The following is a 72,089-nucleotide window of genomic DNA, read 5'->3' on the forward strand; positions in this document are numbered from 1 at the left end:
AGTGGCTCCCACATCCCATGAATAAATAAAAAAAATCCTTTACAGCTGGACAAATCCACTGGCACGCATTGGGACTGTTTCCAATGAAGGAATTAATGTCAGGAAGAGAGGAAGATACAAAGGGAGAAAAGTATAGCAACCTTCAAAACAAATCTTGGAGGAGAAGAACTTATATGATTGTAGGTTTACTCATTTCCAACACAATGTTCTGGCTGTATAATTTTATATTGAAAACATTTGTCACTTCAATGCTCTTTGTACATATTTTCTCATGTGTCCAATCTGCTTTAAGGCAAACAATGAGTTGGCAAAGTCAATTACTTCCACAACAGGCCTACAGATAGATCAATTGTACCAGTTTATGCAGGGGACTAGGTTCTGATTTAATGACTGATTCTCCTCACAATCAAAACATTGGTTTAAATGAACTGATAACCATAATCCCTGATCTTTATTTTCATATTTAAGGGCATTCTGTAAAAGGGAAGAGGGCCAGACAAAGTGCTGTACAAATGCTGTCCAGGAGTGCACCAAGTATAAAAAGCAGGGTGCCAAGGTAAACTAGTTAAGGCATCAAATGAGTTTAGCACTGTTAATCAATTTTTATACTCGTACTTGTTCAATTTGTTTTCTTGAAGGCAGACACGATGAGTCAAGTACCCAAGTTTGCATTATTAAATCTAGCTGTCATATGCCAGCAGCAGAATTGTTGACTCACTTTTAATGATAGATAATCCAAAAGACAAAATTTTATACATTGCCAAAATCATTAAAGTTCAATAAGGATCAGCTGCCTTCATGCGATCAATCTCACTCACATCTCAAATGTTACACGTTTAGTATAGGGCTGGTGTACTTTGCTTTGTGCACATGTTTTATATATACTATCAGACATTTCATGCACAGCAAACAGTAGCTGAGGAGCATTATACAATCCACAATGTACTTCATCCAAAATTCTGCCACCTTAATCCTAACTCACACCAAGTCCCGTTTCCCCATTGCCACTGTGCTCACTGACCTATACTGGCTCCCTGTCTGGCAAGGCCACTAATTTAAACTTCTCATCCTTGTGTTCAAATCACTCCAGGGCTAGCCCCTTCCTCTCTCCAATCTCCAGCCCTGCAACTCTTCCAAAATCTGTGTTCCTCCAATCCTGGCCTCTTGTGCATCACCAATTTTTATCACTATCACTGGTTGTTGTGCCTTCAGCTGCCTGGGCCCTAAACTCTGCAATTCCCTCCCTGAACCGCTCCAACTTGTTATCTCTCTCTTCCTTGATGACGTGTCTTAAAAATTACTTCTTTGACTGAGGTTTTGGCCACCTGTCCTAATACCTCATGTGGCTTGTGGTCAAATTTTGTTTGATAATGCCCCTGTTAAGTGCCATGGGACATTTTACCACACTAATGGCACTATATAAAGGCAAGATGTTGTTGCCAGTGGGCTTATCTTTTCCCCTTAATTGTAATGAAAGTTTAGTGAAAAAAATGTTTTTACTTTAATAGAGGGGAAAATATTCTCCATTCAACACATAAGAATATAAACAAAACACAATGTAATTTGCTGTCCTAGAACTATGAAAACTCAGCATCAAATTTTGCTTGATAATTGTTCCTGTGAAGCCCTTCAGGTGTTTTATTAAGTTAATAACGCTATTGTTATAGTGTTCTGCTGTTAAAAATGCAGCTGTGCTAACTTAGTCTATCATATCAAGGCCATGAGGTGCAGCTGCTGTGCCTTACTGGATCAATTGCTCTCAAACAGGATTGCAAGTCAGTTAATCATTAGACAAGTATATAATATTTTTAAGTGATTCCTGAAACGAATTAGAAGATATTTTCCATTGGCAAAAAAAGTTTCTCTCTCTTCCGCCCAACTCACCTTCCCCCCTCCTTTTTCCCTCTCCCCTCTTTCCCTCTCTCCTGTGCCCTAGCCTCATCCCTCTCTCCTGAGCCCGAGCCTCTTCCCTCTTCTGTCTCCGCTCAACACAATGTCCCCCCCTCGCCCATTATCCTCCAGCCCTTCCCAGGATCCCCCTCCCAATACCCAGGGCTGAATTTTCAATGGCCTGTGGCTGTGGGACTGGAGGTGAGACCACCGCCGAAAATGAAAGACAGAAATCCCGTTGGGCGTGGCTCTGCGCTCTGATCCCGCCTCCACCACAGTATGAGTCAAACTTACAGCAGGAACGGTCGCCTGCTCGGCCTTACGGGCTTCATCCCAGGTAGCCTCCCGAGGCCCAAACGATTCTCAAACCGGCGCATGGGATGCCCATCATGTCAGGAGGTCGTCCATGAAACTGTGACGGCCTCCCAATGCCAGGGCAGGCAGACATCAGAGTCACAGAGCCTCCACTACGAAAATCGGCTGCAAATGTGACAGTGCCTGTTAGTGGGGCGGGGGGCCTTTCCTTCTGATCTCTGAAGGTCCTCACCCATCTGCCCTCTTATTTACTCGAATAATGACTAGTGACATGGATGGAGGTGCTCTTGCCCCTCCATACATATTTCAGCAACTTCCACCTCTGACAGCGGAACGACCAATTTGTCAGCGCCAGAGAATATCCCATTGGCCCTCTAGACTCAGGAGGCTTTCCACCATCCTTAACTGGATGGGGTCCCGCAGGCAGCCGTTCACTTGATCGCTTCTTTCAAAATCACCCTCTGGGTCCCTCTGCTGGCATTTGTCGGCCCATTTCATCCCGATGGCGTGATTGGGACCCCAGAATGAAAATGCAGCTCTCAGTCTCCCCCATTCCCCCCTCCTCCTTGCTCACTTCCACCCCACTTTGCTCTGTCCTCGCCCCCAAGCCCCTCCCAAGACACTGCCCACTCTTTGCCCATTTACCTTCTGCCTCCCCACCACCCCTTCCCCGCTCCCTCTCCACCTCCTTCCTCACTCATCCTTTCCCCCCTCTCTAACTCACCGTTCGCCTTTATTCCCCTCCCTCCCACTTTCTCTTCCTCCACCTCTTTCTCCCTCTCTCCCCTCACATCTCTCTCCCTTTATCACTCTCCCCGTCTCTAACCTAACTCTCCCTCCTCTTTGTATCCTCTTCTCTCACACTCACCCTTTCCCCTCTCTCTATTTCCTCTCACACTCATGTATTTCCTCTCACACTCATGCATCCCCCCCTCTCTCTCTTTTTCTCTCTCACACTCACCCTTTCCCCTCTATCTCTCTTTCACACTCACCCTTTCCCCCCTCAATCTTTCTCTCTCTCTCTCTCACCCTTTCCCTTCTATATTTCTCTCTCCCACACTCACCCTTTCTCTTCTCCATTTCTCTCTCTCACACTCACCGTCTCCCCTTCTCTCTATTTCTCTCTCCCACTCACCCTTTCCCTTCTTTCTGTCACACTCACTCTTTCCCCTCTCTCTCACACTCACCCTTTCCCCTCTCTCTTGCACTCACCCTTTCCCCCCTCTCTCGCACTCACCCTTTTCCCCCCTCTCTCGCACTCACCCTTTCCCCCCTCTCTCGCACTCACCCTTTCCCCCCTCTCTATTTCTCTCTCACACTCACCCTTTCTCCTTTTTCTCTATTTCTCTCTCACCCTTTCCCCTCTCTCTATTCCTCTCACACTCACCCTTTCCCCTCTCTTCCTCTCTCTCACACACATTCACCCTTTCCCCTCTCTCTATTCCTCTCTCACACACACTCATCCTTTCCCCTCTATCTCTTTTTCTTTCTCACACTCATGCTTTCCCCTCGCTATCTATTTCTCGCTCACATTCACCTTTTCCCCCCTCTATTTCTCTCACATACTCATCCTTGTCCCTATCTATTTCTCTCTCACACACCTTTCCCCCCTCAATCTTTCTCTCTCACACTCACCCTTTTCCCTCTCACACACTCATGCTTTCCCCTCTACCTATTTCTCTCTTTCACACTCACCCTTTCCTCTCTTTCACACTCACCCTTTCCCCTCTTTCACACTCACCCTTTCCCCTCTTTCACACTCACCCTTTCCCCTCTTTCACACTCATGCTTTCCCCTCTTTCACACTCATGCTTTCCCCTCTTTCACACTCATGCTTTCCCCTCTTTCACACTCATGCTTTCCCCTCTATTTATTTCTCTCTATCACTTATCCCCTTCCCTCCTCTCTCTATTTCTATTTCTTACTCACCCTTTCTCCTCTCTATTTCTCTCCCTCACACTCACCCTTTCCCCTCTCTCTATTCCGCTCTCTCCCTCTCACTCACCCTTTCCCCTCTCTATTCCTTTCTCTCTCACATACGCTCACCCTTTCCCCTCTATCTCTTTATTTCTTTCTCACACTCATGCTTTCCCCTCTCTATTTCTCCCTCTCACACTCATCCATTCCTCTCTCACCCTTTCTCCTCTCTATTCCTCTCTCACCCTTTCTCCTCTCTATTCCTCGCCCTCTCACTCACCCTTTCCCCTCTCTCTATTTCTCCGTCTCTCTCACACTCACCCTTTCTCCTCTCTATTTCTCTCTCTCACACACCCTTTCCCCTATTTCTCTCTCTCACACTCACCCTTTCCCCTCTCTCTATTCTTCTCTCACACTCACCCTTTCCCCTCTATCTATTCCTCTCTCTCTCACACTCACCCTTTCCCCTCTATCTATTCCTCTCTCTCTCTGACTCACCCTTTCCCCTCTCTCTATTTCTCTCTCTCACGCTCACCCTTTCCCCTCTCTCTAATCCTCTCTCACACTCACCCTTTCCCCTCTCTCTATTCCTCTCTCTCACACTCAACCTTTCCCCTCTCTATTCCTCTCTCTCTCACACTCACCCTTTCCCCTCTCACACTCACCCTTTCCCCTCTCTCTACTTCTCTCTCTCACACACCCTCTACCTCTATTCCTCTCTCTCACACTCACCCTTTCCCCTCTCTATTTCTCCCACACTCACCCTTTCCACACTCTCTATTCCTCTCTCTCACTCACCTTTTCCCCTCTCTCTATTCCTCTCTCTCTCTCTCACACTCACCCTTTCCCCTCTCTCTATTCCTCCCTCACACTCACCCTTTCCCCTCTCTCTATGCCTCTCTGACACTCACGCTTTCCCCTCTCTATTCCTCTCTCTCTCTCACTCACCCTTTCCCCTCTCTCTATCCTTCTCCCTCTCACTCACCCTTTCCACTCTCTCTATTCCTCTCTCTCTCCCACCCTTTCCCCTCTCTCTATGCCTCTCTCTCTCTCACCCTTTCCCCTCTCTCTATTTCTCTCTCTCACACTCACCCTTTCCCCTCGCTCTATTCCTCTCTCTCTCACACTCACCCTTTCCCCTCTCTCTATTCCTCTCTCTCTCACCCTTTCTCCTCTCTCTATTTCTCTCTCTCACTCACCCTTTCCCCTCCCTCTATTCCTCTCTCTCTCACACTCACCCTTTCCCCTCTCTCTCACACTCACCCTTTCCCCTCTCTCTATTCCTCTCTCTCTCACTCACCCTTTCCCCTCTCTCTAATCCTTTCTCTCTCACACTCACCCTTTCCCCTCTCTCTAATCCTTTCTCTCTCACACTCACCCTTTCCCCTCTCTCTAATCCTTTCTCTCTCACACTCACCCTTTCCCCTCTCTCTATTCCTCTCTCTCTATTCCTCTCTCTATTCCTCTCTCTCTCTCACCCTTTCCCCTCTCTCTACTTCTCTCTCTCACACTCACCCTTTCCCCTCTCTCTATTCCTCTCTCTCACACTCACCCTTTCCCCTCTCTCTATTGCTCTCTCTCACACTCACCCTTTCCCCTCTCTCTTTTCCGCTCTCTCACACTCACCCTTTCCCCTCTCTCTATTCCTCTCTCTCTCACACTCACCCTTTCCCCTCTCTCTATTCCTCTCTCTCTCACACTCACCCTTTCCCCTCTCTCTATTCCTCTCTCTCACCCTTTCCTCTTTCTCTATTTCTCTCACACTCACCCTTTCCCCTCCCTCTATTCCTCTCTCTCACACTCTCCCTTTCCACTCTCTCTATTCCTCTCTCTCTCTCTCCCACCCTTTCCCCTCTCTCTATTCCTCTCTCACACTCACCCTTTCCCCTCTCTCTATTCCTCTCTCTCTCACACTCACCCTTTCCCCTCTCTCTATTCCTCTCTCTCTCTCACCCTTTCCCCTTTCTCTATTTCTCTCACACTCACCCTTTCCCCTCCCTCTATTCCTCTCTCTCACACTCACCCTTTCCACTCTCTCTATTGCTCTCTCTCTCTCCCACCCTTTCCCCTCTCTCTATTCCTCTCTCTCTCTCACCCTTTCCCCTCTCTCTATTCCTCTCTCTCTCTCACCCTTTCCCCTCTCTCTATTCCTCTCTCTCTCACACTCACCCTTTCCACTCTCTCTATTCCTCTCTCTCTCACACTCACCCTTTCCCCTCCCTCTATTCCTCTCTCTCTCTCTCACCCTTTCCCCTCCCTCTATTCCTCTCTCTCTCTCACCCTTTCCCCTCTCTCTATTCCTCTCTCTCTCTCACCCTTTCCCCTTTCTCTATTTCTCTCACACTCACCCTTTCCCCTCCCTCTATTCCTCTCTCTCACACTCACCCTTTCCACTCTCTCTATTGCTCTCTCTCTCTCCCACCCTTTCCCCTCTCTCTATTCCTCTCTCTCTCTCACCCTTTCCCCTCTCTCTATTCCTCTCTCTCTCTCACCCTTTCCCCTCTCTCTCACACTCACCCTTTCCACTCTCTCTATTCCTCTCTCTCTCACACTCACCCTTTCCCCTCCCTCTATTCCTCTCTCTCTCTCACCCTTTCCCCTCCCTCTATTCCTCTCTCTCTCTCACCCTTTCCCCTCTCTCTATTCCTCTCTCTCTCACACTCACCCTTTCCCCTCCCTCTATTCCTCTCTCTCTCTCACCCTTTCCCCTCTCTCTATTCCTCTCTCTCTCTCACCCTTTCCCCTCTCTCTAATCCTCTCTCACACTCACCCTTTCCCCTCTCTCTAATCCTCTCTCTCTCACTCACCCTTTCCCCTCTCTCTATTCCTCTCTCTCTCTCACCCTTTCCCCTCTCTCTATTCCTCTCTCTCTCTCACCCTTTCCCCTCTCTCTATTCCTCTCTCTCTCTCACCCTTTCCCCTCTCTCTAATCCTCTCTCACACTCACCCTTTCCCCTCTCTCTAATCCTCTCTCACACTCACCCTTTCCCCTCTCTCTATTCCTCTCTCTCACACTCACCCTTTCCCCTTTCTCTGCCTATTTCTTTCACACGCTCACCCTTTCCCCTCTCTCCAATTCTCTCACACTCATCCGTTCCTCTCTCTCTATTTCTCTCTTTCACACTCACCCTTTCCCATTTCCGTTCCTTCAACCGACGCCAGGCCGGCCCTCCTACTGCGCATGCGCCCTCTGATCCTGCACAGATGCCGCTGGGTCTTAGCGCCCTCAGGAGCATTTATTGTGACTGTGGACTGAGAGAGAGAGGGTGGCCGGACCTGCATATGAGCTCTGCATGTATCTCTGTGATGATTGCGCCTATATGGAGATAAAATTAGTCTAAAACAAACGAAAACATTTTATTAAAGACTTTTCTCCTTTCAGTCAATTAACTTAGGTGGATTTAATTCTTCTACAAAACTTTTAGCAATCAGTTCAGAAACTAGAGAATAGCAGATCCTTATTGTAAACTGCAGTAGCTTACAACCATCAATGGTGAAACAGGAACGCTCACTGCTGCTCACTTTGTTGAGAGCTGTCCAAAACAAATTCTGGAAATTTTGAACAAAAACTTGTTCTAATCTGGTATTTGGTCCTGTGTATGTGATGCACTTCACAGAGTATTAGCGAGATCTATGAGCAGGGTAAGAAACGGCAAAGCTCCTCAAGCAATCAGACCGGGAATCGGCACTGAGACATGGAAAGTCTAAAGGAGGAAGTGTGGATTAGATTTAAATCAAGTACAGGAAGTGAAATAAAGACTGAGAAAGACAGATAGGATAAAGACATACAAATAAAAGAAACAGACAGAATAAAGTAAAAATTAAATACTTTTTAAAGTTTTCAACGCTAATTAACCTTTGAAGGAATGAGACTCCACATTTGCTAAATTAAATTAGCGGGCCAGAGTGGTTGTTTGGCAGCAATTATCACTTACCACACCTTCAAAAAAACAATCACTTTTCCCTGAATGTGCTGGCCCCTTTCCTTGTATCTTCAGTGGGGAATAAGTGGGCAGGTACTAAAGTAATTTCAGTGCCAAGTCTGAATCATGTTACAGGGCACACTGTGGCAGAGCAGGGGTATCCCTGATAACTTTCAGATTGTCTCATTTTGCTGCATATGTGCGGATGCCAGAAGTTGCTGTCAGAATTTTCTCTGTTATAATGGTGAGTGTTGTTATCCTCATTGTTATTATCTATGTAAAATCCAAACCATTTTATTCCAGCAAAACAATATAGTCACCTATTGTTCTTGTTAAAAGCAAAAGTTAGGAATTCTTCATTTTTTCCCCCTGGAAATAGTAGGGGCTAGATTTTCCACTGTGCTAGCAAGACCATCAGATCTACACATTTGTCCCTAGTCATGTACTAAGATAGTCAACCCTCCAAGACTGTCCTGTAGTCTTTTGGAATTAAAGAACCTTCTCTAAGACACTGCTACAAACAACTGAGTTGAAAATCATAGGAACCATTCAAAAGAAATTGAGTGAGGTTATTTTCAGTTTCTTTGGGGACTTTCACTTATGATTTATAAAAATACAGGAAACAGAAAAGAAAGACTTGCATTTATATAGCACTTTTCATTACCAGATGTCTCAAAGTGCTTTGCAACTCATGTAATACATTTTGAAGTGTAATGTCAGAAACACAACAGTCAATTTGCACACAGCAAACTCCCATAGTCAGCCATTTGATAATGACCAGATAATCTGGGTTTGTGATGTTGATTGAAGGGTAAGATAAATATTGGCCAGGACATCAGAGATAAAACCCCCACTCTTCTTTGAAATAGTGCCAGGGGGTCTTTTTATTCCACCTGAATAGGCATATGGAGCCTCAGTTTAACATCTCATCTGAAAGACAGCACCTCCAAAAGTACAGCAATCCCTCAACATTGCACTAGAATGTCAGTCTTGATTTTGTGCTCAAGCCCTGGTGTGGAACTTGAACTTAAAACTTTGTGATTTATAGAGGCAAGAGTGCTACCAACTCAGGCACAGATGACAGTCAGGATAAAAAATTCTGTTTGACTGACAACCAAGAATCATCCAATTGGGAAACAAGAGTCTGATAACTTTCTAATTGGCCATGGATTGTGATGCATCACAAGGATGGAAATGTCTGGATGTCAGTGGTCTCCTATGTTCCTGGACAGTCACTGCCCCCATGTTATCTCTTCTGGTTCCCATAAGTTTATAGTCACACTTTAAGACTCACAATGTTGGAGCTTCACCGATGTATTTCTTTCAAGTTTCCATGTGGCTGCTGGACTGACACATTGGTGCTTGACACCTGACTGCAGTTCAGCTGTAAAATGTGCCACCTTGGATGTACATCCACATAACAATTAGTTCCTAGCTTTTGACAAATAATACAATAACAACAAGCTTCAGAACAGCTCTTCCACAGACCAAACAAGCATCCACAGGCCATTGTTCCTAGCTGAGGTTATCTGCAAAATAAGATCATTTTTCTGTGCTCCACTTGTGTTAACTATAGTGAGTTTAGTGTATAAACAGAACGTTGACTAAAGTACAATAATAGTTGCTTCTAATAAGGTATTGGCTTTGGCAAGTGTGCCTGGTTCTTCAAATCAAATTAGGTTTATCTACTGGCATGACTTCCCCTCTGGCAGGGAGCTCCCTGACTTGGGATGGTCAAAGATCACCCCTTCCACTTGCCCCCAGCAGAGGCAATAATGGTTGTGGGATGGGAGTGGCTGGTTTGGGGTGTGGGTCGCAGGCGAAGGGGGGAGGGGGGTTGGGGGTGTCAAAGTGGGTTAATTTTAGGGAGTGCCTTAAACAGAGGGAGAGGTTGAGGGAGGAAATTCCAGAGCTTAGCACCCAAAAACTGGTGCGGACATGATGGGCTGAATGGCCTCTTCCTGTGCTGTAAGCATCTTTGAGTCTATGAAGCTTTAGTTGGGGTGCTCATCACAGGACTCCCCACTCACCCCTGTTATTTCCCTGTCTTGAGTTGCCAAATCCTGTGCCACAGTTTTACAATTTTGAGTGTATGGTTACATTCAAAACGCTTGCCATTTATTCCTCTAAACAATTTAGATCCATTTCCCACAAATCAATTACTAAGTTTAGAGCAAAATGAACAGTGAGCAAATATCTCTACACAACGCACATTAATGTAAAAAGAATATACCCAGACACTTCACAGTGCCATATCAGGATTCGTTTTGCACAGAAAATGGGTTTCAGTGCAACACTTCCACTCAAGAGTTGAAATTTAAATCGGAACAATTAAGATTCAAAACGATGGGATCGAGGTTTTCCCTTCTGCCCCTTCCCCCCACCCCACTCTAAAGCGTTTGTACTAGATGTATCAACGCTTATACCTTAAATGTTACGATGTCCGGTTGACCAACCCTCAAAATTCAGTCTCCAATTGCTTGTCTTCAACAAACATGAATCTTCTGTTTTATGGAACAAGGTTTTAACCATTTCAACAGAAATTTGTTCTTCGAGATTAACAGGTAAAAGCTTCACCCGGAAGGGAATTAATTCAAACAAAACTTCAGAGTCTCTTTAAAGCATTTTCTGTGTCCTCCCCTGGAACGTTGTCCATCTGAGAGTTGGGAAAACAGGAGCTGGTGGGGGAGCCGGATTTTGACCATCCAGACACAGTGTCCAACCCCGAAAATCTGCAGTGAGCGGCCCTGCAGTAAAATCACAGCGGCATTAAAAAGAACCATTTCCTTTGAACATTTTTGTTTACTAGAAAATTAGTAAATTGTATTAATTAGTAAATTACAACAATCTTGCAGATTGACAAATCTAAGATAAACAGCTTTAAATGACTGAAAGCAAAATCGATAGAGTGTTCCTTCTTTAATTGACTTAGATTGCCCAAGTCCCTGATCTCCCAGTCTCTTCCCCACTGACTAAAGTTATTCTGGTTCAGGCGTTAATTTTGTAAAGGCATTAGCACAGAAAAGGGTGTTTTTGTTAGGGACTAAACCAGTTTACAACGTATGTGTTCAGGTCCTTACCCTTCCCTGAAAGCTCAAAGCACGGTTATGCTGCATATAGGACAGAAAGTGTTAAATAAAAACCAGTAACAATGGTACAGGTCAAACAGTGGAACAACATTTGACAGGGAGCCTTCTGTCTGTGTCTCTCCGTAAACACTTCTGGAATTTGCCTTAAAACCCCAACAATCCTGATTGTGCTAAGAATTACACTGAAAACCAATTTAAGATCGTCAGTCGGGATCGCAGTGTGGCTCACTTACACACACTAGAAGCCACATATATTCACACACACAGCCCTGTCCTTTGCAAACAGAAGGAAGACATCCACACTTTGCACCATTTTCAATGCAACAAAAGCTTAGGAAAGTCAACCCCTGGTCCATTCCCCTTGACCAATGCCTTGACCAATCACACTTTCTGTGTGCAAGGCAAAAATATAGGAGTTTGATGATCTGGGTAATCTCTATTGATAGTAGATACAGGTAGGATTAAAAAAAGACACAAGAAGCATACAAGAGATTTTATTTTATTTTTAAAAAATTGGCCCATAACCATTTGTTTCAATTAGCCTGCTCTGTTGAGGCGTCCTCTCTCTCCCATACCTGCATTAGCAGGTACTTGCAAACCCAGTAAAGTCCAGCAGTTTGTTCAATCCTTGTCCTGTGAAAATTAAAATCTACATTTACAATCTGATCCCTTCCCAGTCCCAGATTACCAAGGTCAATTGTAGCACCCCCAACTACTACCTGGTAGATGTCAAACCCAGCGTGGACTAAGAAGTGTTCCTTGCATCTTCTGGTCTGTACGGTTTACTATTATATGAAGCAATGTACTTGTCCACCACTTCAACAAGGAATCTTTGCAAAATTCAATTTTAAAAATTGGGATTACAGAAATCAAAACGTGCTTTTTGAACTTCAGTATGGATTGACTTGAAGCCTAAAGAAAATGGAAATTCTGTAAAATTAGTTTCTAAAATGCAATTATATCATTTAAAAATTAAACTCTCGTCTGTCATTTTAAGAATTGTCAGTTTTGCCGCACAGAATCAATTTCATGGAATATACATTCTTAAATGTTCAACTAGATTACATTCAACTGTCTGCTCCTTTTAAAGCATTTAAGACCATAAGACGTAGGAGCAGAAGTAGGCCATTCGGCCCATCGAGTCTGCTCCGCCATTCAATGAGATCATGGCTGATCTGATAATCCTCAACTCCACTTCCCTGCCTTTTCCCCAAAATCCCTTGATTCCCTTCCTGATTAATGTCTATCTTCGCCTTGAATATACTTAATGACCCAGCGTCTGCAGCAAAGAATTCCACAGATTCACTACCCTCAGAGAAGCAATTCCTCCTCATTTCCATCTTAAATGGGTGACCTCTTGCTTTTAGATTATGCCCTCTGGTTGGAGAACGTAAGGAGATCATCACGAACACATGAAACATTTATTTTGGGCAGGGGAAAGGAAGAAAAGATGTCAGACTATGGGAATTATCTAATTTACAGTGTGAGACATAATTAGCCAATTTGTCACAAAGGGCTTAATATCAAGCTTAGGCACATCATTCGAGGAAGCGTACAAGTTTTACATCACCAAATTAATAAATTGACATCTTTTTCTGATTGAATCCACATTTCAAACTGGATTATTTTTTTTTAGTGCTGCTATACAATGCCTAGATAGGTAATAGGAGGCAATGTCTGAACCCGGAGATTAGATTAGGAAATGTAATAGGGAGGTACTGACTCATTATTTCACCTCCAGCTGTTTCCATCTTTAAACTCTTTCCCCAGACATGCTCCTGTGGAGGTGCTATGAAAATACAAGTTGTTCTTCTATACTATGTTAACTTTCATGTCTTTGGGGGGTCTGGTGAATTATTACACCTGCTGATCTAACTAATTTGCAGACTTCAGTTACACTGAACTTGTTCTGTACACAACTAGTGACACTCAGACAGCAGCTAAACTGAGAACTATTACCTAAGTTACAAGACACCATCGTAGATCAGAACTATTAGGCAATAGGATAGATAATTGTAATGGACACTCCTTGAGATGTGCAGTGCATTTTTAAATAAAGGTATAAATTAATAGTCTCACATTTGACTGCTAAATTATATTTAGGTTCCAATAGTCTTGAGTGTTATTGCTATTGCTTTCATTTTCTATGAAGAAACTAAAGAAGTTTTTGTCTAAATAGACATGGAATTATCTATTAATACTTAATGTGATTAGCACAAAAAGTTCACCCACTTAACGTCAGAGGAAAATTCAGTGCTATTCGTTTCTAAGTGGTGACCATGAAGTTAAGCAAGCTTGCTTCTCGGTGATATATACATAATACATCAATAAGTAAGTGACATGAGATGGCATTACTTTTATACCAAGACACTTTTATAGCTTTGGCCTTTGAAAAGGCATTATGGCATCAAAAAAAATTGTAAACAGGATTTGAGGCTCATAGATGCAAGAATCAATTCACTTAATCAAGAAATTGTACCCGTGTTTACATTTCAAAGACAATAATCGCTTTGATCAAATCTAAGCAACTGTTTGCTAAGTTAACTGGTAAGCAAGTAGCTTATAGGGTGCTCAGGTCATACGAGAATAAATGTGAACTGTTCTCATGTCATCCTTTTTTTTATAAAAAGACAATACACATTAATGTTATTAAATGCATAGTAACAAACCAACTATAAGAGTTTGAAGACTGTGGAGCCTGAGCCCAAATCCACAATATAGACAAACAGGCACATAATTGTGTGTGTTTGGGGGCAGGGGAGGAAGCAACAATAAATATTATGTAAAAGTTAGATGTGCGGCCAAGAATAAATGCAGTAAACATTGATGCCTGTCAACATTTAAAATAATTACATCTTATATTTTCTTCCCAATGCTGGCTGAAAATTTAGCCCAGTACATAGTTGGTTAAAAAAAATACAGTACATAACCACTGCTAAAAAGAAAACAGTGGCTTACATCTTTCCAATCAAAATGCCGACAAAAACTATTTTAAATGGATTTCCATCAGCATCACGATCAGAGAACCCAAATCCAATGATGTGTTATTCTTCAGTTTTTATTTGGATGTCAACAAAGCATGAACTAAAGTGATTCAAATATTCAAAGTATTTTATCAAAAATGACCAGATTCAGGGCAGTTACAAAAGAGTCCTTTTTACAAAAAGAATGATTGGTAAAAAAAAAAACAATTTCTATTTAGCTCAACAGAAAATATGGATTTAAGAAAAAAACAAGACTTTCCAATCATGTATAGTTTATAAATCGTGTGGTAGATAAAATGAGGACATCCGATGCAAACATAGAAACACAGATGCGATCTGAAGGTTGGTGGTTTATCTACACTGGTGATAGCTTTCAAGATGGAGCATATAGAAAACTGTTCAGCTGATCATACACGACACCTCAATATCTATATTTAGTGGAGTAGTCCTTTGGAGATACTACAAGACCCCTTCCCTTGCGGGCTCCTCTGTAAACTGTCTCAACAATGTCAATCATCTCCTGTTTGTCTTCCATAGGCCAATTAATTTTATTGTTGTTGCCGGTGCCCAAATCAATCATGATGTGCTTATTTCTGGAAAGAAAAAAGAAACATTATGCAAGGAAACATTAAAGCACATGAAAACTTTCTGCTGTTCACCGTTTTTGACTGAAAAACAAATGCTTGATAATGTAATTTCTTCGAATTCTCCAATAATTAAAACTTCATAGATGAGTGCTGACAACCCTTTGCAGTCGCTGGGTCAAGATCCTGGAACTCCCTCCCTAATAGCACTGTGGGTGTACCTACATCATACAGGACTGCAGGGATTCAAGGAAGTGGCTCACCGTCACCTTAACGGCAATTAGGGATGGGCAATACATGCATAAACAAATTTTTAAAAGTGCAAAATTCTTGGGGAGGTGGAGTAAAAGAGTCAGCAAGCGAAACAAAATTACAAAAAAACTTATATTAATACCCTTTCCCAATAATTAGTCTGTTCAAAATTGGTAAAGAGGGGTCAATTTATTTTAATTTGTTCAACAAGTCAGTACATATGTTTTAAAATTCAATCTATTGATCATTAATAGAACTATAGTAATGTATAGGGAAGAGTGAAAGACCACTTTAGCTAACAATGCAGTAATGCTATTTAGCTCTAAATATAAATAACTAACTTGGAACAGGAAGAAATGAATGGAGAAATAAATCCATACTAGTTCACAGAATGTCTCTGAAGCGAATATGGCACTGTGTCAAAAAGATTCAGACACGATATCCCTTCATACCGAATATTGATCAGCTCAAAGCATTTAACCAATGCTACGTGCTTCTTTCGTAGAGAATGGAAAGCAAAATCAGAGGTCCAGCCACTCCACCCTACAAGCAGCATTAGCAGAAGCCAGGGAGCTAGTTTCATGCCTGCCCTCGACTGGCTTTGTTTTCAAAGTCCGAAGTAAAGGCACAAAATAATCAAAAATATATATTTGGTTTAGAATCAGTATATACTGTGCATTCACCATACACATTATATACTAATGGATTTGGTGGAGAGGCTTTACATCATGTGAGGTAAAACTGGAGTTACATTACAATTTTTAAAGATTGCTGCTGACCTATAATATTTTCTTTCACAACAAACTGAAGTGCCCTTAAGGGTCACAATGGCTGATTTAGTAGAAATTCCCCAATGTATTTTGGTGCTGAAGAGCCCATTTGTAACTTTTGAGTGGTGTGTCCAGAATTCGAGGTCTGTAACAGATTAAACATGCTGCAATATGGCTTTAGTACAACACCACTCAGTAGCTACACTACAGTGTACAATTTCAATCTTATTACAGTCAAAAGTAACTGGCAAGGAAATAATTTTATTAATCATAAAATTAGATGACAAGAGGCCTTTCACCCCATCGTGCCCGTGCTGGATCTCTGCAAGAGTAACTCAGCTAGTCCCAGTTCCATGGCCCTGCAATATTTTTATCTTCTGATAATTATCAAATTTTCTTTTCATAGCCATGACTGAATCTGCCTTCAACACACACACACAGGCACAGTTCCAGATCCTAACCACTCGCTGTGTGAAAAGGATTTTCCTCGTATTGCAGTTGGTTCTCTCACCAATTAAATTAACTCAGTGTCTTCTGGTTCTCGACTCCTCCACTAAAGGGAAGAGTTTCTCGCTATCCACTTTGTCCAGGCCCCTCATGATTTTGACTACCTCTTCTCTCAACCTTCTCTTCCTTACAGAGAATAGCCCCAGCTTCTCTAATCTAATCCACATAACTGAAGTCCCTCATCCTTGAATCGTATAACAAAGAGTGAAAACAAAAACCTCAACATAGGTGATTAAAAAAACATTGTAGTTTAGACTGTCAGATGAATCTATACAAACCAGGCAGTTTGTTAATGAAGACGCTGAGAATTCTTCTTCAGTTAACACCATCCAGTATTGGATAATTATCTATAGTCCCACATTCTTTGCCAAAGGACAAGATGACCTGCTCGCAGCCAACGTCCTTCAGTATTCGAACCAGGTTGAAGTGGAGCAAGCAATTTAGTATGGTACAACATCCTGTGATAGATCACAGCATGTTCACCTTAGACTGCAGTTTCCCTGTCAGTTTCTTTCCTAATCTTTAATCTTAGACCAGTGTGCTCTAAAGTACTGGCATTCTGTTAAGGCAAAGGACACTTACACCTTTTGCAACAACTGGCCTTAGTGAACACCTGAATTGTTTACAATTAATCTGAATGAAGCACTAACCTGAGCATGCTGACTGTAAGTGATGGTCTGGTCTTACAGCATTAACATGCTCTCTTTCCCTGGGATAATCCCCTAAACGGCAAGAAACTTTTCAAAGCTGCCATGAGGTTCCTTTTAGGATTCAGCTGGCAAACCGGTGAAAATAGTGATCAAGATATCCCTGAAGTTATCTTGCATCTAAACTGGCACAGACCGACAGGAATTAGCAATGCAGCGGCACAAATTGATTTACTGGAGAAATCACTCCCAACCAAGGTGAAATATCACAAATGTTTAACTGGTCACATGTCTGAAATCTATCAACCAGCAAGTAGCCGGATCTGGAGAAAGTATGTGCATAGAGTGTTAGGTCAGCTAATAGCTACCAAGCACTCACTCATGTACCTCGTGCGTTACTCAGATTAAGTACAAACAATGTAGGCGGCCACTGTAAGACTGATTGTTGCAAAATGGGAGGAACCTTCAGATCCTGCAGAAGTAGCAAAGGAAATGGAAATCCTATACTGAGGTGGCAGGGGGTACACATTAGCCAGGGCATAGAACAGATCTTCAATGCTAAGGACAGCAAAAGTATCCAGTGCATCCAAAACTGTATCCATACCGTAATAACCAATCTCAGATTGGTTCCTTCAATACTGATTTGCAGTTGGCTGCAAGTTATTCATGATGTTCAACAACAAAGTAAGCTTGTCAAACTGTTAATGAGTACGCCGAGAAACATCCACACACTCAGAACAGTTAAGTAACCTTCGTGTAAGTTTAGTGTCCAGGGGCGGCAAAGTGCCTCAAGGGCACCTTTTAAACTCAGCTTGACGCTACACTGGAGTTACATCATGTACAGTGTCAAACTAAGGTGGTAGGAAACTGCTTTCGCTGGGAGTATTCATTTAGGAAGTGCATTACCCTGCTATACACCAAAGACTATTGAGGAGTTAAACAATGATAATATAGTATTATAGTGACATGGCAACTTATGACGAATGAAGCAGGTAACACTGCCTCCTATGCATTTTGCAGAACTTAGATCTTATCCATTCAATTACTAAAAATACAAAATCGTAACAAAATTTTATAAGGGTTGTTATTTCTTCCTGTTACAATAATTGCCGAAGAACTGTGATTACACATACCTGAAGAAAAACATAACTGTGCACGGATCGTACAACTCGTACATCTTGTTGAAGTCCGGTACCTCTGTGATATCCACAAGATAAATAACAGCAAAGTTTTTCACCTTATAAAAAAAAGGTTTGATTATTATAGGAATAAAGTTATAGGAATAAACTGTAGCCAAGAACTAAAAACTGGGCTCCTTAAAAGGTCATAAAATTAAGAATTAAGAATTTCATACATCTATGGAGTTTATAAAGGAGCCATAAACAACACGCATATTGGGAATCATGGTATAATAGCACTTTTTAAAAAAAAGAGACCTATGTATTTATTCACAAAATATTTTATTTTACATTCTCTAATATTTAAATTTTACATATCTTTGAATGTTGCAATATGGGAGGTGGGGATGGTGGCATAGCAGTAATGTCACTGGATTAATAATCCAGAGGTCTAGACTAACAGTGGGGACATGGGTTCAAATGGCAGCTGGTGGGATTGAAATTCAATTAATAAATATGGAATTGAAAGCTCGTCTCAGTAATGGTGACCATGAAACTATCATCCACTATCGCAAAAACCCATCTGGTTCACTGATGTCCTTTAGGGAAGGAAATCTGCTGTCCTTACCTGGTCTGGCCTACATGTGACTCCAGACCCACAGCAATGTGGTTGACTCTTAACTGCCCTCAGAAATGGCCTAGCAAGCTACTCAGTTCAAGGGCAATTAGGAATGGGCAACAAATGCTGACCCTGCCAGCGACATCTACATCCCATGAAAGAATGAAGGAAAAAAGGCAGTAAAGAAATGATAGTTTGATACTAGTTTCAACAAAACTAGTGCTCAAAGGGAGTACATGGTGATGTAATGATAAGAATTGGTGCATTAATGCTCAGGGCCACCCTACTTAGTGCCTGATATGAGCTTGAACAAGTGGAAAACGCCAAACAGAGACTATAGCATTTCCCTGATGGATTGAGAGAAAACAGAGTTATAAAGCATTAGTAAAATATTATTGAAGATGCACTACCCTTGGCCTGGAGCAAAGGGGAGCACTGTGAAAGATCTGGGTGTAGACCCCACCTCCCCCATTCATTGAGTCCAGACAAAGTGAAGAGATGGATAATTTACTTACCTGGAAAAAAAACTGATTAATAAATAAACTTGTCAAACTGTGCACATGGTAAAGGACTTACAGATTGAACCCATTTATATATTTCAGACATTCCACTTTAACTGAATATACCTTTACTAAACCTTGCTGCAATTCATTGATGCTTTGAAAGGCTTACTTTTTCAGCAATACTGTACAACACCTCATCCATCTTCATACAAGTTGGATCCCAGTCATGACCAAAGCGAATGACGACAACACGATCCTCCTCTGACAAAATGGCCTGGTCCACTTGCCAGCCATTGTGGAGATGTGGCAACATGTACGACATCTTGACAAAGAGTTGTATAACTTCTAATGCCTGTTATCACTGCAAATAAATAAAGGAGTTAAATAACTTCTGAACTAGAAAGGAATTTCATCTTGTGAATAAAGGCTCTGCGTTGACAGAGCTATTAGACGGACTAAAGAAATCAATTCTAAAGACATGGGCAGACGGGGGTAGTAAGCAACTTTAAAGAGCAGAATCATGACTGTTATCGCTGGTAGTCATGTGATTACCAACTTGTATTTATATAGGCTTTAACTTAGTAAAATGGTCCAAGGTGCCTCACACGAGTGCTATAAAGAAAATATTGATACTGAATCACATATGGAGACATTCGGGAATATGACCAAAAGCTTGTTCAAAGGGGTAAGTTCTAAGGAGGAAAGAGATGGAGAGGTTTAGAAATCTTTTGATTTGAGGCCTGAAGGTAGATGCAGACTGAGCACTGATTATGTTACCTGTGAGGAGGTGTTCTCAATAGCACTTTTGACAACTCTTTCCATCCCTTTGCTAATGATTGAGAGCAAGGCGATAGGTCAGCAACTGCTTGGGCTGGATTGGTCCTGCCTTTTGTGGACAAAACATACATAGGGAACATTCCACATTGCTGGATGGGTGCCAGTATTGTAGTTGTTCTGGAACAGCTTGGCTGGGAGTCTGGCTAAAGCACCAGCATTATAGCCAAGGACGTTGTCATGGCCCGTGGCATTTCTTAATGTCATATGGAATGAGTCAAATTGGCTTAAGACTCGAATCTGTGATGCTGCAAACCTCAAGGAGATTCAGCACTTCTGGCTGAAGATGGTTGCAAATGCTTCAGCCTTGTCTTATTGCCCATGTGTTAGCATCTACCATTGTTGAGAATGGGAATGTTCTTGGAATTCTACTGAATACAAAAGCTATTTTGCACACCTATTTTCCCTTTCCTTGCCAAGCTCCCTGTTCTCAGAATATTAACTTCAATATCATTTTCAAATCCCTCCTTGACCTGACCTGTACAATCTTCAGCAGAAACAATACCCCATTACACACCTGCTCCCTAAGCCTGCTGTGTATCTCCCTTTTCTCCCCACTCACCAAGTGAAGAGAGCATTCAATCAACAGGGGCGGGGGGGGGTGCACAGGTTCAAAGTCCACAGCAACTGGTGGAATTTCAATTCAATTAAAGAAATCTGGAATGGGAAGCTAGTCTCCTGTTGGTGACCATGACAACTATCATTGATTGTGGGAAAAACCAATTGGATTCACTGATGTCCTTTGGGGAACAAGACCTGCCATCTTTACCCTGTCTGCGGCTCTTAACTGCCCCCTAAAATAGCAAGCTGCACGGTTGTACAAAGTCCACCAGCGGTGGGAGCACATGGACTGCAACGGTTCGAGGTGCTGGCTCACCACTACCTTCTCAAGGGCAATTAGGAATGGGCAACAAATGTTGGCCTTGCCATTGCTGCTCACATCCCATGAAAGTGTTTTTTTAAAAACGTTCTCTAATTAATTCAGTCATCTCAACTTCTTTTCTAATCGTCGCTCATTATCCATCGTTTCTTCTGTAAAGCAACTTGGAACTTATGTGAAAGAGATGATGTAAAAGACAAAAAAACTTGCATTCATACAAACACTTTTCACAACTTCATCACGTCAATGCACTTCACAGGCAAGTAAGAGCTGTTGAAGTGGTTACTGTCGTAACGTGGGAAAACATAGCAGCCAATTTCCAGAAACAGCACTGAGGTAAGTGACCAGATAATTTATTTTCGACGTTGGTTGAGGATAAGCTACAACACTGGCATCTACCCGGCTATGTGGAAAATTCCCCAGGTATGTCCTGTATACAAAAAGCAGGACAAATCCAACCCCGCCAATTACCCCCCCATCAGTCTATTCTCCATCATCAGTAAAGTAATGGAAGGGATCACCAACAGTCCTATCAAGACACAGTTGCTTAGCAATAACCTGCTCACTGATGCTCATTTTGCGTTTTGAACTCCAGAGGTGAGGTGAGAGTGACTGTCCTTGACATCAAGGCAGCATTTGACCGAGTGTGGAATCAAGGAGCCCTAGCAAAACTGGAGTCAATGAGAATCAGGGGGAAAACTCTCCACTGGTTGGAGTCATACATAGCACAAAGGAAGATGGTTGTGGTTGTTGGAGGTCAGTCTTCTCAGTTCCAGGACATCACTGCAGGAGTTCCTCAGGTAGTGTCCTAGGCCCAACCATCTTCAGTTGCTTCATCAATGATCTTCTTTCCATCATAAGGTCAGAAGTGGGGATGTTTGCTGATGATTGCAAAATATTCAGTATCATACGTGACTCTTCAGATACTGAAGCAGTGCCCATATGCAGCAAGACCTGGACAACATTCAGCCTTGGGCCTATTAGTGGCAAATAACATTCACACCACACAAGCGCCAAGCATTGATCATCTCCAATGGCAGAAAATCTAACCACCCACTCTTGAAATTCAGTGGCATTACCATCGCAGAATCCCCCATTATCAACATCGTGGGAGTTACTATTGACCAGATACTGAACTGGAGAAGCCATATAAGTAAATATATCACCGCTCCTTCACTGTTGCTGGGTCAAAATCCTGGAACTCCCTCCGTAACAGCACTGTGGGTGTATCCACACTACATGGACTGCAGTGGTTTAAGGAGGCAGCCAACCACCAAGCAGGACCATCAAGGGCAATTAAGGCTGGGCAATAAATGCTGGCCTAGCCAGCGATGCCCACATTCCATAAATAAATTTTAAAAACAGCACTGAAGTGAGTGACCAGATAAATTATTTTAGATGCTGGTTGAGGATAAATGCTGGTAAGGGACACAGAAATCCTCTGCTCTTCAAATGGTGCCATGGGGCATTTTACATGACTGGCTTCAGTTTAATAGCTCATGAAAAGACAGCACCTTCGACAGTGCAGTACCCCCTCCTTACTGCACCGAAGTGTCTTTCTGGGGTGGGACTCAAACCCACGACCTTGACTTGAAAAGCCTGAGTGGTATCACTAAAGGGGAGGGGGGGGGGGGGGTGGTTGGCAGTTGGCAGTCGCTGCAACTGTCTGGTGCTCTCCCGTGGTTTTAACTGTTTTTTGGAGGAGCATACAGAGTCCAATACCTTCCATCACTGGTGAGCACCAAGACTGGAATGGACAGCCGACTCAGGTGATAGCACCGACTTGATAAATGCTTCCTTCGTTTCATGGTTCCAATTAGTTACAAACCTCTTTAAAAAGGTGGTGGTGGTGGGGGCGGGAGTGGTGATCTGGGTGGCTACTTCTGTTTGATGACACTGGGGGGTGGGGGGGGGGGGTGTTGCTGCTGTGTCTTCTTATTCCAAAAGACGACCACTGAGTCAAGGCTGATACTGAGGTACATAAATTGTTGTTTGAGATCTCAGTGCCCTGAGCCACTGAATAAGCTCATGTTGTGCTGGGAATTGCCTCCGGGCTTTAAAACATGCTGCTTAGAGTAGATAAAAGAGTGGAGCGAGCTCTTCAACAAGCAATCATTGTAAAAGGTGAAGTGCTGAAGGATTTAATAGTAAGCCCGGTGTGGGGACTGGGGATGGTCAGAGACAGGCAGCAGTAAACATGCTGCAAATGCATCACCGTAAAAAGACAGAGGGAGATAAGCTGCTGGAGGTACTCGAATGGTCGTGTTTTCTCCCGGGCTCACCTGGCTCCTCTCGGACACGGAATGGCCGGGATTCACGCCGTCCCTGCGGCTCCTTGACGCAGACCGAGCACCGGCAGCACTTCCCCCTCCCGCCACCCCCGGCTCCCGCTCCAGGGGCTCGGGCAACCAAGATGGCGGCCACAGGTCAGAGGCGCAGGCGCGGGATCCGCAGGAAGCCGGGGGAAATGGTGCGAGTGAAATCTCGCGATGCCTCACTGAGGCCCTCTGCTGGCGCGGTGGCAGGTTTGCATCGTTGCAGCCCTTCCACCTCAACCTCAGGCTGTTGCCAACACTCCTGGATTGTCCTGGAGCCTCCAGGGATTGAAGATCAGTCTCCAGGACACTGTTGTGTGCAACCCTGGAGAACAATCATAGTGACATCAAAGAATATTGTTTGTTTTTTTAACTTTTGCTTGGACATTTTTCTTTACCGGTCATTGAAAATGGTGGGGGGGGGGGGAAGGTTGTTTGACTGACAAGCATCATCCAAATTGGTTAATGAGTCAAAAACAGAAAATGCTGGAAAAACTCAGCAGGTCTGGCAGCATCTGTAAAGAGAGAAACAGATTTAACGTTTTGAGTCCGTATGACCCGACAGAGGCACCCCTTCCCCTTCTCAAGGAAAGTTAGGGATGGGCAACAGATGTTGGCTTTGTCAGTGACAGTCACATCCAATGAAAGGATTAAATACTTTCCTCAATAACTGCAGACTCTTTCCCTTTACACCCCTCGGGCAGAATTTTCAGTTCGACGGGCGGGTGGGCCGCCGACCACGATCGGCCCCCGACTGCGATTTCACGCTGGCTGGCCAGTTAACGGCCAGCGTGAGACGCGCGGTGAACTGCTCAGCGCTGCCGGGAGGAGGGTGGGCTCTGATGTAAGAGTGGGTGCGGGGGTAGCGAGGAATGAAAGCTCCCTGAAGGCAGAGAGCTGCCTCAGGGAGCTGAAGACTTCAAAACTACTAAATAAAGGTTTTAAAATCAGGACAAAAATGCCCAAGCATCACAAACAGTCACCTGAACGTAACATTATAAAAATTCTGTCCATAGATTTTTATTTTTAAAAATTTAACGACGGAAGCCTCATCCCGCCCTTAGATGAGGTTTCGTGAAAAATGCAAAGGCCGCCTGGTCCGTCCGCCAATTGTGAGGTTGGACGGACCTCAAAAAACTGGAGACAATCGCAACTTTAATGGGCTTAATGCCCTTTTCATTGTCGGCGAGCACACTTCCGAATTTTGCACGCGCCTGCCGACCGAAATATCGCGCCAATGAGGGATGACATCGGGACGCTCACTCATCATCGCGCGCTATTTTACGCTTGAGTGGGTCGGGTGCGCACCCACCTGCCGACTTGGACACTACAGGACAGCTGCACTCCAAATCCCTGCTGGCCCTCAATCCCCTCATGAATTTTATTAAGCTTTATGCTTTTGTTTGATTGCTGCATTTCTATTCATTTTAACTTAAAAATCCAACAGTTCGCGTAAAAAAAACCTGCTGCCAGATCGGCAGACATTGGGACAGGCAGCCAAAAGTCTGGTCAAAGAAGTAGGGTTTGAGGCGTGTCTTAAATGCACGGAGAGAATCAGGGAACTTCATGTTGTTTCGTGATAGCAACAAAAAAACACAACTAGGGGCTCTTTTAAATCTTTGCAATTAATTTATTTGCATTGTCTATGGTTTACCCATTTCCAGAACTTTCTCAACCACAGCACCAAAACAAAATCTTGCAGATGCTGCCTGCCTGAAATAAAAACAGGAAATGGTGGAAATATAAACAAAAAAATGATGGAAAAACTCAGCGGGTCTGGCAGCATCTGTAGAGAGAGAAACAGAGTTAACGTTTTGAGTCCATATGACTCACAACCCATGTAGTGTAGGTAAGCCTACAGTGCTGTTAGGAAGGGAATTCCAGGATTTTGACTCTGCGACAATGAAGGAACAGCAATATATTCCAAGTCAGGATGGAGGGGAACTTGCAGGTGGTGGTGTTCCCATGCATCTGTTGCCCTTGTCCTTCTAGATAGTAGAGATCAGTGATTTGGAAGGTGCTGTCTAAGGAGCCTTGGTGAGTTGCTGCAGTGCATCTTGTAGATAGTGCACACTACTGCCAGCGTGCGTCGATGGTGCAGGGAGTGAATGTTGAAGGTGGTGGATGGGGTGTTGATCAAGTGGACTGCTTTGTCCCGGAAGGTGTTGAGTTTCTTCAGTGTCGTTGCACTCACCCAGGAAAGTGGAGAGTATTCCGTCACACTCCTGACTTGTGCCTTGTAGATGGTGGAAAGGCTTTGGGGAGTCTGGAGGTGAGTTACTGTAGATACTTGTGTAAAAGTCAAGCTCGTGTAAAAGTTGACCCATGACTTTTGGCGGGAAAAAAAATCGAATTTTTCACATGCCTCGTGTAAAACTTGACACCAGTTCCTCAGGGGTCAAACCGTATGGTGATTATTAATTACTTAATGATCATTATTATGGTTCATTAATTGCAAGGTACAAGGGAGCCTTCAGATTTTCCCACCACCAAGTTTAGCAGCAATCTCCCAACAAGGCAAATGTGTACCACATGATCTATCACAATGACTTCGAGAAAGAACAGCTCCATTGAAAATGAAAGTTGGTGTCTTTGCCGAGGGGACAATTAATTGTGCAGCAGCAGCTCTTAATGTTTTCAGAGCAAATAATTAGAGACTGGAGAAAGATACCCAACAAACTAGACAAGATGCTGCTGAGTTAAATGTACCAGCAGAGGAAGACCGGGCAAGTGGCCTCACCTGGAGACAATCGTGGCGGAATGGGCGAATGATCATCAGCAGGTGGTCATGTTATCACCCGGGGTGCCACCCAGCTCAATGCCCTCAGAGGAGCAAAGAGAAATGGTATTCCAGAACTCAAGGCCTGTGCCAGGTGGTGCACAAGATTCATGGACAGGCACGATTTTATACCCTGTCAGAGAACAAGAATTTCACAGCGTCTGCAACCTGAGCTCGAGGATAAAGCCATCAAATCCCATTGTTTTGTCATCTGACATCAAGAGAAGAATGTGTCCCAAGTGACCTGCATTGGGAATCTGGTCGAAGCACCGATGAGCTTTGACATGCCAGCAAACAAGACCATCACCAAGACTGGCGAACGAACCATCCTCGTAAAGGCAACTGGCCGTGAGAAGGTGCGGTTCACGGTGGTCCCACCTTGAGTGGCAGATGGTGCAAAGTTAAAGCCAATGCTGCTTGATTCAAAACTCTCTCCAAAGGGAAATTTCAGAAAGGCATTGCTGCCCATGTTCACGAGAAAGGCTAGGTAGATGAAGGCAGTGCAAGAAATAGATCAAAGAAGTGTGGAATTTGACACCAGGAGGACTATGTGGAGAGAAAGGTTTGGGACATGTTCAAATCCCACCTTGTTGACGATGTAGTCCGTGATATGAGATCAACCAACACCAATATGGCAGGTATTCCCGGCTGTCTCCAGTGCTGTTCAGCTCTTGGGTGTGTCTATCACTAAATCTCTCAAAGCGCGGAATTCCCTGCCTCTGAATGATGAAGAGCGATGAGCATTTGGCCAGGGATAAAAGGAACAAGAGAGCTTGAGAGGAATGAGGAGGATTGATTCATTCTCAATCACAGATAATGACTCTGGTGGCTTTGATTAGTACAATTTCTGTGCAGTGGCCGGGAGGAACCTGATTTGAGAGATTCAACCATGGATCCATGGGAAAATTGAGCACGAGTTTGGGAAGTTTAAGAACTTCAGAGATAGAAGGGGAGGCTGGTGATCAAATGGTAGTTTCCAAGGACAATGTGGTCGATTGGGGTTTTTTTGAGGAGGGGTGCGTTGATGGCATCTTTAAAAGGGAGGGGAACTGTAGTCAAGGAGAGGGGACCATTTACAATAGGAGATGAGATGTTGAAAGGAAGTTAATTGGCCAGTAATTGGGAATGGGGTTGAGAGATACTTAGGGGTTAACTGTGCAGAGAAAATACTTTTCCACCAGCGGTTGGCATTATAATTTTTATTTGACTCCGTATTTTTAGCATCTCTCATCCATATTTCGGCATTCCTGTAGCCTTATCTTCTCTGTCTGGATTTTGACATCTTATCTGTAAATCAACCCCACCTAATTTGGAACCTGCATTTCTTTTAAACCTTTGTACCTCGTATCTTTGTCTACATTATTATCACTGCTACCCTCTTCCTTTCCTTCGTCACAAATTCACAGGATTGCACAGCACAGAAGGAGGCCATTTGCCCCATTCTACCTGTGCTAGCTCTTATGTAAGACCCAGGCAATTAATCCCACTCCGCCTGCCTTTCCCCCCGCAGCTCTGCAACTTTCTCCTTTTCACGTACAGATCCAGTTCCCTTTTTGGAAGTTACCACTGAATCTGCTTCCAGTGCCCTTTCGGGCAGCGCACTCTAAATCATCACCACTTCCAGGAAAATTCTCATTTCCCCCACCTGGATTTTCTTGCCTGGAATCCTGCTAATCAAATAAACCCCTCATTCCTTTTAGGTGTCTAAGCCTCATTCTCTGTGTGTGTTTTTTTGGTTTGTTTCAACGATCCTCGGTCTTCTTACATGTGTGAACCATTCATAATTTCAGTCCGAAGCCGTCGTGTTGATAAACTTGAATTTAGCAATAACTTTCATGAAATATTTAGTGAAAACATTAGATGGCACTGTGTACCAAGAAATGACACATCCAACAACACACACAACACACACAGAGAGTTGACAGAGTTGTGTGTGTGTAAGTTATTTCCTATTCTCCCTTTCTTTTCTCAATTATTCACACAAATGTTTGAATGCAACTGGTAGATACTGAATGTTAACAGCACCTGGTAGATATGAAAACAGAAAATCCTGGAGTTGCACAGTGGGTTGGATGTGCAAAGATGGGAAAATTCTCAGCTCTGCAGACCCGACCTGAAAAATAGCGGTCCGCAGTTCTGATTTTTGTTCCGGGGGGTGGGCGGGGGTTAAGCCGGCTTGGGAGTGGGGCCCTCCAGCCCTGGAATGAGTGTGGGGGCTGCTGGGGGCTGCTGGGGGCTCTGTACTCTGGCACTTTGTTGAATTCAATAAGAAAAATAATTACAATGAAAAACAGCCCTCACCCCTCACCCACCTCCACACACACTCACCATGCCACCATGCCAGCTCATGCCAACCCATACCCCCACCACCCCATAAACCTTAATATCCCCTTGGCCAACTCATGCCAACCCAGACCCCCACCGCCCCATAGACCCTCATATCCCCTTGGCCAACTCATGCCAACCCATACCCCCACCTCCCCATAGACCCTCATACCCCCTTGGCCAACTCATGCCAACCCATACCCCCACCTCCCCATAGACCCTCATACCCCCTTGGCCAACTCATGCCAACCTAGACCCCCACCGCCCCATAGACCCTCATATCCCCTTGGCCAACTCATGCCAACCCAGACCCCCACTGCCCCATAGACCCTCATACTCCCTTGGCCAACTCATGCCAACCCATACCCCCACCGTCCCATAGACCCTCATACCCCCTTGGCCAACTCATGCCAACCCAGACCCCACCGCCCCATAGACCCTCATACCCCCATGCCAACTCATACCCCCACCGCCCCATAGACCCTCATACCCCCATGCCAACTCATACCCCCACCGCCTCATAGACCCTCATACCCCATGCCAACTCATGCCAACCCACACCAGCACAATCCCCATATACCCTCATACACCCCATGCCAGCTCATACCCCCACCCACCACCTTTTGCCTTTACTCTCTCCATGCCAATTCACCTCGTATCCACCAAGGGTAAAGCCTCGGGAGCCATGCTGGCATAAAATGAAGCTCTGCGTCTATTGATGACATCACTATTTTAAACAAAAAAAACACATTTAAAAAAACATTCAATACGTAGAAATAAAAACAGAAAATTCTGGAAAAGCTAAGCAGTTCTGGCAGCATCTGTGGAGAGAGAAATAGGGTTAACATTTTGAGATCGTATGACTCGAAACGTTAACTCTGTTTCTCTCTCCACAGATGCTACCAAGCACGCTGAGCTTTTCCAGCATTCCAGTTTTTATTTCAGATTTCCAGCATCAGAAGCATTTTGCTTTTATTTTATTCAATACCCATAGAAGTTTCTGCAACTAATCTCTTATGGAACAAACATTTATATTCTATAACCACTTGGAACTGTCAATCAAATTGCCCACTAACATGCACCCCACTATGATAATGCTAGTTTGTAAAATCAGTCATTGGAGCACAAAAACTATAATGATAACCCTCAGGCTTATATCAACAGACACTTAAATATTAGGCTCTGATTTTTTTAAAACTCTAGACTGTTTTTTTAAAGTTGAAGCCCAACAGAGTTAAACCCATTGACAGCTTTGACAGTTCCAATAAGTTTTGACAGTTCTTTGACATCTTTGATAGTTCTTAGACAGCATTGACAGTTCTTTGACATCTTTGATAGTTCTTTGACAGCATTGACAGTTCTTTGACATCTTTGACAGTTTTAACAATTCCAATGGGTATCTTACTTCTCCCAAAGGTATCCTGGGACCATATCCAAAGTGGTACCTTACGTCTTCAAAGAAGTACCCTGGCTATCCAAATGAATCCACCAAGTTCAGACCAGCTCTTGCCTGGTCTAATCTGCACACTACAGGTTTCACACTCCTGGCCTACCAAATTCTCACTTCAGCGGGATGCAGCTGGTGATTTAAATGGCCAGCTGCCTCGGTAAACCACATATGCGTGAACCCCAGCCTGACTCCAGTCCTGCCCCCGCGAAAGTAGGGAGTGTCGTGTTTGGGGGACAGGACTTAGGATTTCTGGGCTCGTCCTCCACTTTTGCCACAAGCGAGAGCCTCTCCAACATGGTGAAAATCTGGGCCTGAGAAATAGAACAGCATTTTGTTGTGAACCCTTTGTCAGAGCTGGAAACTGTCATCATATAGGACCTGTATCAACAGCTTCCTTTATGGAAGTTTTCATCTGAACCGAAGGAAGAATGTTGCCCTAGAGGGAATGCAACAAAGGTTCACTAGACTGGTTCTGGGGGTGAGAGAAGTCCAATGAGGAAATATTGAGTAGACTGGGCCTAAATTCCCTGGAGTTTAGAAGAACGAGAGGTGATCTAATTGAAACCTATAACATTTTGATGGGGTTTGACAGGATAGACATTGTGAAAATGTTTGCCCCTGGCTGGGGAATGTAGGGCATGAGGTGACAGTCCCAAAATAAAGGCCGACCATTTAGGGCTGAGATGTGGAGAAATTTTTTTCAGTGAAAAGCTTGTGAATCTTCGGTATTCTGAACCCCAGAGAGCTGTGAATGCTCAGTCATTGAGGGTATTCATGGCTTTTTGGGTACCAGGGGAATTGAGGGATATGGGGAGAGTGTGGAACGGTGGGTAGAAGATCAAACATGATCTGGTTGAAAGGCAGAGCAGGCTTGAAAGGCCAAATGACCTACTTAGCTCCTGTTTCTTACATGAAGTGTTTCCCCAAAGGAACGGAGGTCGATGAATGCTCTTCTCACTCACTTCCTTTCAAAAGGAGCAGTAATGTCCATGCTTGCCACCAACCCACGTCTCAGTTGGGGGATGGGGCAGGACTTTGAGAACCAAAAAACAAGGGAAACTGACTAAAATAGGGAGGGAATATTTTTTATTCAAATTCGATTAATCAATAACACAATGAAGGTCAGCTCCAAAGTATAAATTCAAACTATCCTTCAATTCTTGTGCAATGTTCCCTAGGGGATCTCTAGGACATCTCCATGTGTTGCACTAAAGATTGAATGACGTATCAGGCTTTAGTGATAGGAGGAAGACAGCCACCACCTTCCAGTGTCTATTACTCTCCTTCCCCTGGTAACTAATCCAAAACTAATGCTTCTTAAGGGGTTAACTGAGTCAGGAGACTAGAGCCTGAATCTTCTGGTTGGCGTGTGGGGGTGGGCCCCACTCGCTGATGTGTAAAATGACGCACGCTGACATCAGGCATGCGTCCCAATGTCACCGCGCGTCATTCCAATCTTCAGTTCGGTGGGTGTGCACCGGAATCAGCTGCGTGCCCGCTGAACTGTCAAAGACCCATTAAAGTCATTTAAACAGCAATTGAAATAATTAATTGAGCTGCCCGTCCAACCTTAAGGTCGGCGGGGGGCAGGCGAAGAGCCCAGGCGGCCTTCGCATTTATCATGGATCGTCATCCACGGGCGGGATGAGGTTTCATGAAGGGTTTATAAATGCAATAAAAATGTTTATTAAAATTCATTGACATGTCCCAGGTCATATGACATTGTCACACGAGGGGACATGTCTGAATAATTTTATTTTTTCTGTTTTTCAATGTTTCGTTATGAAATTAATCTCCCTGAAGCAGCTCCACGCCTGAGGGAGGTTTCTGGGCTCTTTTTCACGCATGCACGTGAAAGATCGCAGGCCCTGACTCTCCCTCCTCCCCCCCCTCCCGCACAGGTGGCCCTCAGCGCTTCTGGGTGCGCGTCATGCTGGGCGGGCCTTAATTGGCCCACCCACGTAAAATGGCGGCGCCCAGCCAATCGCGGGCAGCGATCGGCTCCCTGCCCACTCTCGCCCAGCCTGCCCGATGGGGAGAAAATGCTCCCCTGGGATTCAAACATGAGGCTTCCAGACTCCAATACTCAAACACTGTCCCGAGCAGAGGACTGCTACTCTGCATTATTGGTTATCTTGTTTCAAGGAAGTAAAACAACCATATTTTAAAAGGCTTCTAATCATTCAAATAGATTTTGTGAGGCTCCCACAGCGTGTTTATGTTGTGTCTATAATGACGAAAATGATTCTATTTTACATTTCTTTGCTTGTGCCATGTAAATAACACAGAAGCAGTGCGTTGGGATGCCATACATACGTATGGAGATAAATTATGTTATTCCTTCAAAAGTCTCTATATAGGGCACAGCTTTGGAAATCCATCTATAATTATGGATGGCCTGTAGATGGGCCAGGTAATGGGTCCCATTATTTGTTGCATTTGTAGGTGGGAACTGCATGTAAGTGGGAATCACCCCTTGTCTCAGCATCACTGTCGGATGTGTTCAGGGAAAAACACTACAATCCTTTAGATGCAGGACCAATCAGTTCTTGAACTCATTTGTGCCCCTCTCTATAGCAACCTTTAACAGGATGAATGGATGAGGATGTACAATTATGCTGGGACTCATTGACTGATTATTTCAATGTACTGGAATAGTTTTTAATATATTTTAATCAAAATTAGACTTTTATGATGGGGTAATTTTCTTTCTTTTTAGTGTTATTAGTCATTTATATGTATTTGATTTAAAATGAGCAATGTACCCAAAATGATTTGCTGCAAGGGCAGTGCATTGAAATGGAATTGGATTGAGTTGAATAAAGGCTGGTTAGATGTCAGCAGTGGCTTGGTGGGTAGATCTCTCACCTCTTGAGTTGGAACATCCCATTTCGAAGGCTTGTGCACAGTATCTAGGCTGACAGACTGGTGCAGTACTGAGGGAGCGCTGGACTGTCTGAGCTGCCATACTTCGAATAAGACCCCAAACTGAGGCCCCTTCTGCCTTCTCGGCTGAACATAAAAGATCTCATGACGCAGAATTATACGACCCGCTTAAAGAAAGTACTTAATTGGCTGTAAAATACTTTGGGACACCCTGAAGCAGTTCTAATTAATAATGTGCAATGTGCAAACAGCACAAGAGATGGCGCTGTTGACTAAAAAATGGCAGCAATGAACCACAAAAACCCTTGTGCAAGAAAAAAATCTGCTTAATCTGCTCCTTATAACGTGCATTTATTCCATTAAATGGGAACCAAGCAAAAAATAACAATACTGAACATACAACGTGCTATAAACCTTTTAATTCACTCACAATTTTCCTTTATCTAAGGAAAGGTTTACTGGCACTGGGGGAGGCAATCCAGAGAAGGTTCACCAGGTTGATCTCGGGTATGGAGGGATATTCTTATGAGGGGAGGTTGAGTAGGTTGGGCCTGTACTCATTGGGCAGTATTTTTACCTCGCCGGGCGTGCGCGGTGGGCGAGCGGGCCAATTAAGGCGCGCTGCGACGCTAAGCGCTGCCGGGATGGGGGCGGGAGGAGGGTGAGTGCTGAAGATTGCGCATGTTCGAGGGTGTGTGCATTGAAAGCTTGAGGCACAGAGCTGCCTCAGGGAGCTGAAGATTTTTAAAGACGCAAATAAAGATCTTACAAATGTTAACCACACGTCCCCTCATGCGACTGTCACGCGAGCAGGGACGTGTTATAAATGATTTTTCAACATTTTTGTTTTATTTTTAACTCCTGGTGGAAACCTCGTCCCGCCCGTGGGTGAGGGCTTCATAAAAAAAAATCCAGAGGCCGCCTGGCCGATTCGCCCACCCGCCCGCCCACCCACTGGAAGGTTGGACGGGCAGCGAAAAATTGCGTTTGATTGTGACTTCAACGGCTTTAACAGGCCTGTTAATCGTTCACGGGCGCCGACTCTCAGCGCGCGCCTGCTGACCGAAATTTCGTGCGAGTGCGCGATGACGTCGGGATGCTCGCCTGACATCATCGTGTGCCGGTTTTCACTCGAGGGGGTCGGGGGCCACGCCCGTGCACTCAGCAAAAAATCCTGACCATTGGGGTTTAGGAGAATGAGAGGCGGCCTTATTGAAACACGTAAGATTCTTAGAGGGATTGACAGAGTCGATGCAGAGAAGTTGTTTCCCCTTGTGGGAGTCTAGGACCACAGGGCATAATCTCAGGGGTCGCCCCTTTAAGACAGAGATGAGGAGGAATTTCTTCTCCCAGAGGTAGTGAATCTGTGGAATTCTTTACCGCTGAGGCTGGGTCGTTAAGTATATTCAAGGCTGAGATAGACAGATTTTTAGTCAGTAAGGGAATCAAGAGTTATGGGGGAAAGGTAGGGAAGTGGGGTTGAGGATTATCAGATCAGCCATGATCTCATTGAATGGCGGAGCAGACTCGATGGGCCGAATGGCTTACTTCTGCTCCTACGTCTTATGGCCTTAATTATTTCACTTCCCCCACCCCCCTATTCTAAACAAAGTTTTTAATACTTTGAAAGAAAAACAAAATACAAAAGAAAATCATAGAGGAGCTTTGCAGAATGAAGCTGAACTGAAAACCCCCTGTAATTCTGGCAATAGGATCCTATCCCCTCCCCGGTACATGTTCGAGCTTCCCGAACTGTAGCATAGACACCATGAAGAAGCCGTTTGTTTCAAAGGCATTTTCAAAACGAATGGCAAAGAAGGTGGGAATGCACTATAATTCAGGCCATCAATATGTGTAATTAATTGAATTGGGCCACCCCAGAAAGTGTTGGGTTGACACTGATCTTAAAACCTGGTGCACAAGCTTCATGCTAAGGGTAGAATTTTACAATCCCGTTGTGGTGGGGGTGGGGCTGTAAAATGCAGCGAGCCGTTCAAACGTCCACTGACTTCAGCGGGACAGTAAAATCCTGTCGGCGTTAAATACTGCCCTCAGTGTGTGATTTGCACACTCACGTACTTGTGCCCCACGCTGAAGTGATGCCTGTTCTATTCTTTCCTGGGCTGCGAACATCGCTGGCAAGACCAGCATTTGTTGCCCACCCCTAATGGCCCTTGAACTGAGTGGCTTGCCACACCATCTCAGAGGGCAGGTGAGAGTCGACCACATTGCTGTGGGGTCTGGAGTCATGTGTAGGCCAGACCAGGTTAGGACGGCAGATTTCCTCCCCTAAAGGACATTGGTGAACCGGATGGGGTTTTTATGACAGTCAGCAATGGTTTCCAGGCCACCATTAGTGAGCCTGTAGCTTTTGCTCACCTTCCCTAATATCTCTTGATGTGACGTGTTGTTAAAGTTTTGTTTGATAATGTCCTTGCGGGACTTTCTATGATGTTTGAAGGCACTACGTAAATGCAAGTGGTCATTCAGATGAAATGTCGTTGCCTCCAGTGACCACACGAGTGCAGTGGTTTGTAGCATTCACCGCACAGGGTAGGGGCACACAGGTAACATGTCGGGAAGCAACCTTTCCACTTATCCTAAAACCAGGACCGTGACAATTTCAATGCTCACCTCATAAGCCTTGGCAGTGTGAAACTTTTCTCAAGTCCACTAAAAAAAGCAGCTTGCAAGAACAATTGGCGGGATACAATTAACGACATTGGTAACGGGTCTGGCATTCATCTGTTTGAAATTGTATTGTGCTGAGAAGGAATCACAAATGGGCTCACCTCCCTCCCCTCCAAATTCCTCTGTTTTGCCTATTCTGGTCATTTAGGCTTCCGAACAGCAATTATGGAGCAGACCTTTAGAAATGCAAATATTTATTGCCGCGTGTTGTTCTTTAAAAAGGTGAAAATTTGAATTTGCAGTTTAGCTAGCTGTAGCGGGGTTGCTTGGAATGCATTTTGCTAAACCTCCACATTGAAGCACTTTTCACAGATCTGCCAACTTTTAACAGATTCGACTGACTCCCTTTACTCACTGTCTTGATACGGCAGCACTTTCTATGATCTTTCAGTAAACATATGTGCCGATTAAGGGAAGAGTTGTCATTGGTTAAGAATGGAACATCTTAAGCAGCCCAATTTAAGTCAGGTATATCATAGTTTAGCTGCAGGACAAGCTCCCTCTTGCTTTACCTCAGAACTGAGGCATGTTTACTTCAGTGTCACTGGGGTTCACTATTTTACAGCAGCTAGTGGAGAAGACTCTCCTGCTAGGAGATTCAATGCCAGTTTGAGTACCTATACTCCGATCGGAGTGATGTTTCCATTTCCCATACCAACTGACGTGCGGCCCACCCAAATCAGTGTGGGCAGTTTAGGGTTCATTCACCCTGAAATGTTCACACTGATGCAAAATGCTTTCAGCTAGGTAACACACTGGAACAGCAGAATACAAATCAGTAGTCAGGGGCCTGAGCTGAAAGCAGAGTGAAGTGGAGAGGGAGTCCCTGGAGGGGAATCCCACACTGCTTCAGCCAGTGTCAAGTCAAATCTGCTTCGCAAAGTGTTCCGACCTTTGTTGGAGTCCCTGAACATGTTATAAACTTCTCTGATCTTAATTTAAAGGTGCCAGGTTCTGGCTAACACCAACCAGGAACGGGATTAAGACTGTCCAAACTCATTTCATGTAATAAGAACCTTCTAACCAGCGAAAGGAGATTTTTAACCCACCTATCTGGATTGGATTAAATAACAGCTTTCAAAGATTAAAGGAGTCCGTCAGACCACCCAATCTGTTTGTTCATTTTTAGGACTCAAAATATCGATTGGAGTGTCAATACACCAACTGTGCACACTGGGTAGCACTGTAACCACTGCAAAAACTTGCACTGATGTGGTCGCTTAACGTGGGTGTCAGTCTGTGCTCAGTGGTGGCATGCAATTTCCTAAATCAGACAGTCGTGGGTTCAAACTACTCCAAAGACTTGAGCACACAATCAAGGCTGACACGTGAGTATTGCGATGCTGAAGACGCCGGGTCTAATTTTAACTCTGCAAGTGACTGCGTTTTGAATGGATTAAAGTCTCGCCCAGTGTCTTTCAAATGAGCTGTTAAACAGAGGCCTTTTTTTACGCTCTCAGGTAGATGTGAAAGATCCCATTGGCATTACTTGATGAAGAAGCAGGGGAGTTTTCATGGCCAGGATTTATCACTCCAGCAGCATAGAGCTGATAAACAAATTATTTATCACAATGCTGAGAGCAAATTGGCAGCCATACTTGGTTACATTGAGAGAATGCCTACACTTCCAAAAAGGTATGTTGTTGGCTGTGAAACAATTTGGAATGTTGTTGGTATGATATGGGAAGGCAGTGTTGTAGTGGTAGAGACCCAGTGTAATGCTCTGGGGACCCAGGTTCAAATCCCACCATGGCAGAAATTTGAATGCAATAAAAATCTGGAATTAAAAGTTTGATGATGACCACAAGACCATTGTTGAATGTTGTAAAAAAAACCCATCTGGTTCACTAACAGCCTTTAGGGAGGGAAACCTGCCATCCTTACCTGGTCTGGCCTGCATGTGACTCCAGACCCCACAGCAATGTGGTTGACTCTTAAATGCCCTCTGATTAAAGGGATGGGCAATACATGCTGGCCGAGCCAGTGACACCCAAATCCCATTGAATATATAAATGCAGGTTTTTCCTTTGAAAACATGTGTCACAGTGCTTCACAGAGATAAAGTCAAAATAAAATTGGATGGTGAACCAAGAAAGGAGACAAAGAGGCCTCTTAATGGTCACTTTACTTTCTGTGCCCTGGAATGTTAAAATTTATAATGTTCCCCAAAGATAAATGTCAGTTTAGATTGCTACAAAATCATTCAAAGGACAGAAGATTTCTCATTAATTGTCTGGGGTTGCAAAAGTACTCTTGAATTTACAGAGGTCACAGCTAACAGGAAACTCAACTGATTTTCAGCTTTGATTAATCAGGGCTGCCAGATGCTGAGTAACACAGTACCTTAGCACAATCAATGGGAATTGAAGTGAGCATATAGAAGGATTTTTAGTCAATCACTTCTGGCTATTTCAACCTCTCTTGTTCCATAAACACAGAGGATCGAAAAGATTTTTTATAATTGGTTGACAGGTCAGCCTGCTTGTAACACTATAAAAGAGGCATTGGCCTAATGACTAAATATTTGGCATACCTTATTTTTTTAGAGGGAGAGAGAGAAGAGCAAGAAGAATCTTGGGTGATTTTTGTCATGATTTTGTCATGTGTTAGTGATACAATGATAAACTATATGGTATTTTATATCACTTTGTTCCGTGTGATAATTGGATCATTGTTGTCCTCAGTACAATTTTCTGTTAAAAATGAAAATGGCAGCTGTGGAATATCTTCTGACAGATCAGAGGTTAAACATCCACCCAAATTACTGAGAAGGGTTTATTTTTATTATATGTTTGCTAAGAAGCAAGTACCATTAAAGTACTGAAGAATTTTAATTTGTGGGTCTGTTTTATCGGTTGATTTGTACTAAAACGTTCCAGTCCAGTGATATCATGAATAGGGCTTGCTGTTTGCAACCCACTCACATTGCATTAAACTGGATCTCTTTCACACTGTATGTGCGTGACTGTCACTGGGTGAGACTAGCTACTGTCTCGCCGGTCGTCATCATTTGTTGGGTTTCATTAGCAATATGATGAAACTCTCTGTACATGTTGTGTTTGAACATTGTTGGTGATTTTTTTTTCATTCATTCACCAGAATGCTGGGCCAGCATTTATTGCCCATCCCTAATTGCCCTTGAGGAGGTGATGGTGAGCTGCCTTCTTGAACCTCTGCAGTCCATGTGGTTTGGCACACCCACAGTGCTGTTAGGAAGGGAGTTCCAGGATTTTGACCCAGCGACAGTGAAGGAATGGTGATATATTTCCAAGTCAGGATGGTGTGTGGCTTGGAGGGGGACTTCTGGGTGGTGGTGTTCCCAGGCATCTGCTGCCCTTGTCCTTCTAGGTGGTGGAGGGCGTGGGTTTGGAAGATGCTGTCGAAGGAGCTTTGGTGAATTTCTGCAGCGCATCTTGTAGATGGTACACACTGCTGCCACTATGCGTCATTGGCGGAGGGAGTGAATGTTTAAGGTGGTGGATGGGGTGCCAATCAAGCAGGCTGCTTTGTCCTGGATGGTGTCAAGCTTCTTGAGTGTTGAAGCTGATTCATCCAGCCAAGTGGAGAGTATTCCATCACACTCCTGACTTGTGCCTTGTAGATGGTGGACATGCTTTGGGGAGTCAGAAGGTGAATCATTCGCCATAGAATTCCCAGCTACTGACCTGTCCTTGTAGTCAAAGTATTTATATGGCTGGTCCAGTCCAGTTTCTGGTAAATAGTAATCCCCAGGATGTTGGACTGGGGGATTCAATGAGAGTAAAGCCATTGAATGTCAAGGCGAGATGGTTAGATTCTCTCTTGTTGGAGATGGTCACAGTCTGGCACTTGTGTGGTACGAATGTTACTTGCCATTTATTAGCCCAAGCCTGAATGTTGTCCATCTCTTGCTTTATATAGGCACAGACTGCATCAAGAGTCAGTAAACATCCCTATTGCTGACCTTATGATGGAGGGAATATCATTGATGAAGCAGCTGAAGATGGTTGGGCCGAGGACACGACCCTGAGGAACTCCTGCAGTAATGACCCGGGACTGGGATGACTGACCCCCAACGACCACAACCATATTCCTTTGTGCTAGATATGACTCCAACCAGCGGAGAGTTTTCCCCCTGATTCCCATTGACTCCAGTTTTGCTAGGGCTCCCTAATGCCACACTCGGTCAAATGCTGCCTCGATGTCAAGGGCAGTCACTCTCACGTCACTTCTTGAGTTCAGCTCTTTTGTCCATGTTTGGACCAAGGCTGTAATGAGGTCAGGAGCTGAGTGGCCCTGGAGGAACCCAAAATGAGCATCAGTGAGCAGGTTTTGCTAAGCAAATGCCGCTTGATAGCACTGTTGATGACCCCTTCCATTACTTTACTGAAGAGTAGACTGATGGGGCAGTAATTGACCGGGTTGGATTTGTCCTGCTTTTTGTAGACAGGACATACGTGGGCAATTTTCCACATTGCTGGCTAGTCACCAGTGTTGTATCTGCACTGGAACAGCTTGGCTAGGGGTGCAGATAGTTCTGGACCACAAGTCCTCACTACATCATTGAGGATGGGAGTATTTGTCCATCACCATTCATGACTGGATGTGGCAGGACTGTAGAGCTTAGAACTGATCCATTGGTTATAGGATTGCTGAGGTCTGCCTATCACATGCTGCTTCTGCTGCTTGACATGCAAGTAGTCCTGTATTGTAGCTTCACCAGGTTGACACCTCATTCTTAGGTATGCCTGATGCTGCTTCTGGCATGCCCTCCTGCACTCTTTATTGAACAAAGATTGATTTCCCAGCTTGGTGGTAACAGTAGAGTGAGGGATATGTCAGGCCATGCAGTTAGATTGTTTGTTGAGTACAATTCTGCTGCTGCTGATGGCCCACAGCGCCTCATGGATGCCCAGCTTTGAATCGCTAGATCTGCTCAAAATCTATCTCATTTAGCATGGTGGTAGTGACACACAACATGATGGAGAGTATCCTCAGTGCAAAGATGGGACTTGGCCTCCACAAGGATTGTGTGGTGGTATTCCTACCAATACTGTCATGGACAGATGCATCTGCAACAGGTAGGTTTCTCCCTCTTGTTGGTTCTCTAACCACCTGCTGCAGACACAGTCTAGCAGCAATGTCCTTTAGGACTCGGCCAGCTTGGTCTGTAGTGGTGCTACCGAGCCACTCTTGGTGATGGACATTGAAGTCCCCCACCCAGAGTACATTCTGTGCCCTTGTCACTCTCAGTGTTTCTTCCAATTGGTGTTTGACATGGAAGGGCACTGATTCATCAGCTGAGGGGGCGCAGTAGGTGGTAACTAGCAGGAGATTTCTTTGCGCATGTTTGACCTGATGCCATGAGACTTCATGGGGTCCAGAGGGCAACTCCGTCCTGACGGTATACCACTGTGCCACCATCTCTGGTGGGTCTGTCCTGCTGGTGGGACAGGACATAATAAGGGATGGTGATGGTGGTGTCTGAGACATTGTCTTGTATGGTATGATTCTGTGAAGATGACTAAGTTAGGCTGTTGCTGGACTAGGCTGTGGGACAGCTCTCCCAATTTTGGCACAAGCCCCTCAGATGTTAGTAAGCAGGACATGGCAGGGTCGACAAGGCTGGGGTTGCCTTTGCTGTTTCCGGTACCTAGTTCGATGCCTGGTGGTCCACCTGGTTTCTTTCCTTTTTGTAGACTTTGTACTGACTCCACAGTTAGACTCCAAAGTTAACCTTTTTGAAATCTGGTCCAGGGTATCCTATAATGTTATCTAAAGCACATGAGATGGCTATGTTTGGGTCCAATGTTTTAACTGAAGAGTTAACTCTTACGATATATCATAATCAAATAATAACTGCAAAATCACCGCTTTAGAAAGAAGCCACTTGCTGGATCGGTGTATGAGTTCTTTTCGGGTTGTTCTCAGATCTGTGGATCCAACAACTGCTGGGCCATCAAGTGCCATTGTGGAAATATGACCAACTGCTTTCACTCTACTTGTCATGCTAGCAAACCCAATGATTTAGGCAGATGATTCATTATTTTCTCCATTGAAATAATAGTCAATATAAAAAAAGAGAGACTAAACAGTAGGAAGGGTTGGAGACTATTGCTCAAGCTCAAATTCTGGTGATACATACACTAGTCTAAGTGTGCAGTTACGCTGACACTTTTTGTGTCACTGAGACACGGTTCCCAACACTAACTGTGTAACCCTGGACTTGGGATGTTGATCTGACTCCAGACAGCAGGAGTCCCCTCCTCCTGGGCTTGTCAACCCATGCAGTATAACTCCAGAACTGCATCAGGATGGGTTTAAGAAGTGCTTGGAGAGTTCATTGGATCTCCTGAGCACTTGTAAACTTAAAGCAGCGTTTATATAAATGTATTTGGGAAGGCAGATCCGATTGTCTGTACTTTAATAGATTTCAAATTTACTATGTGAAAACAGAGCTCTTTCCTGGCTGTGAGAGTTAGATTCATAGCCAGGCATTATAAATAAAACGCTGCTGGCTGTGAAGTGATACTGTAGATGCTGAGATCAGGAGCTACTGTATAACGACAGCCTTAGGGTATATGACATCACCAAGTCCTCTTGATTGAATTACAGCCTTTTAATATATACACGTTACTTTATCTCTTTGCATTTTCTGAAAATTATATCCCTGTAACTTGTGCAGTCATTGGTCAGAACACATAAATTATGTTTCTGTAAATTTTCCTCCTCTGACATCAGACACCTAACATCCTCTCACACCTATGACACTGCACACCTCTTAGTTATTATCCAATATGATGATTGACATTTTTCACAAAGAAAGTGGGAAAATGGTGGCAGAGGGTTTTTATGGGGGGGTGGGGGGTGCGGTCGATATGGTTGGGAGAAAGCAACTGTTGGTGATCAATTCTAAACATGCTTTGGAGCAGATCAGTGACTGGGATGCATCTAGTCAATTCTGGGTTGTAACTTCTCTAGTAAGAATAAAAAGAATGCAGCCTGTAGGAATCTGTTGAAGCAACAACCTGCTAGAGAGTCTGGAGCTATTAGGGGATGTTCATTGAAGGTTGTTGGAACAAGGCTTGAGTGACAGAAATGGTGAAGCTCATTACAGAGCAGCAGCCTAGCCTTGTCCATGGGGTAAGGGGCTCTTAGGTTTAGAGCTTGTATGTGTGGAACACAGAATTTACTCCAAACCACACTGATGCATCAGCAATATGTTTGTAATTTGCTCCTTAGCATTTCTTATTTGATTTGCATTTGTTCAGCCCCATTCCTTATTTTGCATATAACTCCCTTTGTCCGAATCCTTACTCTTTATGTATCTTTCAGCGTTATTCTTAAGGCTGCATTTATCTTTCTCTGCTCATGTATTAGCTCTATGTGTCCTGCCCCTAATTCTCTGTGTATTTTTCTGCATTATCCTGAAAGGCCTCTCTCTCTGCATTATCCTTAATTCTAAATCTCCCCCTTTGTTTCTCACCATCCCATCCCTGGGTTCTGTATCCCTCCCTCCCTGTATTTCTGTCATATTGCTGGTTCTGAAGCCCTCTCTCCCTCCCTCTCTCTCTGTGTCACATCCCTGGTTCTGCATACTTATCCCTAATTTGACAGGTATGCCTCTGCCCTTCACTCTATTTCAACCTCTGCTGCTCTCTTTGCACTAAACCTCTCTCCGTGTTTCAATCTTTTATTCTATACCTATCCCTCCCCTTATTCTATTTATCTCTCCATCGATTTTATATCACTCTGACTTATTCCTAATTCCGCTTATACCTCTGTCGGCCAATCCCATTTTCAATTGTATTACAATAGTTGCTGAGTGGCCATACACGTTTAAAACAGGCAAACTACCTGGCGCATACAGGGAATGCAAGATGCCTAGTATTCCTTGCACCGCAGTGCAAAGGGGTTTCAATGTGCTGGGGGATAACCAACCACCTTATTTCTTCTATGTCTGACATCTGTGCATGCATTGCATTTTGCAACATTGGCTTTTAACTCCACAGACCTGTGTTTTAAAGTGTGTGTCGTGTTTAACGAAACTACTCTCCCCCATAAGGGAGAGGAGTCCCCATTATTAGAAATAAGATATTTCTAATTGCATCCCTCGCCATCACACACACCCCTCCCCTCGGCACCTGCTTGCCTGTTTTCGGGATGAGCAGAGTCCAGTGTGCTCCGTCGTTCTATGATGTTGTGCCCCCCAAAAAGCGGGCACATTTCACTAACGCCGCCTCATGAAGCGAAACTCGCGGGTTGAACATTATTGTAGGGAGCCCGGGGAAAGGAGGTGGAGGTAATGGGTTGGCAGGGACGAGGTTTAAGCCCGCCAGCTGCAGCAATGCAGATTTTATCCTGTTCGCTGAAATGTACTCAAATATTTGGAGTTCTAGTTTGCAGCAGGTTGTTGACCTATGTGTTCACAGCCAGTGCGTGCATCTAAAATGCCTTTGATGTAGGGGAGCAATGAGCAAATCGCCTCAACCCTCAAACGGCTACAGCCCTCTCACACTAGGGGGCACACGGCGCTTGGGTAGACTGCGATCCTCAGGCATCCAACACCCGTCTTCCTCCATTCAATGGAGCTCGGAGCTCGTACCAAATGAGTGCCAAAGCAAACGAAAAATGCATTACCCGAGCATATGGAACTTTCTCTCGATCACCGCATAGCCGAAGACAGTAACAGAACTCCCCATAAAACTGGCGCGTCCTCTGATATCGGGTGTTCAGGGTCACAAGGAGTTTGAATAAACGAGGGGGAACGGGACCTCCACTGTCGGTGGGGGGTGGGGTGGTGACGACACCAGAAGACACAGATTTAAGATAATTGATCCCCCCCCAAAAAAATGGAGCCAGAGGAGAGATGAGGCTTCTCCGCAGCTCGTTTAAGTGATGGTTAAGACGCTGCCTGGAAGGGAAGCCGATTCGGTCGTAACCTTGGGAAAGGAAACTGGGTAAATGCTCGGAATGGAATCATTTCCAAGGGGTGTGGGGGGGAAGCAGTGAAACTCTTTTGAGTTATCAACAGTCACAGATTGTAACTCTTTCGAGTACAATCACAGTTCTTGGTTTCCGGGAGTGGGACACGAACCCACAACCCTCTGATTCAAAGGCGAGGGTGCTATGGACTGAGCCACAGCTGACACCTCTACAGAGGGATAGAGATTGATCCATTGTCAGAGTCGACAAGGTAGAGGATGGCATGAAGGGGGTAGGGAAAACAGTGAAGTGGGACAAATTGGACAGCTCTTTCAAAGAGCCAGCACGGGCTCAATGAGCCGAAGGGCCTCCTTCTCTGCTGAAACATTCCATGATTCTCTGACCTGTCAACCCCAGTGTCCTTATCGAGGATCCCCCCCACCCTGTCTCTTTTTTTTTAACCTCTCGGGACGGAGCCCTGGGGAATGTGGCCTTAGCAATGTTGCTTCTCGCCTGCACCTTTACCAAATGACAACAGCTGCACGTGTTCTTCGCTGGGGCGGATGTGTAGCAAAAAAAATAGGGCGGATAGGCCCATCAATGTTTAGGAAAACCTTAACTTCCCCCTCCCCCAGCACTATTCCTAACCACAACAATCCTCTCGGAATGCTTTTAAAGGAGATTTAAAGCACACAGATTATTGGTCAGCGCGCTCCCGTTCGTAATGCACTTTCACACCACCATTATACTATATACAAAAGTATACTTACATATGGAGCTGTGTGCATGTGTATCCCTGTGCATTAACTAGGTGGCTAGAAGGATATAGACAGCAATAGTCGCGACTCTGTGTCGCAATGTAAACAGGGAGATGGATAGTGTACACGGATGCACACAAACAAATAAGGATACATGGTTACATAATGAATAATGAGAGGTTTGTGCTCAACACGTACAGGCACGCAAGTGTTATCTGTACACGTAGAAAGCTCGAGATGCATGCCTATATGCATAGACAAATTTAGGTATGTCTATTCCTATAGCTTCTGCATTTTATACTTGTTTGCTTAGTCATATATGACTAAATGGTGGGTCAGGATAGTGCCACGTAAAATATGTTTGAAAAGTTGAGGATGTTGCTGCAGAAATGGATGGGCCTACAGAAAGAATCCATGTGCTTAATTGCAAAACACTGGCTCCGTTCTATGGCTCAGCCCCAATTAGACACCAGGAGTTTTCGCCATTTATTTGTTGCTGGGATGTGTTCAGAATGCGTGTATCAACACGAGCGAGGCTAGGTTAAGGATCTGCATCCACACAGAGCGTTATAATGGGGCAAACTGTGCAGAGTAAATGACAGTGCGAATTCCTTGACCACCTGTTACAATGGTTTTGCACACATTTTACTCTGCAAAGCACACGTGCGCTTAAAACAGTAAATGACCCGCCCTTCCAGCCTAGAGCTTTCCTTAGGCGGGGTGCGAGGCTACAGTGTAGGTGCGAGTGTGCGTTACATGGTACAATCCCTCGAACGGATATAAACAGTTACAAATAGTCGTTTGGCGGTACACAACTCGAGTATTGCTGATAAAAGAGACATGTCGAAGCTTTTCCTCCTGCACTCATCAGCACGCTTCGTAAGAATGCCAACATAAGGAAGGTTTTTCCCATATATTGGTATTCTTGAGAAATGTCCTGATGAGTGCAAGACGAAAAACTTCGACATGTCTCTTCCTTCAGCAATAAACAGTTGCCGGTACTTTGAGGTGGTGGACGGTGTGCTTATGTTTTAATAATTGACTTCATACACGGCGTAAGAATGGCGCTTAAATTGCATTCACCCATTACTGAGGGACATTTGCTGCTGCCTGGTCAAGTGAATTCGCTGTTTGGAAACTGCACAGGGGTCACTCTTAAAAGTGTTCTCCCTCTCTCTCTCTCAGAACTTTTAAACTTGCCCGTTCATATTTTTTTGCGTTTGCTGCATTCATTGGCCCTTTTAAGGCCCCCAGAGTATTTTACCAATTTGTGTAACAATATTTGACATCCAACATTTGGCAAGAATCTCAAAGGACATTTTAAAAGGCGCTTGACCGCGGCGCTTGCTTACCAAAGCATCGAAATTATCGAAACCGCGTCGTCTCGGTTACATTTCTCGATATTAACGCAATTTCTTTCGAATTTGTCTTCGGGGTTCACTAACAGCCCCTTGAGATGGGAGCGGCTCCGCGGGGGACAGTTTTCAAGGTGCAGAACTCGCCGCGTGAACGAAAACGAGCTGCTGTGCAGACAAGTGAGAGGATGGGGGAGTCCACGGCATGACATGGGACAGAGAAAAACCGCCTTGCACTTTCTTCACACCCGCATGGACCAAATGTAAAACAGACCCGGAGAAATGCTGCGTTAAAGATGCAACCCTCAGTTCACGGGCTGCACCCATTCCAAGGTCCAGCCGGAGCAGGAGTGACCCTCAGTCAGATTGGGAATCCGACTGACAATTTGATTTTGCAGCTGAATAATGTTCCCATCCCAAGTGAAACTTGTATCACCCGGTGTGTACATTTTGCAACCAAGTTAGTGTATGTGTGAACTACCTATGCAGTGTTAGGTTTCGCGGTTAAAGGACCCACATTAGCTCCGAGAACACATTTTAAGAGCTTCATTTGTGACTAAATTCGATCAATGTAAACAATACATTTGTTTTCCAAGTTGGGAATTCCATTCACACAATTTGCAGCAATGGAAGTTTCAAACAAAACTGGGTAGAGCGGAGCACTGCGTTTGGCTAAACAGTCCATTCGCTGTGTTCACACATTGATTCAGAGTCTGGATAGTTAAACATGAACATAACATCTCGACGAGAGAAGAGAAAAATCCGCACCGTCATAACTGAACGGATTAATTCCTCTTTGCTTTTGCAGAACGAAAACTGTCTCATTATCGTCTGCTGTTGTCTTAAATCGAACGTAACAAATGCAACATTTCGGGGAGGATGTTAAATAAAAACGAAAATATAAGTGAAGACGCGAAGGAGAGTTAGCAGTGATGCACCATTTCAGATTTCTTTGCCTCTTTCCCACACTTTGCTGAGCCTGTTTACTCGCATAGATGAACAGTTAATGCATAACAATACTAGAACTGATAGTGCAGCTCTGCTGTTTTCAGATCGAGCCATAATGCAGACATTTTGCCCTGATAATTGATAATTGATCATTTTAATATCGGAGACATACTTTTAACATCGGATCCATAACCCAATGGATGGAAACCACTTGCGACAGAGAGTTAGTGCAGCAGACACACAAGGTGGCTGCCAATGTCCGGCAGTACAGCTGAAAGTTTAAAAGTTTAATTACGAACTATTTCAGCAGGTACCTAACGAGGGCCTGGAAAAGGCTCTGGTGATAAAATGTAAACAGCGATTCGCTTCCCTGATTCTTATTCTCCTCTCTAAACGATAACAGAATAAATTGATGTCAGCATTGTAATTAATTTGTGAGCTGTGCTAATTCTGGTAATTTGAACCAGCCCCTATAATCTGTCTAAGTGCAGGCAGCTCCGGTGGGATTCACACATTTCATGCTTCAATACTCAAGTCAAGTACCTCCTCTCAGTGCAACCTGAATGCAGGGTTGCTCTTTGAGATGAAAGGTGGTAAAAGAAAATCACAACCGGAATTTGATTTCTTATATATATAAAGTCACTCAGAAAACAAATCGGATTTATGCCACACTAGTAGTTTTCAGCGGCCTGGGAATTCTGAAACACTTGCATTGAATTTGCAAAACAATTGAACAATCGGAAGTGTTTTTGGTGGGAGCTTCGAAGGTGCAACATTAAACAGCAATGCTTATACACACATTCAGAGGACGCAGTTCACACCATCACTCATGAGGATTTCCATCGTGACACAAAGACTGGCTAGAGTCTAGTGAATCATGGGCTGGTCAGCTATGTTAAACATTATAAGGAGAAGAATAAAATATACATCAATCTATTCCACAGGTGCAAATGATGTGCGCATGTACATGTTAGCCCTCTGCAGTTTTCAACAGAGTGATGACCCTCAATGTTTTGAACGTGCGCGGGCGAGCACCGTTCGACATTTTATAAAACTTGCGCCCAGCTACACAGGTAAACACGGTAAAGTCCGAAAAATCCAAAAGACATATATGAACATGCATGCATTTGGTAGTGCCAGTCCCTTAACAGTCCGTGCTTTAAAGCCAAATAGGTCTAAAACACATAAGAGAGATAAGAGTCCTAAAATGCACACAGGAGGAAGTCTTAGTCCAAATCAATGTACCCTCTGGAGGGATTTTCCGCTTATTTATGCGCATAATTCATGTGCACGTGAAGTCAATATATCTCTGATGTGCATACTCTGGAAATTGTATAAATCTAAAACTAAGTATAAGGTTAAAATAAACATATAAACTTAAAGATGATATACATGTAAACCACGGGTGCAGGGAATATACTGTGACATATACACTAGGAGGTAGATCATATGCAGTTAAATTAACCATACAAATATTGTCAATACTTTAGTAGTGTACAGCTGTTTTGTTTAAGCACGGAGGAGGTTACATCTAACACGTACACAACAGAATATACCCTGAAAATATACACAAAGACGTTGTGCACTAGACATTATTGAGCTGACCTTTTGCAATTGTGCAACAAGCGCCGGTCTGTTACAGTGCGATGAAATGTAACTGATACTTGGTGGGACTCTGAGCAGAGCTAACAGAATTTCAAAGTTACAACAAGCAATTTGCTTAGAATAAGCAGGCTTTAGAGTGAGTGCGCGCACACGATGAGGATATCCCGAGGAATTTCCTCGAAAAGATGGGAAATAACAAAAAAATTCTAATTGCCTAAAGTCACAAATGCGTCCACTAGTCCTAATTGGATTAAATGATTAAGCGGATGGTTTCTGCTTAATAGCCAGAGAATCGAAATGTGACACCCCGTCAAAAAGTGAACATTTTGATCAAGGCGGGCAGTGGTGTGGAGGTAACTAGTTTTATTTTAAAAAAATACAATTGCTACCAGTATATAATATGAGACTGACGCAGAGCAGTTGTGAAGTTGATATGGGACACCTGTCATTCACACAATTAACAAAACTGTGAAATCACATTCAGTAATACGATTCAACATTAGTTTGTGCATTTTGGAATTTTAAACATTAATCTCCAGGAAATATTTTCCCTGTAAGTATATAATGCTACTAAAGTAATAACATGTCATTTCATATAATCGCAATTATAGCTTTAAATATGATTTTCTCAATCCCTTGATTCGATCAGTTAACTCCTCGCTCCAAATGTTCGCCACTAGAATTTTTCATGCAGTTTCTGACCTGTGCGCCTCACGGTGTAGTTATAAATGCTGATTAATATGTTGCGCCGATTGTTATTTTGACGCGGGCAAATCCAATCTCAGACCTTCGGCGCATTAATAATAATTTGCTTAAAATAAACAGCGGCAACCAAATCCCCACGTCACCGCATTACTGGGAAAATAAGTAAAAAAAAATACACACTGGTTCGATTGTACGTGGCTTTTGTCCTTTATGTGGAAAACGGGTCCTTTTTTGTTTGTGTACAGGTAACACAATGCAGGAGCGAAAAATAAAATGAGCAAGGGAAATTAAAAAAAAACTATCCAACCACTTTGTGGAGGTCCATCCCTTCCCCTCTTTTCACTTAATGGCAACTTCGCCAACTTGTGCATAAGCTTCTCCAAGCACTCTACCTGTGCTTTCCTGCTGGTCTCCATCACCTGAACCCCTGCTCCACAAGTTCCCCAGTAATTGCAGATGCCCCTGTCTATTTGGGAGACAATGAGCTTCCCCCAGAGTCACCAGAGTGCAGCTCCTTTCGGCCATGAATAGCTTTTGTTGGTGCTGTTGGTCAGGGCGAGTTCTGGTTGCTGATGGATGTCCTGGACGGAAAGGTGCATGGCCGCTGTAAATCCATCGGTGCTGAGACAGGCTATTTTTCGAAGCTGCGAGGTACTAACATTCCTGACGAGTACGCAGGCGCGGGCAGGTGGCACCCAGCACTTTATGACCAGGTGAGATGATCCTGTGGAGGTAAAAGGAGAAATTACTCAACAGCTTGCAGATCTATTGACGACACCACAAGACAACTCCAGGCGATATGTCAATACTGGGCAAAATGGGGGACTGGCAGGTACGTGGGCTTATCTATTAACCACACTCTTTCAGCATTAGTACTTTAGTTCCAATAGCTGTTGAAAGTTGCTATTTATGTGCTGCCTAATGTTTTATCATTTGTACGCTTAAAATCAAACCAAGGAATTGGGACAAAAAATTGCAAACTGTAATAGAGGCCATTGAGCCCAAACTTTCTATCAGTACTCCCATTCGTATTTACCTGAATGACGTAACTGATGCAAAAGTCGAATAAAAGAGAACTTTAGATATTCCAACCAAGGCTCGTGCAGTCAAATCTCGGCAAACCTTAAAATGCATTGCAGCTTGTTTTGTTTCACTGGGCTCTAGAAAGGGTCCCTTTTTTATAAATGTGCCTTAAACCTTTTGTTTGCCTTTTTTCCCTCCTGTGATTTGAATTGATTTTATAGTCAGTTTACCATCGGCGCTGCACTCCCAGAAATGTAGAAAGCAGTCCAGTGCGATCATCGCCATGTTATAACGTCTCCTAATTTGGGGCCAATCACAATGAGATTAAAAACTGGGAAGATTAACGTCCACCTTAACATTGCGACTGTGTGACCGTTTCATTAGTCCACTAGTTACATAGAACAATGCAAGTCTTGGGCCAAAATAACTCGTTTTCTAGGAAAGATTGGATTTCAATTTTCCTTTTAGATTTTTCTTTTTAAATACCGTACGCATTGGCGATTGGATGTAGAATACCTTTCACAAAGACGCTATTTGATTCAAATTCACTGGAAATCCTACTTAATAGCCAATTACCTTTACATGGAGATTGAGGCAGCTTTTAATTTTAAATATATTTAGTATCTATGTCAAACATTTGAAGTATATAACGATTCGTGTGTATATATATACAAATGTATTCCTGTAAAACCTACGGGCTGTTTGTTCGTACAAATCTTACAACCTGATCGCACTGTTTCATGTTTACCTAGGCGTTCTTAAAGATTTGGGGGAGTGTGAAACTGTGTAGTATTATTTGCGGGTTTCGACTGAAGACTTATCTTATCCACATTTATCCAGATAATTGATTATAATTTAAAAGTTGGAGCCAGTTATAATGCTGTTCTAACTTTGCTGCAGTTAATGATTGGGAAAAGAGGGACGCGTTCGACATATATAAGTTCTTACGAAGTGATAAGGGGCATTCTGCCTCAGCTGAAACGAAAAGAGCAGCACCTAAGAAAATGCTTGCTAGATGCTGATTGTTGACGCAGTTATCAGTAGAATTTATTGAAGTCCACACACAAGAACCATAGTGACAGCGGTATTAAAGCAAACGTAATTGCAATATTGTCTTGTGACTATCTCTAGTGTGTTTATTCTTTTCACTGCCGAACGAAAATTTGTCAAAATGTCTAAAGCACACGTATAGACCAGGTATTAGTAATGGGTAAAGAATGTCGAGGGATAATTGGAGCTTAAAGTTCCCTTCATCTATGCACCAATTTAAAATGTTGACATTTTATATTATATATATATGTATATATGTATCACGCACTTTCAATTTGATTTAATAGTCAATGTAACTGCAACAGGTGTTTTGAAATATATTTTTACCCTATTCTAAAAAGACAGATCTGGTGAGTAATTTTTACAATTAGTAGTGAGAAGACGTTATTGTATGTAATGGCGTCCCACCACCTACGCACAGTTTAAAGGGGATTGCTGCATTTATTTTAAAAGTAAAATACTCAAAGCCAATAAACAGATATGAATATGTCCCTCCCCGTAGAAAATCGCTGCCACTTTTTTTTTAAACGAGGCGAACGTCGTTATGGCTACATGAGTATAGAATTACATTTAATTAAAAGTTCAAATTGGGGAGGGGAGGGGTTCGAATAAATTTCACAGGTTTAGGTTACTCAAGAATTGCTTTACAAAAACGAGAAGTGAAAACAATTGCAAAGCTCTTGTGTCAAAAATAGCTCCCACTCAACAGGAGCGTATTTTAATTATTCATTGCATTTTGGTATACCAGTCAAAATTAGAGGTTAATTTTATATATTATTCTCAAACAAACCGGCTGCGTTCATTTACCCCACAACGAGTCTATCAGAAAAGGAATGATTGCGTTAAAATTAAAATGATTTTTGTAGACCAGTAGTCTACAAAAGGCCAAAATAATATTACATGAGAAGTATAAGGTAGACCTAGCAAATATTTATGCTTTAAATTCATCGACGTTTACAACACAGGCAGAACAGAGAAACTTGAAACCAATAATTACATAAACTCGTTATCTGTTTTGATTCCTGGAATTACATTTTTTTTGGGGGGGGCCTGTTTTCTCTTCAACTGTCAAACTCAAAATGAGAAATCCCAACTCATGCAAGCGGCTTGTTATGAATAAACACTTAACATTTGAAAGTGAGCAAATGACACTTTTTTTCAAATAAGGTAGAAATATTGCACTACTGTCTGCAAGCGCCTCAGGCTAACAGAAAGCTGGTAGAATAAAATATATATTAAATGTGTTTCTTTCATATATAACTGCATAGACAAGTGAAAAAGAAACCCGGGTATAAGCAAGCAAAAGATGTTCACCTCTTAGCCGCAATGCTCACTGTGACCCGCGATAGGAGTTATTTTTCATTTTAATTTCAAAGGATTTGGCCTTTTTGGAGCGAGGTGTTCTGAATCGGTAGATATCTCGGGCTCTCTAATTAAAGACAATAGATTCTGATGACATCTTTGTCCCAGAGCTCCACCAAAAATGGTAATGAAGATTAGCTGAAGACGACGCCTAGATCTGATCACCCAGATTACCTTGGGTTGATAGTTGGCCTTACACACTTTGTCACCCTCAATGAAAGAACCACGTATAACCTTCTGTCTCAATTCATAATTCAAATTCAATTGGGTATTTATTATGATAATAACTTCAATGTAAAACACAGTGAAGAGGTTTGCAAGACGGCGCTAAGGTCGAAATACTTGCTTTTAAGTAACCATTTATGCATGGATTGAATAGCTACATAACAAACACGATTTCCACCTCAATGGCAGAAAACCAACACTCAACACGCTTGCTATTCAAACCTGGTAATATCAAAGAGATGGGAACTCCGAAAGAAGTTCTCGCTGGCAAACCCACAGATACGGCAGAAGCCACAACCACCGAAAGAATCTAAACACTTACCACTAAAAGAATCCGATTAATAATGCATTTTAGCACTGCTGAATTTTGCTACTCTTAATAAGCTTAAAAGTTTCCTGGAAATAAATTGTGAAAGCAGTGATGAAATTTAGTCTGAATTTTCCTGGGGTGATGCTTTAGCACAAAAAAAACATGAGCAAAAAAACCATGAAATTGCTATCTGTTCGGAATCTATTTAACTACATCTATTGTGAAATGGGTTAACGTTAAACTCATTACTTAGTAGAGGGACACACGAAAGGAAGTTGGGCGCTTGTTGCACAGAGGAATATGAAAGTAAAAGCTGTTTGAAAATATGTGCAATATATATATTTATTATTTATTATCGCCGCTTCACGTAGTGAAAATTTGAAATGCACTTGTCCTTATTAAAAAAAGTAAAGTACGGCACTTTACACAATTGAGCTCAGTGTTTCAGTAAGATTATTACCTTCAAGTAAAACATAAACGCTGTGTCATCATTATATCTGCTGGGAAAAGAGTTCACTAAGGAAATAAAATAATGTCCTGGCATAATTTGCATTGGCACAATGGAAGGTAAGGGAGGATTTAACTATTTGAGTCTCCAACTCAATACAACAAATAGCTCCATATACGTTTATAAGCTGCTGTCCACCGCCAATGTATTTTATGTTGACGTCCATTGCCAGCCGGCAGGGCAAGCTCTCTACCTGTGTCCATTGGAGCAGTAATGTGGTTGAATGAGTGCTTGTCTGGCGTTCATATGCTAATTGGGCTGTTATTAGCGAGTTACTAAAGAGCTGAGAGGGGAACTCGATCGACCATTAGAGGGAGATCTCAGAGCACATACAGAGCGCTAAACCAACACACACTCTCTGTACAGGACTGTCCGCTCTCTGAGACATCCAGTCAGCCACTTTTACACCAATCCATGAGAATGCTGTGGAAATTAGCGGACAATATCAAATATGAGGAGTGTGAGGTAAGCAATTTCATATCAGCTTAAAAAATAAGATGCAGTTTGCCAATGCCCCGTCGAATGAAAGGCATCATATCTCATTTAAACCGAATATTGCAAAGTATTTATTTTAAGCATTAAGCATGTTTTTACAATTATATGTTCTATAGAAAATGAAGTATGATAAACATTTATTTGGGCATTCGGTTTAATAATATTGTAAAATGATACAAACACCGATTGCATTATGTATACCTCAATCTCTATTGTGTGGCAGTAGCTCACGTTTGTAAACAATACAGCAAACGAGATTTATGAAATGATACCCTTTAGGTTAAGAATCTGAAGTGTTATCTATTCGGCGAATCTGGTTGCAAGCTTTCGTCTATAGATTCCTAAAACAGTCCCTAAAAAGGGCCGCATGCTGGCGATGTTTGTAAAGGCAAGGCATGTTGTAAAATATATAATTTGCCTGCATTATTGTCACAGAACACCGCGGCAAAGTAAAAGTTTGATCAAACAACTGAAAGTGTATTTTTGCTGTAAACTCCAATGTAACATTAATATTTGTCTGCATTTTTTTAATAAACGCTACTTCCCCACTCAACCCACCCCCCCCACCACCCCCACCAACCACCCTCCCCCTTCCAAAAACGCCCATCGAAACATTTGAAATCTGCACAAAATTGTGTCGCTGGTCTGATCAAAGGTTTTGTGTGATTATGTGCGAAATGGCAGCAGGCGTTAGATGGTTATGTCTAAAGGCCGTGAGTGTGCCCGGATTAAGAAAGTTGATCTCCAGAGTTTGCTAGGTAATATTTGGGGAGTTATTTTGGAGTTGTGCAGCCAGTCAAACGGGTTTGTACAGCAGACTGGGAAACAGCTCACACCACAGGCTAAACCAAGCAGTCCTCTAGTTTCACTTTATCCTGGAACTAAGCTTCTGATTTTTTTTTAAAAAGGAGGGAGCGGGGTGGTGGTGGTGGGGGTGGGGGGGGGGAAATAAAGAAAGCTGAGAAGAGTAGGAGCGATCTTCCGGCCGGAGGAGGTTACCGATCAAAGCTGAAATCGGTTTTATTTGGAACGGGCTTCGAGCTGAGTTTAGACAAAAGTGTTGTTTTTAGGACCTCAGTTGAAAGAGGCTTGCGTAAAAGTGCGTGAAAACGAATGAGGGCTTTGGAGACTCCATAGTGTCTCTGTCGCTCCCTCTGTCTCTTAACTTTTAACCCATTGCATGATGGATCAGACTAGTCGTGACCCAGGATCAGGGCAGCACACATCTCCGGGAAAAGATCTCAAAAGGAAGAGGGCAGAAAGCTCAGGTAGCCTGTCCTCAGCCAGGAAGCGAGTGGCGGCCGCCGACATGCCTTTGGCGTTTTCTGGATTTTCACACGATAACGAGGTGCAAATTCCTCTCCGAATTTCTCTCTCTCTCTCTCTCTCTCTCTTCCTTTCCTCCCATGTCTTTCTCTCTCTCTCTCTCTCTCTCCCCCACCCCTCTCCACCCCTTCTTTCCTTCCCCCTCTCTCTCTCTCTCTCGCATGCCCTCGATCACTTGAAAATGTTCTCCTCTCTTCCCTGTGATTCGTCAGAATCAGCTATGTGTGCCCCTCTATTCTCTCTCTCTCTCTCTCTCTGATTAGATACACTGATTCAATGGACGTCATTTATAACAGACACAGCCTTTAGTTGCTTCCTCGCTTCACGCCCGATTTCCGACCATTCTCCACTTATTAAGTATTCGTGTAATTTTAATAGTCATGAATATCTCCTATTATGTACTGAGCTGAAGCCGCGGCTCGCCGTTTGTAGGAGGAGAAGAGGGGGGGGGGAAAAAGTTTGAAAAATCTATCGACGTGACGCCCCGAAACTAGACACAATTCTGATCAATTTTTTTTTTCCCCCCCTGTTGTTGTATGTGTTGTCCCCAATGAAGAATTTTTTCAAGTTCTGATGGATTCTGCTGCCTTACTCCTGCATGTGACTCCCCGGCGTTGTGATCGTATTGTAGTTGTATAGTACTGGACTGTTTTTTTCCAATTTTCCACTCTAGGTATCTCTATTTTTTCCCCCTGACGAGCTCAGATCAGACTGTCCGCAGATGTTAGTGCACAGTTTCTCGGCGATGGTGAGTTTCATAGTGAGATGACACTAGATTTAAACCGAGCCCCAAACTGGTAGCACTTTCGATTTTGAAATCCTAGCTTACCCCCTAGAAGGGTAATATTTTTGCTGAATTCTACCCCCCTTGTGATGCTTTTACAATTACTGTTGTTACCTTAAAAAAAAATCTATGATTGCGACCCTGCCCACCGCAAACAAAAATGTAATGTCACTGGATGGTTTAATATTTTTAATGTAACTTTTATGTCTCATTTCATTGCAGGATCGGCATGATGGGACTAGCAATGGGACTCCACGTTTACCCCAGTTGGGGACGGTCAGCCAGTCTCCATATCCGACCGCCCCGCCGTTGTCTCACACCCCTAACACGGACTTCCAACCACCCTACTTTCCACCTCCGTACCAGCCCATCTACCCGCAGTCGCAGGACCCCTATTCCCATGTAAACGACCCCTACTCGCTCAACTCGCTGCACCCGCAGCCGCAGCCGCAGCACCCGACCTGGCCCCAGAGGCAGAACCAGGAAGCGGGGATCCTGCATCAGCCCCGCGGGCTGCCACAACTCGCCGGCCTGGACCCGCGGAGGGAGTACCGGCGGCCCGAGGTCCTGCTCCATAGCACCCACGGACTGGACTCCGGGCTTGGGGAGTCACTGCCCATCCACAGCATCGCACACGCCATCGAGGATGTCCAGGTTGGTCCAAAGCAAACCCTTTTGGAATTCTTACTTTTGCTCCCTTTTGATCTTTAATGAGCCGCTCTCGAATTAGCAGGGATTTTTAATCCACCCCCCCCCCACCACCCCCTTACTGCACAAAATCTGCTTTCGTGAACCACTTGATCTACTCAAGATTTAAAACATAAAATCGGCAAGTCGAGACATATGTCAGAGCAGGGTTGTGTATTTTTATGTCAGCTGGGGAAAAGCAAGTCTAAAATGTGTTAGTTTTTTTTAAAACAAAATGCCCACTACCAAATACATGAGCTATAAACGTGCTAAATGAGAGCAGACTCCTCTCTTGCATAGTTAGAAATATATATAAATCTTCTATTAATTAAATTTAACATCCGTCGTTTAACTATATCAATTTCTTGCATTTATGTAAATGGTTAGTTTCCTATAGGGTAGATTAAATTGCACGGTGAGTTTTATTCAATATTTCAACTTGGGAGAGCAGAATTATTTCAATCTGTACCTTCCCGAATGCTTCAAAAACGGGAATTATTATTTTTAAAAAAAAACATAATTGGGGGGATGCCTTAATTCTTCCTCCCACCCCCTCACCTCCCCCAGAAAATAAGGGATGCTTTATTAGCTTTGGCGAGTTCTACTGAGGGCTGGTTTCAATGCCTCTGGTCATTGTTGAATAACAGATCCAAGATTGCAACAAAAAAAAATACAGAAATACATGCTTTTGCTTTGTGTTAAATTGTTCGTTTTTATCAGCGTGGTGGTTAACTGTGCTTTTAAATGATATAACATGAACCCCTTTCCTTTAGCAATAAACTGGAATAATTATCAGTGTGCTATTACTTATCTGGCAAACAAAGGATGCATATTAATTCAGAATGAAAACTATCTGCCCTCACGGAAGCTGAATTTAAGGCAATGATTTTTTTCCCCTCGAATCGCTACTTTTAATTTCGTAAAAATAATGCCGATTTTGAAGCTCTCGTAAAATATTCATAAGCAAGACACCGTCATGCATTCATTTCCAAACAAATACTCATTATGAATGCTTAAAGCGATTGAAAGCTGTTCAACATTCCACTTAATACCTGCGGCTATACTTTACTTAAATGTGACTGGCTCTTTAACACACACACACACACACACACAAAATCTGCTGTATACAAGCTTACAAATGCAGCCTTAACTGTGTGATACGCGTCTGCACCTACTCCAGGAGAATATTTAACAACAAAGACATAATCTGCTCACAAAAAAAAAGGTGTTAGAGAGAAAAGAGAGGGGGAGAGAGAAAAGTCTAAACCGTTCAGCTTCTTTCTGTGCGACTGTGTTTGTGTGATACCGGAATGTAAAAAAAAAAAAATAGTCCCTGCCTTCGTGAAGTACTTGTTCAGTGTTTGTATTTCAGTAATGTGGAGGAGCCTGCAGATCTGGCTTTGGAATGTAATTATTATTGTGAAGCCTCTTTAACACTCTGGTGTCAATTGTTCAGATTGTCAAAGTGCTGCCAATTTTGTACATCTCTGTCGTGTTGAGAGCAAAACGGCTGTTTAGTGCCTTTAGCCACGATTGTCCTGGGTGAAAATATTATTTCACATCACTTTTAAAGCATGTAGCCCCCACCCCCCCAGATTATAAACATATTCTACAAAACAGCTCTTAAATCAAGAATTTAAAAAAAAATTAAAACCTCGATAGATTCAGTCACGTCTTAGACCGCTGTAAATGCATGGTTGACGTGGACTGAGTGCCAACATTAATTTAAGCAACCGGTTCAAAACTAGCTCGACTTAAAATCAAAAATCACTTGGGGCAAGTTGCGCGTGAATGGGTTCAACCACATTTTGAGAAGAAAGGATAATGGAGAATCCACCAATAATGTACCGGGGAACCAGTGTAGGCTATAGATGGGGAGCATATCATAAATAATAATAAAGAAATAAAATAAAAAGCTGCATGAATAATGTTAGATGGGTTGCTGATATTGCAGCGGCGATCTGGAAGTGAGTGCTATTTGTAGGTGAACTGGTTGTTCCGCAGTGATTGCCAATCGCTCAGTCTCAGTAGAATTCGTGTCGAATTGGCGAACATATTCCGAAACTGTATTGCACCTCGGTGTTGGAATGAGCAGTCTTGCTTCACTTAATAACAAGTGGAGGACAAAAATGTATTTCCGCAAGGAACCTGCTAGTGGATGGTCATCAGAACGATTTGCCACCCCTTCAACACACACACACACACATTCTATCTTACAGAGAAAAATGATCAAATAAACAGATCTCACAACTTCAGTTGTTCCATCAAGCACTGAAATCCATTCTATAACGAAAATAGAAAATTAAACCGTGTCCCGTCTTATGCAAATATTGAACAAAGAAAGGGAATTATCATTCTGTTCCAGAACGGTATTATCATTTTTTTTTTGCTAAGAATAATGGCCCAGGCCCTGGGTGGGTTGTTACAACTTCTGACATGGCTCGGTTTCACGCAGTTCCTGCCATGCCAAAGCTTTGTCTGCAGTCTTTATTGCCACAAGTTTACAGTAGTATTCTTTTTAAATTCCGTTTCAGCATGTTGATGACCAAGGCATTAACATCCAGGACCACACCGTCATTAAGAAAGGCAAGTTCCTTTTTTTTTTCAATCTTCTCACCCAACATGTTTGCACAGGCGATACCCAGCCCAGAATAGCTTGGTTGCTTTACTCCAGTTTATTGTGCGCAGCATCTAATGTCAAACTAGGGGACTGAAGACAGTTAAGAAACAGCCATGTTGGCTTGCAGGATAGTTGTTTTGATTTGTTCTTGCTGTTATTGGGTTCCGCGAGGGACCCTCGCACAAAATATCCTGTCTGTACATCTCAGGCTCTGAACGCCGGTGTGGTTTTAAGGAATTCCTTACTGTTGTGCTCTTTTAATGAGCAAAGGAATTAGGGAGCATATAAATCAAACCAAATGCCTGAACTTGCAGAAGCAATTATACTGTCGATTGGCGTTACATGCTTTTGAGGGTCTGGTTAGTCATGTGCATTTAGACGTGTATTTATTTCTGTGGAGCTTTGGTGGGGAAATGTGCCTTCTTAACTTAACCATCCCAAAGACTTTGCTGCTCCCATCGCTAAACTGTTTATTGTGAAGTTGCTGCACGATTGTTCTGATTTTGATTATATGTAGGTCGACTTAATGTGCATACATTATATACATATTATATATGGCCCGTTTATGCACACTAATTCGTAAAACTGCAGTTTACGATTAAAAGGTTTAAGTTTCATTTTGCAGCTTCCCCAGGTTTTGTCACATCAAATTACATGTGCAAGGGATAAATCTTAAGAGATGCTCTTTCCACGTCGACATGATAATTGGCTCTTTTATTAGTAATCTCAAGAGTTCGTTTAACTCCTATTGTCTCTATTAGCCTCCCCAGAGCTATTAATGTCACAAGTGATCTATCCGGAACTAGAAGACCGACGTCTTCAAAGATCCTGAGTAGATTTCCAATGGCATAAAGAGAAAGCTGAGACAGTGCACTTGATTACACTGCAAAGATGCTTTTTTGGGGTTTTTTTGGGGTGGGTGGGTGGGGGATGTGGGGGAACGACCTGTACAGGGCAATATTTATAGAAACAGAGCACAGGCAAAATATCTAATCTACATTTTAGACGGTCAGTCAATAATAAAAAATCTACCGTTGATAAAATGATCCTGGATCTAAAGGGAAAGGTCAGTGGATTTGTTGCCTTGTTGGGGTCTGATTCTACACTGATGGTCAGAGTTACCCCGTTGCCTATGTTCAGCCTAAATGTGTCCTTTAAAATCGGAGTACTTGGAGCGTTCCACTGGCAAAATGAAAGGACATTTCGCGCAAAACGCCTGCTTTAATTCCCCGTGAACCACCATCGGGTTTCTTTTTGTAGTTGTTGTTGCAATGAGCTGATAAATTGAGCCTCGGATTTGACGTGTTGATGTTCCGGGATGTGTGAGTCTATTTTGTGGTCAGAAGCAATGATTATTTCACTCCCGTGCTGAGTGCTGTTGAAATCAAGGGCAGATGCAACGGGATCGAATTAGCATGAGAATAAAACAACATAATATCAGCCAGCACATCCTGTCATTGTAATATTTATGGCATTGCGAAATAAATGCATTGAAATCTATATGGCCTGAACAAGTAACTAACTGCAAAAAATGAATGAAACATAAGGAAAAGCAGTGCTAGGGGTTTAATAGGGTAACGGGAATAGATTAGAATATGTATTTACTCTTGACTTGTAACATAAGGCACCTATTGAATTGTTGTATTGAATCACAGGAATTTTTTCTATTACACAATGAAAATTACTTTACCATGATATTAACCGACATAATGTTGCAGTATTGGTAGTAAAAGGCATAGTTTACATCATAACTTTGGGACGACCGTATTGGTAATAAAGACTTGGCACTCTGCAATTCGAACTGAATGCGTTACATTTTGCACAAATGATCAGATTTTATTTTATTTTAGTTTTTAAAATGCACAATCTAAAGTCCAATTCGGTGCAGCGGACAGTTTGCAGCAATGTGCACAGTGACTGTTGCTTTATGATATCAATACATCCCAGTAATGTGACAGAGGCCCTGCTTTATTATCGACTCTTTCATAAAATCTCATCCGAATCGGCCCAATTTTGATTATTTAAAAAAATATATATATATGTATTGTGCCGAGTTTGGAGTTGTTGGGTTAGTGGGGGCCACTACTAGGGAGAGTTGTAAAGTGACCATCTGTGTTAGATTATGGAGATGGCAGAGGGGGTGTTCTTCAAGGGATGCTTGTTGATTGGTCTCATGGTTCTGTTTCAGGTCCCATGTCCCTATCTAAGTCTCACAGTGGGGCTGTCACCTCGATCTCACTCAATAAGGACGGGCTCTTTGGCGGGGTTGCGAACCCGAACGAGGTGTTCTGTTCAGTTCCGGGTCGCCTCTCCCTCCTCAGTTCAACATCAAAGTACAAGGTGACAGTGGCGGAAGTGCAGAGACGCCTGTCTCCGCCCGAGTGTCTCAACGCCTCGTTGCTGGGAGGAGTGCTGAGGAGGTGAGGGCTACTGGTGCGTTGGGCACCTTGCTACACCGCTCCGCTTCATTGAAGGCTAGGCTAGCACGCACATCACTGAAATCGCCTTTTCGCAACACATCTGACCATTACATTATTTTAGTAATGCCACCATTATTTATTTTCACTATTTGCTAATTGTTTTTGTTTCCCCATCTAACCCTTAAAGGGCAATTATCATATTTTGGACTGAGTAGTTAACATTAGCATTGCAAGTTGCTATTCATTTTTTTGTTTAGTCTGTACATACATGTTCCTTTGGTTTAATCGATAAGTCTATGGCAAGAGATCAAAAAGACTGCAATAAATTAAAAACATTTCATAAGAACAACTTCGTTATGTCTTAACAATTTTAAGTAAGATATTTATTGGACAGCCTTCCATTGGACATGTACTTTTATTTAGTTCCCTCACAGTTTTAGATGAAACTACCAGTGGACAAAACAGTTAAATCAAATTCATTCCAAATCAAGAAGTGTTGTTTTAGATTATTAAAAGGGTTAAAAGGGTAACTTTTGCTTCATAGCAGAGCAACGACTCCATTTGAAAATTACTTGTAATCTTAAAATTTGCATTTTTTTCCTCGTATTTTTGTAATGGAAATCTCAACGCTTTTAGAATTGCTTTAAGATGTGTTTAATAGGATGTGTACCTACTTTCAGTTTAACCACCAGCTTCTCCCCACCCCCCTTTTTTTTTCTAAAATAGGGCGAAATCTAAAAATGGAGGAAGGTCCTTAAGAGAAAAATTAGACAAAATTGGATTAAATTTACCAGCAGGTAGACGCAAAGCTGCTAATGTTACGCTGCTCACCTCACTTGTTGAGGGTAAGTAAACTTTATTGCATTTTCCTCATATCTAAGCGGAGGCGCACTCGTAAACATGGGATGTGTCCAGCACTGTACAAGAGCGGGAAATTGTGTTTTTGCGAAGACACGTGCCTTTATGTAACCCACAGCAGCATTCAACAGCCATTGCCTCCTATTAACCCTTCAATGTGGTGACAGGAGTGCACAAGTAACAAAACACTGCCTGCTTTGGCGCTGAACATTGTACTGTCTGGGCCCTAGTGTATAAACGAAGCATTCGGCAAGGTTATTAGATGCATGGGAGTGTACATACATAGCCTGGCGTGACCAGATATAGCCAGAGGATGTGCTTGCTGCATGTTGTGGGAATGTGTGCAGGTTGTAAATCGCTCTTGTGTTTTGTTTTTGGGAGGGGGTGGGGTGGGGGGTGGGGGGGGTTGTTGCAAGGCTGGATGAGTTGATTTATGCATTTGCTTACCTAATGACTGAAAAATCTTCCAGTGAATGAGGAGCTAATGAGAAATACGAAGCCACAGTTTTGTTCATCAATTAAAATGCTGTTTTCGGGAATGTTAAGTTGAAAAAACTAGTGCATGCAGATCCGGCATCGCAGAAGGTTCAGTGCAGGGGAATCTTCGTTGATGTAATTGGCAGAGTGTGATAATCGGCAGATTATCCCGATACATTAAATTATTTTGATTAGAGAATAAGAAATAAAATCCTGACCCCCCTGATTTATTTCAGTTTTTCGCTGGGTGCCTGAAAACTGGCCTAGGAGTGAAATCCGTTGTTGTATTTCTTTGTAACTGATGCCCATTGTGTGCAAGAGTCTAGGTTGTGGTGCGGCCAGAATTGTGTTGAGAACGGTCCAGTGTGTCAGAGTCTTGTGGAGAGTGAGGTTCTTAAAGGAAACCATTACATTAATCTGATTATGGTTCTGGGTTATTATTAGCCAGGAGTGGATTCACGCGTAGATGGTTTGCTGATAAATGTGTGACCAGTTGGATTTCTAAGGGGGCAGGCTGTTGGACTGTGTCCTGTTGTTATTGTTTATGATCTGTTCCATTTTATGGAAACGAGTTGCTGGGACTGTGGCTTTGAAGCACTAATTGGCGCATGCGTCCTTCCGGAGCTGGCTAATGGCAGGAAGCCCTGCAGTAAAACCCAACTGGTTCAGGAAATTAAAACCAAAGACTTTGAAATCAACAAAAAAGACAGGGTTCTAGGGAATGATGTATTCTAGCCGTTTAAGAGGAGCAGACGTATATGTGTACAAATGATACCTTTGCTATTTGCAAGGATTGTTTCTCTTTCAAAATGTTTAAATATGCAATGCTTGTACTCTGCGAAACCATGCATTAATTTAATATTATATCAGCCAGCTGATTGCAATTATAAAAATTGTGAATCGCTCCCATTGCTGATTCTTTATGGTGCACCGCATTGAACCACGCGGGCACATGGTTTGAATTGTGTTCCTTTAACTAACGCGTTTTTGTTGTATTTCTGCCTGTTCAATGAACTGTTTCTACCCTCTTTAACTGGTCGCTGCAGTTGATCTCCAAACAGTTCTTTTTTATATATATATATATACAATGAGCAGAAGTTCAAATATATCCACACAACTCAGCCTTTTACAGAGTGCTTGTCTAAAAGTCAGTCTGGGTCTTGGGAACCATTCCGATATAATGTTCCCTTATAATGTTTATGAGCCAACATGTGAAAGATTGCAAACGGCCATTGCTGTACTGTATTACTACAACATGCTTTGTTGTTTAGTTGCATTGGCGTTTACGGAACACAGGCTTAAGTGCAAGAGGATGTTGTATAGACGTGGTTTGGGCTGGTACTGAATGCATGACAACAAAAGAGATATTGTCAATTTATTTGATATTCTATCCAGTTCACTACTTAGCTCCTCGTAATGTCGTTAAATGACTCACTGAAGCTCTCCGAGTTTTTTTTTATTGCATGCTTCAAATATTTAGTTTGTGACAAATGGTAGTATAAGGGTTCCAGCAGGGTACTTTTGAACTATTTCTCCTATTATGATGCTGAAAGAAACCCGGAGTGCAGCATGCGGATGTTAGTTATCATGTAATACAATCTAAATATTTAAAGAGACATTACCATTTTTTTGCTGCTGGGCAGTACCAAGGGAAAAGTGATCATTTGAAACAAATCTGCAAACAATATGGCAGGCTACCCGCCTTATCTCAGGCATGTCATTAAATATAATTGACTTAATAAATAGCCCCAACCAAATTTCAATATTGCAAGTTAAAAAAAAAAGGCAGCCATCTTTTACGCGGCTATAAAATGGGTTCGAGCCACTTAAAATGTAATATGTCAAACAATTCTGTTAAACATTTTGGGAACGGTTTGCTGGCAGTAGTTTGCTTGTTAAATCAATTTAACATTATCAAAACCAAATGCGCTTTTTTAAAAAAAAAAATGAATGTAAAACTTTATGCATACCAACATTTTGCACATTGTCCTTCATTCCTCTGTCCAGGTGAAGCAGTGCACCTTGCCCGAGATTTTGGTTATGTTTGCGAGACAGAATTCCCAGCCAAAGCCATAGCTGAGTACGTGAATCGACAACATTCCGATCCGAGTGAACAAGTAACACGAAAAAACATGTTACTTGCAACAAAGTGAGTCCTCTTTTTTTTTTAAAAAAAAACTGAAAACTTCAGCTGAGCTATTTCCCGCCCCCCCATATCTATATTCTGCTGTTAATTGCTGGCACGTGGGATTACGGGAAGGAACTGCTTGAGTTGTGAGTTCAAAATTGGACAAGGTGAATATTCTAATGCTGACCATTTTGGATCCTGACAAGAGTTTAGGAATATGTGATGGATGGTAAAAGTTTTAACTGCAAAATGTAAGACGGTGGTTGATTCAGGGCTCTCACACCTGATGTGCTAGTATTATCAGTATTAATTTAATGATCCGCTACTGAGAATAGCAGTGCCTGCCTCAGTTGGCGTCCAATGTTTGCACTGTCAGAGGATTGAAACCACTGTCATTTTGTGAGGTCACACATCAGAGAGAATTATTTAAGCCATAATATTTTGCTAGCAGTTAATAAACATTATTTAGCAGTGGGTTGTAGCCGAACTGCTTGGATGAAAAGGCATGTGTGAAAAGTAAATTATCTGGGATGAAATGTTGGAGGATTTTTCCAGGCTTGTTTTCTAGCCTTTAATTAAGAATTTGAAATGTCACCGAAGGGCATTGTGCATAAGCGTTGGGAGGCTGGTGCTGCAATTTGTATCGATGGTTACACGCCCACTGAAATAAGCATTCTTTCAAAAGATACAACACAAAAACACCTAGAAATGTGTTTTACATAATTCTAGAGGCTTTCAAAATAGATTAGAATTTCAAACATAACTAGAAACACACACTGCGCTATTCACAAAGCTACACACACATCTGATATTAGCTATCTATAATATGTTAAATATATATTCATATTTATGAAAATAGTGATTATTCCATACACCCCTATTACTCTGAGGTGTGTGAGTGAAGAACACCTTTGGTTTTCCGTCTCTGTTCCAATTTTCCAATCTGAATTTAATGTGCCAAATTGTTACGCCAACAATATTTTGCATGGGGTACACACAGTATATCAGAACCCTACAATGGGAGCAGAGATTAGTTCAGGCTGCACGGACATTGCTCTGTGAATAACGAGATTGTCACACAATTGCATTGGCTGATTAACATTTTAAACTGGAATGCGCGTTGATGTCTTGGGGTGCTGTGTGGGGAAAAAAAAACCCGTGGCCATCATTTTAAATACCTTGCTTTTTGTATTGTCAGTCTGAAATTTAGATTTGGGGCAAATATTGATAACCCTTGCCAGAACTTGCACGCTGGATGCTTCAAGATAACATATCGGGCATTTGAAATGAAACGCGTAATCTGTTATGATAAATTAATACAATTGACCAGAATGGATTTCATGTCTACTTACTTATGTTCATTTAAAACATTCGTCCACTCAGAAGATCATCAACGTGTTTTCCATACATGAAAACCTTGATGGGATCTCCTGAATAAAGTTATTCCTTAAAAGAGCTGTCCATCCTTATTCAGAAGTAAAATGTGTGTTGTATAAGGCGTTGGGATGTGCTACTTGAAAGGTGATCTCACACTGAAATCACTTGTTCACTCTGTACCTGTGCCATGTTTACCAGAGAGGCAGAGCAGAACCTTTCCGGAAGTTAACTTGAGTTCAGTTTTTAAAAAAAAATGTGCTGAATAAAAGCTCCCCCCACCCCCCCCCCTGGAGATATACAGTAGCTTAAACATTGCAACTTGTTACCTCAATTTTTCAGACAAATCTGCAAAGAGTTTACAGACTTGCTGACTCAGGACCGATCTCCTTTGGGAAATTCTCGGCCAGCCCCGATCCTGGAGCCTGGCATTCAGAGTTGCCTCACTCATTTCAGTCTCATCACACACGGCTTCGGGAGCCCGGCTCTCTGCGCTGCAATCACCGCCTTGCAGAACTATCTCACGGAAGCACTCAAAGCCATGGACAAAATGTACATGAACAATACTCCCAACAACCACACGGGCGAAAACCCCAGTAAAAGTGGAGACAAGGACGAGAAACACAGAAAGTAGTGGGATGGTTAAAAAAAAGTACAATTTCGTAAAAATAAATAAAAAAAAAATAAAAGTTGTCATATAGGTGTGACTGTTTCTCCCTCAACCTGGAACCCGGAGCCTTGGCGAACAGTGCAGGCGATGAAGAATTTTGAACTGCTTGTGAAATGACACGAAAGGTTTCTGAACTTTTTAACCAAGTTAAAACTTCATCGGACTGCCTCCTGATTGACATACCCCCCCGTTGTTTATCTCTGTTAAGATTGTAGTCACAATCATTTAAAGAAGGTAACGAGGATACATTTTATCAGTATTGTGAATAAACTTGAACAGTTCCTCTGTCATAATCATCGTTGTAGAGAAAAAAAAAAATCCTCTAAGGTAACGGTCAACTTGAACATTTATTGCTACCTGCAGTTCGCGGTATAACAAGGGAAACAGTGTTCATGTATGTATATATTTATTTATGTGTAATTTAATGGGAATTGTAAATATGGTGCGTCTGTTTAAGCCTTTATTTTATTTAACTGGTGATATCGTTTACCTCCTGTTAGTGGGTTTAAAATCTTCATCAACTACAGTAGTTCTTTCCGTGATTTAATGGTACTTATTTAGAAAGGTACTGGGTAAACTATGGGATACACATTTTAGCCCTCTGTAGCATGTTGTGGCGACAAACAGTTGAACAAAATCCAAGAAGGTGGGGAGGGAGGGGAGGGGGTGGGGGAGGGAGGTGGGTGGGGTGGTGAAATCCGAGTTTTATATGATGAGCATCGAATTTAGTTTACAATACCACAGAAATCCGAATTTAAAAAAAGAAAGAACTAAAATGAAATAAGCATCTGCAATGTTTTTTTTTTGTGTTTTAAAATATCCCATGTGTTGTGACAAAGAAATTACCTGACACCATGTCTCCTTCCCTACTGAAGAACCAGAGCAATAAACTGATATTGTCTATAGAGCGGTTTAGTATTTTATTGTTGAACTGACAGCATTTGGGACGACCTGATACCTTGTATGTCCGCTGGCCAAATTGGAAGCAGTTTTTAGCTGTATTATATAGAGTAATGTGTTGGCAATAGTTTACATGCCTGTCGATGTATCATAGCCCTTTGTTACCCAGATAAATAAATATTTGATACACTTTATGTCGATTTTTTTTTATTCAGTGGCTGTCTTTGCCCAGGCGTATTTTAACTTGGCAGTCTTCTCCTCCAGCCCTTCAGTATGCTTTGCAGTAATTGGGTTTAACTCTCCCTTGACAATTGCTCCCCTACAATAAGCAGCTGAACCCATTGTTTCCCTCAAGTACAATAAAAAACTTGAACTTTCAAGTTAGAGTTGAGCAGGCTCGCTCTGGTAGGTTATTGAGTCGTAATCAAAATAAATGATAAAACGTTGTGGTGGGGGTGGGGTGGGGGTGGGTGGGTGGGGAGGTGGTGGGGGGTGCGATGGAGGAGGTGGGAGGAGGGCTGGGGATGGAGAGAGGGAAAAGATGTATAGCTAAGGTCTTCAGTATCCTGAAATAATGTACCTAATGATGTGACAAGTCACTAAATAAACCTCGCAGATTTTCATGATGCGTTGGTTGCCAAATGTCGATTTGCTGTTTAACTCGTTAACAGCTCTGGCTTCCTGGCCGGCATTAATCAGTTTTGCTTTACGGAATAACAGATAACCGGAAGCATATTAATATTTTCCAGCGGCTTTTCCAAACGTGTCGTGAAATATTATGTACTGTTTACTGTCTCTTTTAATAAGCCGACACCGCCCCCTCCCATCAACTGTTCTGTACGTGCTGTTTTTTTTTTATTGTTATAGTACAGTGCAACCAATAGATTTAACACAATAAGGTTGAAAGCGACATTACCCTTTTTATATTGCATTTTTACAGGCTTGATGATTCGTGAATACAGTAATGTACACGTTATGCACACAGTAATGTTTCCCGGCTAGAGGATGGAATAAGCCTTTGAGATCATTGGCGTTTAACAAAATATATAGAATTTGGGTCGGTATGGACCGTGTTGACTGCAACGTTTAATTATTCTTTGTCAAATGAAAGTTAATTTGACTGTAAATTATAAGCAGGGAAATTCTAAGCCTGATAAACCAGTTAGTGTATGTTTTTGACATAAATGAAATGCACGATGCTAGCAGGTGAGGTGAAGCGTTGTCTATCAGGGCTGTTTTTCTTGGCTAGATCTCAGAATGTGTGTGGGATACTGTACTTACCTCGGGCACAATGGCATTCATAAACAGTATTTCAAGTCTGCTGTTTATACAGGGAATAGACACAAAGCCCATTTTTTAAACATCAAAGCATATTTATTAAATACCAAACGCGACGTCAGAGGAGAGGTGTAAATCCCCGGGAAACATATCTTAATTTTAAATAACGCTGAGTTGACAAAATGACAGAATGAGCATCTTTGTGTTAGTGCGGATGTGGGGGTTTAACACAACGTGACACTCTAAATGTTGGTCTCAGTTGATCGAAGCGACGACGGCGTTTTAAAGGAATGAACGGGTTTTAAGGGGCTTCGTTTTAATCTTTTAAAGGCGTTAAAAGTTTATTTTTAGCAAGTCGGAACACAATAGTTATGCAAGGAGGAATTGTCACGTTGATTATGGTCTTTATGGTGTTGATTCAATCATGCCTCCAATCGCAAGGAGTTAAGGTTAATGAAAACCGCTTCGAATAATCCCAAACCTAAACAATCTTGAAGCTTACTTTATAATATTTCGTCATTTAAATTGCTGCAGTGCGGATCCAGTACTAAAACAGACACAACATTTCAGCTTTTTAAAAAAAATCAGAACAGCCCAGCAATAGCCTAATGAGAGGTGCTGGATGGCCCAAAATGTTTGTCGTGGTCTTGGTTAGGTTTTTAAACGCAAGGAATCACTCTTGAGAGGAGTTGCGATTTGCTAATGCCTGTTCCTGGTGGGATCATCAGATGCGCCTCTCTGGTAGAAATTTGTGCGGTTTCACGGCAATGGAAAAACTTATTGGCCGCTGTTGTCTTATAGCTCTGCGTGTGTTTATGGGGAGGGTTAGGGTTAATTAGCGCCATTATCAATCATTAATGCTTGCCTAACGTGTCTAAGGTATAATCAAGTTAGAAGACTGAAGTCAACATCTGCTTCGTTCCAATTAAATATTTTATGCTAAATCATTTATTACTTGAACAGCCAGCCTTCCCCAAAGAGGCTGATTGTTTTTGTATCACAATCATAAAATAAAGGGCGCTTAGTCAGTAAAGTGGAATCTCACCTTCAGGGTCCAATCTAAAAATCAAGTAGTTACAAATAACTCTAACCGTGACAATCTTTTTTTTTGTGTCGTTTTCTTCAGCCAACGTTTGTCTTTTTAAAATATATATATATATAATTTTAATAAAAGTCGGCGTCGCTGACGGTGCTTTGTAGGAGTTCGGCTGTGGTCAGTTAGTGGAAGTTGAGGTAACAGTAGCCAAATAAGTCATTAACCTTAAGGGCGCCACAGCACCAACCTGCATTCAGCACGCCAACACTTTCAGGGTCAGTAAACGTTACAAGCCGATTTCCCTCCCCACCCCCACTTCCATGAAGGCGTGCTTAAACAAAACATTCCTTGCAAAAGTGCGAAAAAGTGGAAAGGACAAGCCCAAAAGATATAGTAGTTGCTCCTAGTTCTTCGGAAGCGATTTCAAACGGGTCCCAGGACGAGAGTCCCCTGACCAAGGTTTAGAATGAAAGTCAGGCCACATAATTCATTGCATTGTTCGAAGTGAAACATTTTCCGGGTGTCCAGCTGCCTCGACTGGACGATTGACCTTTCCACAATCGCATGGCATCTGTAACAAATAATCCCGAATTACTTGGGACCTGAAGCCATCGCTATAGCCCAAGAGGCGTGGCGCTGTGGTGTCTATCTGTCAAACAGTGTCCTGTCCTCGTGCTAAATCGGTTCTTCGTATCCTGAGAACAGGAGAGCTAAAGTCCAACCAATAAGTCGTGAACTAAATAGTGCAATGTTGTGAGAAAATTAGTTAAGATTTCGGGTGTGTCAATTCTATTCCCAGGAAGGATATATGCACCCAACTTGGCCCTTCACCTTACAGATACTGACTGACTTGTTAGGTATTTTCAGCCCCTTCCAAATTTCTAATATTTGTAACTGCCTCCCTCTGAAGTGCAATGATTTGGATGCATTACTCTCAGAAGGACGTATCTTATCAGAATGTAGGTGCTACCAAGTGCAGGAATGCCAAACTGTATTTCAATTGCT

At 42.9% G+C, this 72,089-nt stretch overlaps 2 protein-coding genes across 9 annotated transcripts; one reads left to right on the forward strand and one right to left on the reverse strand.

The window, feature by feature from the left end:
* Positions 1-14,176: 14,176 nt before the first annotated feature.
* On the reverse strand, positions 14,177-23,242 carry txnl4a (thioredoxin-like 4A). The gene is made up of 4 exons (XM_078539930.1): positions 23,115-23,242; positions 19,288-19,479; positions 18,012-18,115; positions 14,177-14,711 (listed from the first exon to the last, which is right to left on the reverse strand). Exons 2-4 carry the CDS (start codon positions 19,438-19,440, stop codon positions 14,540-14,542), a joined length of 429 nt encoding a protein of 142 aa, XP_078396056.1. The 5' UTR covers positions 19,441-19,479; positions 23,115-23,242; the 3' UTR covers positions 14,177-14,539.
* A 27,043-nt stretch (positions 23,243-50,285) lies between these two features.
* On the forward strand, positions 50,286-68,520 carry tfap2a (transcription factor AP-2 alpha). 8 transcript variants are annotated; one of them, XM_078539917.1, is made up of 9 exons: positions 50,292-50,385; positions 54,398-54,496; positions 56,526-56,600; positions 56,859-57,290; positions 59,858-59,909; positions 62,132-62,363; positions 63,090-63,208; positions 65,706-65,847; positions 67,543-68,520. In XM_078539917.1, exons 1-9 carry the CDS (start codon positions 50,353-50,355, stop codon positions 67,832-67,834), a joined length of 1,476 nt encoding a protein of 491 aa, XP_078396043.1. In that variant the 5' UTR covers positions 50,292-50,352; the 3' UTR covers positions 67,835-68,520. The 8 variants fall into 8 exon arrangements, with proteins under 8 accessions (XP_078396048.1, XP_078396043.1, XP_078396045.1 ...); XM_078539919.1 differs by lacking the exon at positions 56,526-56,600; XM_078539920.1 differs by lacking the exon at positions 54,398-54,496 and having other exon boundaries at positions 50,308-50,385.
* Positions 68,521-72,089: the final 3,569 nt, after the last annotated feature.

Source organism: Cetorhinus maximus, chromosome 4, assembly GCF_964194155.1.
Source record: "Cetorhinus maximus chromosome 4, sCetMax3.hap1.1, whole genome shotgun sequence".
Lineage (NCBI taxonomy): Eukaryota > Metazoa > Chordata > Chondrichthyes > Lamniformes > Cetorhinidae > Cetorhinus > Cetorhinus maximus.

Coding starts and splice junctions, on each gene's coding strand:
- txnl4a (XM_078539930.1), bottom strand. CDS start 19,440: ATGTCGTACATGTTGCCACATCTCCACAATGGCTGGCAAGTGGACCAG. Junction 18,116..19,287: donor TGTACAGTATTGCTGAAAAA/GTAAGCCTTTCA, acceptor TTTTTTTATAAG/GTGAAAAACTTTGCTGTTAT. Junction 14,712..18,011: donor ACAGTTATGTTTTTCTTCAG/GTATGTGTAATC, acceptor TTTTCTTTCCAG/AAATAAGCACATCATGATTG.
- tfap2a (XM_078539916.1), top strand. CDS start 55,707: ATGATGGATCAGACTAGTCGTGACCCAGGATCAGGGCAGCACACATCT. Junction 56,601..56,858: donor TGCACAGTTTCTCGGCGATG/GTGAGTTTCATA, acceptor ATTTCATTGCAG/GATCGGCATGATGGGACTAG. Junction 57,291..59,857: donor ACGCCATCGAGGATGTCCAG/GTTGGTCCAAAG, acceptor ATTCCGTTTCAG/CATGTTGATGACCAAGGCAT.